We start from the raw sequence: 71888 nt of genomic DNA, 5'->3' as shown, positions 1-71888 counted from the left end.
ATTACAGCACCACAGATGCTAATTATTAGCAATGAATGGGAATTTCTATAGACATTAGCATAAAGCTAGTGGTCTTAACCTTTTGTTGCTTTACTTTGTTTTGTGGTTGTGCTGACTTGAATGTTATTTAGCTTTAATGTCATGTAGAAGCAAGAAAAATATTTAAATTTTTAGATTGAATTATTTCTTGTTACAAATATTATTAGTAACTGAAAATCGTTTGATCTATCTCTGATAAGACACGAAGGAAGTTTCAAAGTGTGAAATCACACTGAGATAAATGCAGCAAGACAAAGTTTTTCAAATGCTTTAACATAACGCATCAACCAGAGAACCTCCAGCTGCTCCATTTTTATTTTTAAGAGTGAAGCGACAGCCGTTTCCTCAGGGAATCTGGTGATGTGAAGCACGCCACCACACCTGTTTTTCAGGTCAGTCAAACTAACGCACATCTCTGTCGTTTTACTCATCACAAGGAAAGAAAACAGATCCACTTTGCTTTTTCAGTTTGCTCTGAATGGATTTAAAGATTTCAGGATCAATAAATCCAAATGGATTGAATATTTGTCTGTCTATCTCTGTGCAGCTTCTTTCTTTGTGTCCAAAACGGTTTTAACCAGCTTCACTTCATCAGTTATTCATGGGAACACTGAGGCCTGAAGTGGACCTTCGAAGCAGTCACCTCTCTGTAATTCCTCATCCTTCGTTTGCTCTAGAGAGGCGCTGCTCTCCCCTTCCTCCTCATCAGCTGCAAAAGTGCTTACACAGCTCAGAAAACGGCATTGATTTTTTCATTAACAGTAAACGACAGCCAAGGCGACTCACGATGACGAGCTGTGGCGGCATGATCGCATTCAGAGCATTCTTATGTTTACCATTAAATAAAGACGAGGAGAAACTTTAGAGGAATAAGAGGAACTTTTTGGAGAAATGTTTAATTAATATTCTGTTACTACTTTAGGAGAAGCCCAAGCATGTTAGCTCGGTCATTGTGTTCGGTCTAATCCCCTTTGTTTGGCTCTTACCGTCTGTTTGCAGGATCCTGAACAAATGTCGCTCGTCCTTACAAATAACTGAACACACTTAGGTTGTTTTCACGCCCGACAGTAAAGTGGATTCGGTTCGATTGGGAACCAAAGTTGCAACATCTGATACATTTTCAGCTGTTGTAGTTTTCTTTCACATGGCACTGTGTCTAAAGAACCAAACTATTTGAGAAACCTGATCCCCTCCTCACCTATAGGGGCGCTGAATCAAGAACCACTGAAGGAAACAACACAAATCTCTGAAGAAGACATGAGCGCCACATCCTGTTTCACAAAATGCAAGCAAAAATGGAGTAGCGTCAGATTTTAGCAGTTCCAGGATTTCTCTTTTGTCTTTGTTAAAATCCTATGAACCATTTCTTCCACTAGCGATAGACTCGCACGTTTCTTTTGGTTGTTTTTACCCAGAATGCCCTGCACTGTAGTCCACTTCCTGCTTTTGGAGCAGTCACCGGTCCACTTGCATCCACATATGCATTCAAACTGCATCAAAGTTCACTTCGAACCAAAACCAAAGTTATTAGGTGGACCAAAGTTCACTTTATTGGTCTATTACAAACGAACTGGACTTTTGAGATAACAAACTAGAGTTTGATTAAAGTGGACTAAACTTGGCTGGTATGAATGCAACCATACAATCCCATCCTATTCTGAAACAACTAAGAACTAAAGAAACATTCATCAGTGCTGTGCATTAGAAAAATAATTTATTAAACGCAACTAAAGCTGTATGTTAGGATGCATTCACACCGGTCATGTTTAATCCACTTCAGTCTAACTCTAGTTAGTTTGTGTTGAAAGTCCGGTTCATTTATAACTTGGTCCTCCTAAAAACTTAAGTCTCGGTTCAGTTGAAGTGAACTGTAGTGCGGATTGCAAGAAGACTGAAGTCCACTCCAAAAGCAGGAAGTGGACTTTAACGCAGGGCGTTCTGGGTAATCACAACCAAAACAAACATACTTATCTAGCGCTAGCTGGAAAAATGGTTCGTAGTCTTTCACCAGACCAAAGAGAAAAACTAGCACTGCCAAAATCTGATGCCACTCCAACTTTGTTTCCATTTTATCAAACAGGAAGTTGCGCTCATGTCTTCTTCATAAGTTTTCATCTCGCTTCCTCCAGTGGTTCTTGGTGCAGCGAAGCGAGTCTATCAGACATTAGATATGAAAATAAACACATTTTCATGTGGGTTTCTACTCAGTTTATTACTGACTTACAAAAGATCCAATTAATAAAAAGAAAAACCTGATATTTGTTTTCTTGTTGCTAATTGACTCCCCAGGGCATGCCACCCTGGATGGAGAGCCATTAACTGTAGAGAAACCACGCAGAAAGTCATAATGTTACCAATATGAACCCAGTTTGGTGTAAACTCTTAGCAAATAAACAGAGCAGAGCTTAATAGAAATAAATCTTTAAACTGATGTGTCATCCTGTCCTCCTGACTCACCCCTCCTCTAACGCATCATTTCTCCTTCCCAGCAGCTCGGACAACACTCATGTTGCAGATGTTTTGTCCTGCTGAAATAAAGGGGAAGACCTCATCCAAACTCGTTTTCATCTGGACATGAAACTGAAACGCTGTTCCTCCGCCTGCCTGTCTTTGTTTATCGCCTCTCCTGGCTGCAGCTGACTCACTCTGACACAATGTTGACATTTTTCTGGCTTTAATTCCTCCTGCAGCATGACTTTCAGCTCCAAATCCCCTAAAGTGGTCTGCGCTGTGTAGAACTGGAGCTGCTGCTCAACTCTGATGCAGCTCAGCGTTAAACACCCCCGGTCAGCTGGTCGGGAACACGGCAAGCAAGCGGGATAAGTTAGTTTCATTTTACCGTTGCAGAACTGGAGCAGGGATGAGGTGTCATACAGGCTGCTGTAGCTGGAAAAGCCGTCCTCCATTCTCAGTTTAGTTTGCTGCTGCCTCCATTCACTCCGCTCGGATCAGGCTCCCTGGCAACCCATTCACTCCCATTCCGTCATGTTAACTTGTTTTTCCTCCCAGTTAAACTCCAGAGTTGCAGAGGGAGGAACAAACCTGAGGGATGGATGTCTGCAGCTTCCTCCGGTCCTTCCAATATAAAAAATGAAACAGCTTAACAAGACGAAGCTCTGTTGGTGTGTGTGTGTGTGTGTGTGTCAGTAGATAATGCTCGGGACAGCCCCCACTGTCACACGGAGAGGACGAGTCAGGCCAAAGGGGGCGTGGCCTGTGAGCAAGCCCCGCCCCCCGCTGAAAGCAGGAAAAAAAAAAAAGCAAGGATGAAATGGTTTTAAAATGCTGAAAGCGTTACCAAGGAAGACTATTTCCGCCATGAAAGAAAAAAATAAAAGCCCAAAAGGAAGCTATAATTAGACTTTTAAAGTAAAAGACATAATTTTGAGATAAAAAGCTAGAATTTTGACTTTGAGTTATAATTATGACATATAAATACATAATTTTGAGATACATTCACAATTCCGACTTTCTACATCATAATTTACACTTTGTCATAATTATGATTAAAAATCATAATCTAAACACATATAGAATCTGCAGAATCCATTTATAACAAATAGATATTTTGTGATTTTGCAGTGAACTGGTTTCACTTTTAATGTTTCTGTTGCTGAAATGTTCTTTACTAATAAACTTGATTGATTAACCTCCGGTAACGGCTGAAATCTAAAAGCTGAGCTTCATTCTGACTCGGCAGGAGAATCAAAGCCGCTCCTTTTTCTGCATGAAGTCACATGGGAAGAAACAGACCGACATCAAAATCTCCTAAAGCGACAGCCAAGTGTTTCTGCTGTGGCTCAACACGATTATCGCTCTGTCTGGGTTATCTGCCCCGTTGCAGACCCGGCCTAAAAACAAGGACAAGAGGGGGCAACTGGAGGAGCAAATGAGGAGGAGAAAACCCAAATTAAAAAGTGAGGTGGGAGTTTTAGGAGGGAAACCCTGCAGGACAAAAAGGGGTAATTTGCGCTCTTCTTCAGACCGGGGGTTGGAGTTTTTGTATGTGCTCAAGAGGAGGAAACGCTTTGCATTATTTATAGGCTTGAAGGGGAAAAGAATAAGAAGCCTGAGGAAAATAGAATCTGTGGCCTACATTCATGCTGAAACACTTCCCCCATTTTATCCTCACATCACAAGACGGAGCCACACAGAGGCGGCTAAAAACAGCAGCGCGTCGTTTCCTCCTGGGCAGGTAGCGGCTCGTCGGTTTGACCCTTAAAGAGATTAACGGGAGCTGCCTCTGAATCGCTGACCGCCTCCGTGTCCCGCAGGAGAACTCGCTCATTACGCAACAGCATCAAGCGTAAGGCGACGCGCTAAGCTCGGTCGCAGCCGGGATTACGCCAGGAAACAATTTGATCTTTGTAGAGCAAACGGTTCGTCTGATCACAAGAACCTTGATATATGTTGAATTTTTAGAGTCTGAGCGCATTACACTGCAAAAAACATCAAGAATTTTTAGTCTGGTTTCTAGTGCAAATATCTTAAAATTAGATAAAAACCAATTTCAAAGTAACTTCAGCTTCAGATAAAGAATTGATTTGTTCAACAGAGTCATGACATAAAAAACAAAGACATGACATACACAACAAATAGGAGATTATTTAGTCATTATGGATCAGAAAGTACCAGTTCCACTGCAGATTATTTCACTCATAACGTGGGGGAAATGTCCTGTTAAAGGGAACCTAAAGTGCAAAATTCATTTTTCACTGCAAAAACACAAAATCTCACCAAATATTTATGGTCTGGTGCAAATATCTTATTACACTTGAAATAAAACAAAACTAACCAATAAGTAACTTTTCAGAAAGATATGAGCTTGTTTAAAGTAATTATTTCCTTAATATTGATAAACAAGTGAAATAACTTGTTTACGTTTTTCCATAAAATGGAAAAAATGTTATAAGTGAAATAATCGTATTTTTCATCAATATTTAATAATTATTTACTTAAACATGATCATATTTCTTCCTGAAAAGTTTCTTGTCTCTTATTTCAAGCATAATAAGATATTTGTCCTACAAACTAGACCAAAAATACTTGGTGAGATTTTGTGTTTTTACAGTGCTGCTTGTTCAGTTTTTTATCTATAAATTATGTTTTTTTGCTCCTATCAGCTCTAAGATGTGCTAAAGCGTTGAAATCGGAGGTTTTCTGCAGATAAAGCAGGAGTTTCGTGCTCTGTGCATCCTTTGTCCTTCATCCTGGATTCATCGAGCCTTGTGCTGTTTTGTCTGAAGGGGGTTCAGATTTTTGTAAATCTCATTGTGGAGCTGATTTGGTATCCAGATTAGGGACAGGTCTGGCTTTTGTTTGTGTCTGCCTCTCTTTTTCCCCCAGTGCTCACATGAGAGGAGCACAATCCCTTAAACCAGACCCCCACATGGAGTCCAGAGCCCCACATGGGGCCCAGAGCCCCGCCTGAGTCTCAGCAGGAGGCAGACGGAGAACCGGCCCTCTGCGCCACGTTACCCACAGGTCATTAAAAACTCATCATGAGGCTCCCTGCATGCTGGTTTCTATCATTTTAAGTATTCCAGACAAAATATAAGAAATTGATAATGAGAAGAAAACATTTTAAAATGAATATCTTACAAATGTGGCATCTCTTTGTATTAAACCCCTCTAACTGTGATACTCCTAAATAAAATCATACTAGAGTTGATGGGAAGATGGATGGAGCGAAATACGGAACGATACCAGAAGAAAACCTGGATTTGAGATTGGACTAACAAGACGACATATGAATGGGACTGGCATCAATAACTGCGTTTCTATTAACCGTAAAATTGCACAAATTGAAATTATGAACATAAATTTCTTTGATAAAACTTGTTTTTTCAGCCATATTGAAACAGATTTATTTTGCAAAACTGCAATGGAAACACTTTTTTTTTGTCGTGTGATCAACAGCAGGATGTTACTACTTTTCATGCCACACTTTTCAGGTTTATACCATACAAAATGTTGCAAACTACTTTCTCCATTTCACAATTACGGACTGCTTTGTGTCGGTAGATCAGTTCTAATCCCAGTAAATGTAATAATTTCATGGTTTTATCGAACAGCCTGACCTTGTTTTGTTTCTAAAACTCCCTGCTGCTTTACAGCTGCAGCTCCCCGGTGGATCCTGAAGGTCACGTTCAGCCACACCAGACGTTTCTCTTTTTAAAAGAGAAGAAACTGCTGACGTTAGTTTCGTCAGCAGATGATCAGTTGGTCTGTTGGTGGGTTGGGATTATGAACAATCAAATCCAGAGCAGAGGGGGGAAAGGGTCAATCCTCGGTGTGATCCAGCCACCATCTGTGTTCCTGTCCTGCTTATTTATCTGCTTTGTTCTTTTACAACATGAATTCATGGGCTCCGAATCCGTCCTTTAAACTCTCAAACACTGAAATATTTTACATAAACAAGTTGGACAGATGAACATTTTAACTAAAGAGGAATTGAACAGCTGCCAGCTAAGATTGATAAGGTTTAATATTCATTTCAACCTGCTTGTGACAGAAAGCAAACAAGTATGAACAAAACCTGCCAAAAGTAAATAAAACTTCAGAGAGCAGAAAGAACTTTAATAAACCTGACATGTTTATTTTGAAGTAAGACATCATTTAAATGGAATAATACTCCTAAAACAGGAATTGTTGTTGCTGATCCTTCTGGGATAGAAAATAAGATTATTGCCAAACACTTAAGTCGAATTTAATTTCTCTGAGAAATTACGAAAAGACAATTAAAGGTGACAAGTCATTCTTCCTTGAACAGGTTTGGATATCTACAGGCTACATAAAGAATACAATTGTATTTGTTGTGACTTTTTTACACTTATGTTGTTCGGTATATTTGCATAAGTGACTGATTTACAATTATATGTTAAGCATAATTTACATGATGATTATTATTATTAATTGTATTGAACATGATTGTATATAATTACAAAGGTGAAGTGAAATATATTTAAGTGCAAGACATGATTTATTTGAATAGAGGAAGTCTTTTATTTTGAAGAATGCTTAAGGATCTGTTACTGTTTTGTCACTATCTTGCTTTGTTGACTTTTGATTGCTATTGGTTACGAACAGCTGTTGCCCGTTATCAGCTGACGCTGTTGTTTTCCTCTTCAATAAATACTGAACAGAAAGGTTCAGTAAAAGAAATACGAGCCTCCGTCTTGTTTGAGAAGAAGCTTTACTCCGTAACAGTATTCTGCTCAGTTCTGACTATATTGAGCTGTTTTAGGGTCTCTGTCACTTTAAATCCAAATAAGCTGCTGCTGCTGGCCACGCCCCTAATTCAATGTTTACACTTGCACGTGGAAATGGCTGCAAAAAGATGCGAAATTATACAACCATGCATTTTTCAAAAGCAGAAGTGGAGCCTCCTGCACAACCAACAAGAATGCAGCAAATGGTTTCTGGATGGCAAGTCAACAAAAAAACATTTTTTTCCTTTCCAAACATGACCAAACATGCTGGAGCTCTGCTGCCGTTGCTAGGTAACAAGGCAATCACTGCTGATTATTTTCCAGACACCGAAAACTAGTTGACATAAAACAGCTGGGTGGGTTTCTTTTTCAAGCTGTTATCAGCAGGAAAGTCTTAAAAATGGAAGCATAAAAAACTGCAAAATATGAATTTTGCACAAAAGTTTACAGTAAAAAAAACAAAACACTGAAAAAGCTTGATCTGTGTGGAAGATTTTGAAATTCATAGTTAGCAGCACACATTTATTATCTGAATGAAGCTTTTTGAGATGTTCAGTCGTGTTAACAGACCAACAAGGGCGGCCATCTTGCTTTGAATTCAGGTCAACTCTGCAACTAAATAAAAGATTTAGTAAAATAAAGTAGTAATTTTATGAGAACTCAATGCAAAAAATAAAACATTTAAATTAGGAATGTTGAGCAGCTGGTGAAGTTACGCTTTGACATCAGTCAAACAGATAAAAATTAACCAGATCAGATTATATTTTACGACAGAATAAAAACCCAAAACCTGTGATTTATGCACCATTACCAACAGAAACCATCAGCGATGGCTGGCATCCCGCTGCAGATCAGCAGGACCCGAAGTGTTTCACTGCAAACCGTTGGAGGATTTTATGGGGGAAACGTGACCCAGTTTCAGGCAGAGAGAGAATCTGAGACTGAATCAGAGAAAAGCTGAAACTCAACCATAAAGATCCTGAATTCAGGACGTTTTATTCTTTACTTACCTGCTTTAATCCCTTCATGAAGCTATAAATGCAGTGATTTTTTTGTGATGCTGCAGAGGAAAAGCTGCAGCAGCTGCAGACTGCGGGCCACACAAGCTGCAGCTCTGCCAAGCGATGATGTTATGAGTCAGAGGAAACTGGGTCACCACTTCTGCTCTTAAAATGATGCAGCTAATATCTGTGGATGCTCCTCATTTATCCCCGCCGAGCCGTGGCTCAGTAACGCTGCTCTACTCTTCAGGAACGCGGTTCTTCTGACGAGCATTAGAGAGCAACGCAAAAAGATTTGGATCCTGAAGTTCTGCTGAAAACGAGGCGGAAACATCTTAATGTCTGAGAATTAAACGCTTATATTTTCTCTAAAGTTATAATAAAGACGAGAACAAACAGCTGTTACCTTGACCCATTTTCTTAACATCTGTTTCTACTGTATTATTATTAAAATATTTATTTTTTTATTTTTTAGTGTAAATATCTCTGTACACTTGAAATAAGATAAAACTAACTTACAAGGAACATTCCAGCAATAAACTTGAGCATTTTTAAGTAAATCATTTCTTAATATTGAATAAAAAAGTACTAATTCCACTTTCATTTATAAAGTTTTCATCAATATTAAAGAAATTGTTGAGTTAAAAAACCTTCTATTTATTGATGAGAAGCTAATTTTATCTTATTGCATGTGGACAGAGACATTTGCACTATTAGACCAAAAATACTTGGTAAAATGTTGTGTTTTTGCAGGTTATGTACATATAAAACTGTGGGCATGGAAAAAGAGAAGCAGACGATATGAGAATCTGTTGCTTCATTCGGTTCATAGCACCGTTACTCCATATCAGATGATACTTTTTGGACTTTATTGCTTTGTCTTGACCTTTGGTAGTGCTTTCCTCCTCAGTTTCAAACTTCCTACTGATGAAACGAGACGAGTGGCTGTAAACCAGCGATTCCTCCTCTTCTAATCTATATGTTAATGATGGCAATAATTCAGCAGATCATGAAACTCAATAAAACTACGGCTGTGTTTCATAGAAAACACCAGAAAACAGCACAAGAGAGCAGGTTGAGGTCAACTGCTGTGAATTAATCTGTAACGTCGGAGCTGCTATGAAACGCTGAGGTGGGAACAGACTCTGTGTTGCTGCTGCTTCTCTCAGGTTTAATCACATCTGATGTGGCGCCATGTTTGGACGCCCTTCCCCGAGACTCCTGCAACGTCCAACACACGTTGCAAATATGGTAATCTATAAAAACCTGTGCATGAAATCAGGCACGTGCAGAGGGGGGCTGGGGGGGCTTGAGCACCTGCCCTTTTTGCTCCTTGCCCCAAAGTGCCCTTTTTAAGCTATTATTATTATTATTATTATTTCCCAAGCCCTCCTCTGATATGTACTAAAATTATTTGTTTTTTTGTTGTTTTTATTTAAAGAAAAACAACATAATAAGCCACCGGTCACTTTGTTACCTTTGACCTTTTGTCCGTGACGCATGACGCAGCTGCCTCCCGCTCAGTCAGTGAGAAAAGGTAGCTTACTGTGGAGCTCAACGTGGAGGAGGAAGGAAGGAAAAACTGTTCTTATCTATCGATTCAGTATTTTATCACACAGACATTAGGCTGTTGTTGTTGTCCTATTAGCTAGCTGCTAGCTAGCTTAGTTATCTAGCAAAGCAAGATAACTAAAACTTCCCTGTATCGCTAATGATAGCAGTCATTCTTCATTATTGCTGATAGGGCCACATCGACGATCCAAAACCGATCATCTCCATAATGGATATATGTCCGATTATCTAACTTCCTTTGCTGCATAATGTACATTGCATTTATTCTGGCATTAGGTAAATGTATCTTGAAGCGGAATAGCACTTTCAAAACTGTTTGAATTATAGTGATTTTTTTTTTAAAACAAAAAGTTTTATTTAAATTTTTTAAATAACTAATTTTTGTCTTGTTAACTTAAAAAGTTCTTTGCAAAACATAAACTTTTATTTGCACACATCAGAAATCTTTTGTTGCAATTTTCGGCCCTGCCCACGACGTCATGTGAGAAGCAAGCAAAACTTTGAATCACAAACAAAAACTTAGAATAGCAAGAAAAGATTTATGACAAGCACGGGCCTGCATGAAATATAAACTCATTCAATCCCACTGCAGGACAACGGGCCTGTTCTGATCCAGAAGAACATGGTTAGCATGTTTAGGGATGACATNTCCTTGCCCCAAAGTACCCTTTTGGTCCAATTTTATTTTTTTTAAGCTATTATTATTATTATTTCCCAAGCCCTCCTCTGATATGTACTAAAATGATTTGTTTTTTTGTTGTTTTTATTTAAAGAAAAACAACATAATAAGCCCTCTGGTCACCTTGTTACCTTTGACCTTTTGTCCGTGACGCATGACGCAGCTGCCTCCCGCTCAGTCAGTGAGACCAGGTAGCTTACTGCGGAGCTCAACGTGGAGGAGGAAGGAAGGAAAAGTAAGGAAAAACTGTTCTTATCTATTGAGTCAGTATGTTATCATGCAGACATTAGGCTGTTGTTGTCCTATTAGCTAGCTGCTAGCAAAGCAAGATAACTAAAACTTCCCTGTATCGCTAATGATATCAGTCATTCTTCATTATTGCTGATAGGGCCACATCGACGATCCAAAACCGATCATCTCCATAATGGATATATGTCCGATTATCTAATTTCCTTTGCTGCATAATGTACATTGCACTTATTCTGGCATTAGGTAAATGTATCTTGAAGGGGAATAGCACTTTCAAAACTGTTTGAATTATAGTGATTTATTTTTTTTAAACAAAAAGTTTTATTTAAATTTTTTAAATAACTAATTTTTGTCTTGTTAACTTAAGTTTTTTGCAAAACATAAACTTTTATTTGCACACATCAGAAATCTTTTGTTGCAATTTCCGGCCCTGCCCACGACGTCATGTGAGAAGCAAGCAAAACTTTGAATCACAAGCAAAAACTTAGAATAGCAAGAAAAGATTTATGACAAGCGCATCTAAGTTTGTTTGGCAAATAATTGTAAACTGTAAAGACAAAATATGTCTGGTGGTCTAGCTCTGATTTACATATTTTGCTAAATTGCGGGTTTGAATATTGTAATACTTTCCTATAACAAAATAGACCTGCAGAAAGAAATTACTAATAAAATATCTAACATATGCATAGTGTTATGCTCCATATAGAGTTTTTCCTTAGCTTACATTGTATGTCTCACAATTTTGTAATTTATCATTATTTATTAAGCTCTGAAAGCTGTGTGGCTTTGTTTATAGTCTTTCCTAGAATGCGGTTAGATGTGCCCTTTATTTTTTGAGCACCTGCCCCTTGAGTGGTCTCTGCACAGGCCTGCATGAAATATAAACTCATTCAATCCCACTGCAGGACAACGGGCCTGTTCTGATCCAGAAGAACATGGTTAGCATGTTTAGGTATGACATCATCACCTCCGTTTCTGAACAAACGTTTGTTTTCACACAGAACAGATTTCAAACATGTGTAGTCTGAAAAACTCCTACTTCCATTGATTTATCCTTAAAGGTGACCTATTAAGCTTCTTTGAACATGTTAGGAAAGGTCTATACAAAACATGTTAATATATTTTTGCATAAAATTATTCTTAAATAATGAGATTTTAGTCTGATCACTTCTGACTATTCTGTGCTATTTCAGGGCATCTTGTCACTTTAAATCCAAATAAGCTGCTGCTGGCCACGCCCCCCAAACTCAACGTTTATGTTCGCACATAAAAATGACTTCAAACAGATGTGCAACTATACAAAGTGGAGCCTCCTGCACAACCAACAAGAATGCAGCAAGTGGTTTCTGGATGATAAGTCAACAACAAAACATTTTTTTTCCTTTTCCAGCGGCCATTGTACAGCGCAAGCAATGGTAAAAACCAGCTGACCAAATGTGCTGGAGCTCCATTTGGGTTGCTAGGTAACGGGGAAGTGCCTGCTGATTTTAATGTTACATTCAGAAGGTTTTTGAAACAGCTCATTTTCCACAAACCAAAAAACATTAACTTATAGCGATAAAACAGCTAGGTGGGGTTTTTTAAACGCAGATTTTAGAAGCAATTAAGAACCAAATGGAAGTTCAAAAACATGCAGTATGTGAATTTAGCATAATATCAAGATGAGGCAGGGCTGCTGTCTTTTCTCACTTCCTCACCCTCCTTCGTTTCTCGCTGCTTTCACTCGTTTACCCTTAAGTTTTGTCCCTCTAGTCTGTTTTCATTCCTTGCCCTTACATTACATCTTTCTGTTTCTGTGTGCTTCAATCATTTTGGCCTGGAGACGGAAAACATGACAATACTGCCCCCTATGGGAAATTAGCTGTGCTGCAGCTAATTTCCCTGCTGCAGCACAGCAGGTTGGTGTTTTCTCTAAAACCAGCTTCTGGAGTTTAAACCTTTTGAAGTAGGGGCCAACATCGACACGTTGAAAGTACAAGTTTGTCTTGTAAAAATGAAAAACTATTTTAATGTGAATTTTTCTGCAATATTTTGATGAAACATAGATCAAAATAACAAATCATAGTGGATGCAGAAACTGGTCTCCTTTAATAAAAGAAAGGTGTAGTTTTCTAATTACATATTTAAGTAAATATGTAATTTTTAACAGAAGTTACATCCTGCAGCTTTAGTGCATATTTGGTGTTTGAACTATTAAAGTAGGCCATTATAACCAGATTTAAGTTATTTGTAGGGGTTTTTAGTTGCTAAACCCAACAAATACTAGAATCCACAGTGATTTATTTTTGGGTGGTCATTGTGTTAGACAATAATGCCCAAGTTTGTGTGTAACATTCATCACTCCTTGGCAGCTTTCCTCCGTTCTTAAACATATTTCTCCATGTCATCCATCAAAGCTACGAAGTCAAACACGACTGAGAATAAAAACTGTAAACATGGTATATATATGCAGTTTGAACTGTTGACAAGACAGATGCCATCTAACCTCAAATTCCTCTAGTTGACAATGGAATAAAACACACCGACATGTAAAAACGGATTTGTAGTCAACACTGCAAAAACACAAAATCTAACTCAGTCATTTCTGTCTCGTTTCGACAGCAAATATCCAAAAGATTTGAAATAAGACAAAAACTAACACATAAATAACTTTTAAGCGAGAAATATGAACTGTGTTAAGTCAATAATTTCTTAATTTTGATGAAAAAAAAATACCAGCACATTATTTAATTTATAACAAGACATTTTCCCATGTTGTAAGATAAATAGTCTGGCAACAAGCTCTTATATCTTGTTGAAAAGTTGCTTATAATTTAGTTTTGTCTTATTTCTTTAGCGTCTTAAGATATTTGCATTAGAAACTAGACCAAAAATACTTGGCAAGATTTTGTGTTTTTGCAGTGAAGCTAATATCACAGTTATTTCATAAAGCTGAAGGGCTTCCAAGCGGATGAATGCAATAAGCAGGACAGACGTCTGGCCGTTTCAGCGGTTTAGATTTTATCAGCCTTGATGTAATTTCCTGGCCAATGCGTCAGGAAATCGTAGTATCCGATAAGGCGGGACGGTCAGACGATAACAAGTCATGCAGCAGACTCAATTACAGGAATCTGTGTGTGGCCAACTACATCAAAGGATCATATTTACTGGAGAGGGAATCATCCGTAGAAGATGAAGGGAAAAAGGCTCAGACATCAGTGGGAGAAGAAGCTTTCTGTTTGTAAGTGACTGTTACTGTTGGTGAGACTTCCAGACGTTAGAAAGGCTTATTTCTCTCTCAACCTCTCACTTAAAGCTGCAGTATGTGACTTTTTTTTTTTAATGTTTTTTACGTATTTGTTAAAACCGTCACCATGTTGTGAGACAGATAATCTGTGAAGACTGATCTCGTCCACCTCTTCCCTGAGCTACTATTGCCGTGTGAAGAAATGTACAAGACCAAAACCAACCTATCAGAGCCAGGAGGCGGGTATTGGCGCTGACAATCAACCTCATGTACTCGCTGTTAAAAGTGCTAATGGGGGAGAAACAACTTACCATTACAGAAAAACCGTTTAACATCTGTCATTGTTGGCTATGCTAACTAGCATTAGCATCTACGGCCAGCTATGTCAGAGCTCTTTTACTGTTGTTTTTGGGTTTCAACAGATATTTAATGCGGACAACAAATAATCCCCCTAAAAATACATCAAGAACAAAAATAATAAAGTCATACCTCTTTAGCTGCATTATCTCCAGCTTCTTCTAACCAGTGTCTTCAGTGTGACTCTCCAAGTGTGCCAACTAATGTTTCCCCATGGCAACAACGTGACATGTGGAACAAAATATAAGTTCCTCCTCACATTTTAATGTGTTTTTAACCAAATAAATAAACACATGAATCTACTGAAAGTACATAAACACAAAATCTTACAGAGTATTTCCTTGGTCTAGTTTCTGGTGTAAATATCAGACTTGAAATAAGACAAAACTTAGAAATTTACACTGGAAACTGGACCAAAAATCCTTGCTAATATTTTGTGTTTATTTTTTTGCAGTGTACTATTAAGTATTAATGAATTAAATATGTCAGGATCACAGAGGTGATTGACAGCGCTAAGACCCGCCTCTTGGCTCTGATTGGTTGTTTCTAGATATCACTGAGGGAAGGCAGAGGAGCTTGATTTTTTCAGGATGTAGAGACAGTTTCAGCAAATATGTAAAAGAAAAATTGTAATAAAAGTTACATACTGCAGCTTTAATGTTTTACCACACACAAACCGGTTAATGAGCTCAAAATCAGACAGACTGGACATTCACCCTTAGTTCCTCTGCATGAAAAAAAGCCCTAAAAGATTTTTAATAAGTTTTCATCAGCCGAGGTCATCGTGCATCTCTCCAAAGAAAGCTGCTTCAGGTTTCCATATAAGGCCTTTGACTGAACAGACTCCTTGTTGGGTGAGGCGTCCCCAGTGGAGACTAAAACAGGATGGGCCAACAAAGTCCCCTCCTCCACTAAAAATACACACACAATCCAGGAACACAAATCCAAACAATTTACACACATGCATGCCCAGTGTTTGCTTCAGACGTCTCTCTTAAACATGGGTTCACCACCGAAGAATAATCATTTCAGCTCCTCTTACCCGCGGGTGGTCCCTCACAGTCAGACATGCTTGCAGACGGAAGGATGAAGGGATTGTCTCTCGTCTTCTACTTCTTCTTTTTTCTTCCTTTAAGACTCAAAGAAACTTCTGTTTAGTCTTGGCTGACAGACTCTGTCTCTCTGCGCACTTTCTGCCAGATTATCCTCCTCCACTCTGACCCTCTACGAACAACCTGAGCAGTGGCCAGAGCAGACGTCACTCAGCCGCTGCACTCTGCTCCATTGGACACTAAATTTGTAACCAGCAGCCCTCCCTTGGGGTACTGTTTCGCTGAGATGTGACCGACCCCCGTGGATAAGATTTCACAGGCAAAATTCAACACAAAAACACAGGAACTGCAGTAAAGCACGAAGCGTTGTTGAAAATCCTGAATTGTTTGGTTACCTAACACTTTATTTAATCTATTATGATACGTTCACAGTGAAATTCTAATGTTTTATTGTAATCTGATTTTTTTCATATTACTAATTAAACCTGATCGCAATGAGACATCTTTATGAGCAGTTTACAGTTACACAGTAAAAAAATAAACAGCTCTGCTTAGGTTTATTGACCCTGTCATTGATAAAAATGCAGGAATTATTTTTTAAAGTCATATTTTCATCATATTGTTCATAAATTTATAAATATCTGCGTTCCGAACTAGATATCTAATTTACAAAACTAAATGTTTAACTTTCAAATTAAATACTTAGCAACTTAAATGTTAAATATCTAAATGTTTAGCTTACTTGCTAAATAATGCATTTGTAAAATAAATATTTAGTTTGAAAGTTAAATATTTAGTTTGGAGCTAAATATTCAGTTTGCTTGGTAAATAATTTGGAAAATATATATTTAGTCTGGGACTAAATATTTAGCATAATAAAATTTTAATTTGGAGCTAAATATTTATCTTCCTTGCAAACTCATTAATTTTGAAAGTAAATATTTAGTTAAAAAAATAAATGTTTAGTTTGGAAAATAAATATTTAATTTACAACTAAATAGTTTATTTTAACAAAATAAATATTTAATTCTGAGCTAAATATTTAATTTGCAAACTAAATATCTAGCTTAGACTCAACTATTTCGTTTACAAATTAAATATGTATCTTCCTAATAAAATATTTAAGTTGAAAGCTAAACATTTATTTTGTAAACTAAATATCTGGTTTAGAATTGACATGAATAAGATGGTTGAAAAACGAACACCCAGTTTTTAATGACTGGGTAAATGCATTGTTTTTTTTTACTTTTTGTTATTTTTTACTGTGTAGCTTTACAAACGGCACCCCATAAGTTTCTTCATATAAAATCAGATCCATTAGTTTAAACGGCGTTTCTCCAAACCGGTTTAGTTTTGGTTGTAGTACCTTGGCGTTCCGCTAGAGGGCAGCAGCGTCTCGTTGAGCTCTTGCTCCATCACTTCCCAGGAAATCTGTTGTTCCTCCTGGATAGCGATCAGATTCCAGGGTCAAGTGACTCTGTTGTCAAGAGAGATAATTTCAGACAAGTAAACAGACGGAAGCGCATGTCTATGAGCGACAGGAAGCAGACAAACGGAAAAAAAAAAACTCCAAAAACACACAAAACGTTCAGGTTGGTTAAAGTCTTCTTTCCCAAATTTGACACAAAGGAAAGTGGTCACAGATCACCAGCCCACTTGAGTGAACAAAGGGAAAAACTGAGCGCTTCAGTTGAACTTTCTGTCCTGAATTACTCGCCGGCTTTACTCAGCTGACCCCCCCTGTCAGTTGGCAGGGAGGATTATCACGAGGGAAAGGTTCAGCATGTGATTAAGTGGGGTCAGACGCTGGGCTTGTCCGGCAGAACCTGGAGTGATGGAGGCTGGGACTTGGCGGCCGGGGGGAAGACGGGTTATCAGGGGATTTTGGAGGAACACGGGGGGTTACGTGTCGGGTCTGTTATCTTTCCTGCGGACCTGCCAGGAGCCCCTCCACCCTCCGAGCTCACAGTCTTCACACCGACTTTGATGTTTGGCAAACAAGAGCCGGAGAGGCGCTTTCCCAAACACAGCCTAAACCTCCACCCAGTCCTGACCTCTTGACCCCATGAGCTCCTGCAAACAGAAAGAATTAGAAAGCGCTGCGTCTAATTCGCGGCCTTTGATCACGTGCGATAAGTTTGGATGACTTGGTCCAGATCATCGTTAATTATTCTTTCATTTAAGAGACTTCAATGTTTTTTCCATTTTCTGTTAATACACTGCAAAAACACGAAATCTTACAAAGTATTTTTGGTCTAGTTTCTATTGCAAAAACCTTAGAACATACAAAATAAGACAAAACTAACTTACAAGTAACTTTTCAGGAAGATATTGGAGATTTTATAAGTCAATAAATCCTTGATATTGATGGAAAATTATTAGTTACAAGTGAAATAGTCTGCCAGTGAAACTATACCTTTTTAAACCAATATTATGTAATTGTGTACTTAAAACATGCTCCTTTATCTTGTTGAAAAGTTATTTCTGATTTAGTTTTGTCTTATTTTATGTGTACTAAGACATTTGCAATAGAAACTAGACAAAAATACTTGGTAAGATTTTGTAGAACCACTTTTAGTTACTTAAAGTTACATTTTCTGCTATTGCTAATGGTTTAATGTCAGTCAGACTGAATGTTAACATATTTTTGACCATCTGAATACACTTCAAAATCACAAAATCTTTTATACGTTTCTATTTTTGTCTAGTTTCTAGGTCATACATTTGAAATAAGACAAAATTAACTAAGCAGTAACTTCTCAGCCACACATAGCAGCTTTTTTTAAGTCAATAATTCCTTAATATGGATGAAAAAGTTCTAACTATGAGGAAATAATCTGTCCCTGATGAAGAAAAACATCCCACAGCATGATGCTGTCACCTCCTTGTCCCAGGTTTTTCCTGTTAATGGGGATTGTTAGTTCCCACTTTTTGAAGAAAATAATTATTCAGTATATGTTGTGTCTACATAAAATTATATTTATGTCTTTTTGATAATTTAAAACACTTAGTTTTCTGCTTTTAATTTCTAAAACCTGTATTTCTGTGAATATTGTTGCCATTGTGTGTTTTCATAATACTGAAGACTGGTGGTCTTGGTCTGAAATTACATTCAGATTAGTTATTTTTGAATCCTTATAATCAAGAAAGAAAAAAACAGGCAGATTTCTATATTTTTTAAATCATTTTGAATGTAAATTAAATGTTGAAATGTGTCAATTGGATTAATTACTAAACACCTGTCTGCCTTAAAGCTAATTATGCTAATTAAGCTCTTGTTTGTTGAGCCTTATCTGCCAATTTGACACCTGCAGTGTATTCTAACCTTGGAGAGTCTGGGAGGCTGAAGGAAGACGCTTTCCTTTAAATTTTTATTGCGTTGTTTGTGGAGAAAACAAGTGGAGTGGATGAAAAGAGGCCTGTGGCTGGCGGCTTTAACGGCTAACGGTAATGATCCTCCAATTGCTGCAGTAGCTGCGTCTGCAGGTACTAATGAACTCTTAATCGTGTTGAATCTAACGGCCTCTGGATGATTTCACTAACGGTTTTATGGCTCTGTGGGAAAAGCCCTAATTGAGGACTTGTGGAGCTGCAGTTCACAGCTTTTTACGGGTTTAACAACCTGCAGAAGCTAAATCGCTGCAACGCAGAGCAGGAACCACATTACAGATATTTACACTTAACCAATAATGTTTTATTTTAGCCAGAACATATTTAATTGAGAATTTATGAGGATTTTTTAATGCTAAATAAAATAGACATTTTAATCAGGTTTGTTTGATGTTATCTGAAATTGTTTAAAAACAAAATAATCTGTTGACTTTGAAGATAAAAACTGCATTTAAAAATTATCTTTCTCGTTATTCTGGCATCTAGCAAATAGAAAAAAAATATACAAATATACACATTTTTAGCTAAAAAAATTCTATATTTTAATGCTAATTTATTTACATTTACCAGTTTTCTTTATCTTTTATATGTGTATAAATAAAGTGGCTTGCAAAAGTATTCACACTCCTTTAACTTTTCCATATTTTGTCACATTTCAACCACAAAGCAGCTATTTTGGCACTGAGAGACAATCACACACACGTAGGTAATCAGGAAACCTTTAAAGGGAACTGGTTGCAAAAAGGAGGCTGAAAACATTTGCACACCGCACTGTTCAGTTCTTTATTTGTAAAAAATGTTTTGATTGAATTGTGTACAACTTTGTGTTGGTCTTTCACATTAAATTAAAATGATAGGACATGAAAATGCAAACAGGTTAGCATTGAAAGCATAGATATGCAAAATTTCTCTCTTTTTTTTTTAGCAAAAAAGTATACATTTGTATTCATTTCCTCCAAAACGACTAAAGTATACCAGCTTTTGGTGCAAGACCTGTATAAAGAGAACTGATTACTCATGTGGCTTTACAAACTTTTAATCTGCCAGATTAAAACTCCTGAAATCCTTTAATTAATTGAATTCTTTCCCCCTGTGGGGAGGCCGTTCTGGAGGAGGATTAACGGTAGGAGGAGGAAGTTTTCCTCAGGCAGCAGCCGAGGTGTGACGGAGGGGATTCCAGAGCGCGGAGACAAAAGGCAGACACTTTGATTTGAACAGTGGTGTTAGTCAGAAACACACACTGAGAAACCCCGGTGCCTGATCCTCAGCAGCCCTGCCCTCAGGTCTCAACCAGCTGAAGGTTTGGGGGAAACTCCAGATGCAAAGACGAAGAAGAAGTAAAGCAATGAAGGAAGTTTGAATTAATACCCTGCTATGAAGCCAGTGTTGGTAAAAAAAAAAAAAAGCGTTTTTTTAAATGACGAGGGAGCGCTGCTGGGGCTGAGAGGAGGTTCTGTATGATGGATGGACTGCCGAGGAAGAAAAGAGGGGGGAAGAAGGAGCCTTCAAAAGAAAAATGACCCAGCCTGCTGCTGTGATGTAGTGAGTGTGGGGGCAAAGCAACATGTGGGGATCTCATAACCAAAAAGCCAAATACCTCAAAATGTCTCAGCCAACGGATTCCACAGCAGGAAATGGTGACTGACCCATTTCTAACATTAATAACTTGGAAACCTTGAGAGAAAAGTCATAAAATGTTGTAGAGATACCTAAAAAAAAGTAGTAGCACTACTTAACACATTTTTACTCAAGTAAAAGTAAAAAGTAGCCGAAGTTACTCAAGTAAGGGTAAACGAATAAAAACAGCTATCATTTGATATTTAAAAATTACATAATCAGACACACTAAAATATAAAGTTTGATGTGTTGGAAAAAATTATAAATCATATAAATAACTTTTTTTAATGTGAAACTTTAACAGAATCTGCAGATGACTTTAAGTTAAAACATGTTTGTTCAGTGAAATTTTACTCTATTAAGAGTTCAAATACTTCATAATAAAGTTACTCAAATAAAGGTACAAACACTTATAAAAATGCTATTTAAAAAAGAGGTTGCTCTACTACCCAACTCTGTTGTCCACATTTTAAACATAAAGTTTTCTTAAACACCGTTTGATTTTCTTCTTCTTTTTTTAGCTATTTTTCTGCATCCCACGTTTTGTCAATACTTACCCACATAATATCTTTTCTCAGATAAACCCGCAGATTCTCCGTTAGATTTGGTTCCAGACTCATGTTTTTTCACTTGACTAAATCAAAAAAAGAAGCGTATAAAGAGCATTATTCACCCCACACCGCACTCTGTTCGGACCGTTTCGGTTTACCGTTCTGTTACGGCCGCCATCTTTGTTTGTGTATCAACGCTTGAGGATGATCAGCGGCGCCCTCTTCTGGGTGGCGGCCAAACTACAAGACTAAAAGACAGTCTAAGCTGACGCTATTAGTAAATCAATTTGAACTAATTTTAATCTAATAAAACATTAATCAAGAATTAATCTAAAGTCAATTAAGTGTTTGCATCCCCAGTAGGAATGAGGGCAAAATTGGCTCTTTGAATTGAAAAGGCTCCTGACCTCTGACCTCTCTTGGAGAATACAGGGGACTGTTGTCAGATGTACAACAGAACCAGACCTTGTTGGAAATTCCTGAATCAGCTTCTTGTTTGCCCCCCTGATGAGTTTCCATCTTGTCGTTTCAATAATGTTGGAGAAATGTCCAATTACCTTGAAGGTATGTAAACAATGCTGTGAAAGTTTATGCTCTTCTCCTGACTGGTAGCTTTATACACCGACGATAAATCCTTGGGCTTTTGCAACATTTCAGCAAATGGCTTCATTTAAAGGACGCAAATTGTCAGAAAACTCAAACACTGTAAAAACACAAATTTCCAAGCATTTTGGTTTAGTGTGTAGTACAAATATCTCAGCACACTTGAAATAAGACAAAATTAACTTACAGAAACTTTTCAGCAAGATTTTAAAGCTTGTTTTAAGTAAATAAGTGCTTAATATTGATTTTTAGAAAGTTGTAGTTCCACATGGGGAAAATGTCTTGTTATAAAATAATCTGCCAGTGGAATTAATACCTTTTCATTAATATAAAGGAATAACTGACTTAAAACAAGCTTCTATACCTTGGTAAAAAGTTACCTGTATATTAGTTTTGTCTTTTTTCAAGTGTAGTAAGATGTTTTCAATAAAAACTAGACCAACATACTTTGTAAGAGTTTGTGTTTTTGCAGTAAAGAAGCAGAAGTTTATTTCAGGATGATTTAATTTAATTGGTGGATGGTAACTAAACAAGAGTAAATACTGAGAAAATGAATCAAATTTGCATGTTATCTGTTGCAATTTGATAAAGATGAAAAAATGTTTCAACCGATTTATCAAAGTCTCATTTTCCCTCTATCATAAAAACCTGACATCTTAACAAGGGCGTGTACACCTAGGAGAGACGCTGTACATGATTCCTCTGCGGCTTTCGTGGTATGCATAAACCTTTTGACAGGGGTTAACTTCAAGGCTTTTAAAACATGATCCAGCCACACCTCCAGATGCAGAAATGAAAGCTGTCCTCTCACACACCTCCTTCGCTCTTTCTCCTTCAGGGGCTGCTAAAGCCATTATGGCTCTGAAAGAGATCATATCGGCTCCAGGCAGACAGGCGTGCTCTCAGGCCGACAGCTGGACGGACGCCTCGGTGCCAGGGACAGGCCGGCCAAGGCTGCGTTCACACTGCAGCCTGAACTCACCCAGATCCCAAAGATTTTTTATGTTTTTATTTGTGAAATTTGATTTTTTTTTTTTTCATTTTATTTTATTTTTTTGGCGTGGCCGTTCACACTTCCAATTATATGCGACTTGTATGTGAACCACAAGCGACATGAAACTGTCCCGCATGCGCAGTAGAGGGCGCAATAACGTCACACCGAGAGAGTGGCCAGTGTTTTGCCAAGAAGAAGAAGAAGAAGAAGAAGAAGAAGAAGAACGTAACAAAAAAAATACATTAATATATTGGTACCATTAGAAAGGAGGAAACCAATATATCCAGATGACGTTTTGGTTATACAAGGTTAAGTAGTATTTTATTTAAAACGGAAACAAGAAAATGTGAATTTTGTTATGTAAGAAGAGACATGTTTTGTTCTTTTCCAAATATTCCAGTGAGAGAAGGGAATTAGTACATAGACTACAAAACAATAAATTGCAATTAAACATACAATATATTTTGAACCTTTTGGTTTTTTACTAAGATACCTTAAGAAGACATTTTTTGTTATCAATCTTTGTAATATATACTTAGCATCACAGTCCATCCCAGTAGATGGTGGTAGTGCACATACAGTATCTAAACGTTGTTTGCCAACCGTAGCTATGCTACCTAGCATAGCTTACGATTTTAAAGTTGTTGTCCAACCAGTAACAACTTAATCCTCATTACCACCATTGCTGTTGTTTTTCTTCCTGCTTGCGCATATAAGGACGCAGAATAGTGATGTTTGTCGAGCATCGATGACATTCGATAGGATTCAGGTCACATTAGAACATATCGGCTACGTATTGGAAATCCAAGTGGCCTGGGTCGCATTTGAAAAAAATCAGATTTGTGTTGTTCAGACTGTCATGAAAAAATCTGATGCAGGTCGCATTAAGACAAAAAAAAAAAAAAAATCAGATTCGGCTCACTTCGGGCTGCAGTGTGAACGTAGCCGAAATGTCTGGCTGCTCTTCAGAGGCTCTCAGGTGTGACCGGCATGTCTCCTGTGTGAGCCGGCCAAGACGGCAGGCAGGCAGGCAGACACAGACTCTGGAAACCAGAAAGGTTTTCCATAACAGAGGTGTTTCAGTGAGCCTGGAGCGGAGTGAATATCTGCTTTATCTCCCCCGTCACAAGCTGCGTACGCTCCTGTGAGCAGCGCTAACACAAGCCAGATCTTCTTTCCTGTGGAACTATGCAGGCTTTCACTGAGTTAATGCATATTTTCAGTCTGAGCCAAGGTCAAACATTTTGCCAAAGAAACTGCCTGACACGTAATTCCTCCCGGCAGCTCAATGTTCCAACATTTGATGACTAACTTTGCATTTGAATCAAAGAGTTTATAGAGCATAACTGCATTGCAGCAGGGCTCACTGCAGAAACACAGAATCTTACCAAGTATTTTTGGTTTAGTTTCTAGTGCAAATATCTCAGTACATTTGAAATAAGACAAAACTAATTTAAAAGTAACTTTTCAGCTAGGTAAAAGAGCTTGTTTTACGTAAATAATTCCATAATATTGATTAAAAGTATTAGTTATACTTGCAGGTTATTTCACTTGTAGCAAAACATTTTCCCTTATTAAAGTGAATACAGTAATTGACTTAAACTCCTTTATCTTTCTGAAAAGTTATTTGTAAGTTTAAGTATGCTAAAATATTTACAGTTGAAATGAGACCAAAATATTTGACAAGACTTTTCTGCACCGCAAAAACACAAATTATCAAATATTTGGTCTAGTTTCAAGTGCAAATATCTTAGTACACATAAATGAGACAAAACTAACTTTCAAGTGACTTTTTAGCAAAATATATTAGCCTTTTGTAAGGCAATAATTCCTTAATATTTGTGAAAAAGTTCTAGTTATAAGTGAATTAATCTTAAAGTGAAACTATACTTTAAAAAAAATCCATATTATGCAATAATTGACTTAAAACAAGCTACTATCTGAAAAGTTATTTGTTGTTTTAGTTTTGTTTTATTTCAACTGTAATAAGATATTTGCACTAGAAACTAGACTAAAAATACTTGGTAAGATTTTGCGTTTTTGCAGAAGAATCATGTCTAGCATTTCAAACTTATTCTCAGTCAGACTGTAGTCGTATATTTTTATAGGACTTGACAGAATTTCGGTTGGATTTAAGTCTGTGCTTTGACTAGGTCATTCTGCCACACGAATACACTACAAAAACATAAAATCTTACCAAATATTTTTGGTCTAGTGTGTAATGCAAATATAAGTAGACATGAAATAAGACAAAACTAACTTGCAAGCAAATTTTCAACAAGATATAGGAGATTGTTGTAAGTAAATAATTTCTTAATATTGACAGAAAAGTTCTAGTTGTAAGGAAATAATCTGTTTGTGCCAGTTTTTAGCTACTAGTACTTAGCAGATTATTTCTCTTACAATGTAGGAAAATGTCCTGTTATAAGCCAAATAATCTGCCAATAGATCTAGAACTTTTTCATCAATATTAAGGAATTATTTTCATAAAACAAGCTCCTATAATTTGCTGAAAAGCTGCTTATAAATTAGTTTTGATTAATTTCAAGTGTAGTAAGATGTTTGGACTGGAAACTTGACAAAAGTTTGTCAAACGACATTTGACTAAAGTCAAAAGGGTTGGAGACAGCTTTTTATTTCTCTTTCTCACTGTTTGCGTTTTAATGATGTTTTGTTTTTTTTTAAACTCTTTCTCACATGCTGTTTTTATTTTAATTATGTAAAGCACTTTGAAATGCCTTGCTGCTGAAATGTGCTATACAAATAAAATTTGATTTTGATTTGATTTTGAAAAATACTTGGTAAGATTTTGTGTTTTTGCCGTGAAGAAGCACTGTCAGGTTGATTTCATTTCTAAGAAACAAGTTTCTGTACCTTGCTGAAAAGTTACTTGTAAGTTTTTTTTTTTCTTTTAAGTGTACTAGGATATTTGCACTAGAAGCTACACCTATATTTTGTGTTTTTGCAGTGTTTTAGGAGAGGGACGCTGTTTGGTCTGCGAGGCCCAAACCCCACAGAGGAAGCCTTAATGTCCCCCTCAGTGCACGTGCACACACACAACTCTTCCCTAAAATTGCTGATGGCTTGTTTTCATGAAGTGATATTATTTCCAGATGGAGGTCATGAATAAAACCTGACGGAAACAAGTTGGGTGAAACTAGAAACTTAAAAAAACAGAAATGGAGGGGTATGGAGCTGAGTTAAAACAACAATCATTCTCCTCCCCCGCTCGTTCCCGAGCCTTTCCAGAGCAGAAAAAAAGGAAAGAAAAAAGGAGCAGCTTGTCAATTACACGCTCAAAAACACAGAGGAACAGTCAGTGTACCACACATGAACATAATCATATGGCTGCTGTGTTTTACATCTTTCAACGCAGGAAATGTGACAAAATATCTAAACAGAAAAGAGCTTTCATAACAAACTCTGCTGTTAGACCCTCACACGTAGCTTAGGTTTAAAAAGACGTCGGGCAAAGAAAGAGATACTTTTGGAGTACAAGGAAAACCTGCAGGGACCAACCGCAGTCAGGGTGCTGATTCACAAACCCCAGGCGACGCAACAAAGAAGAAAGAGACATCCATTGTCATACGATACATGCAAACCTCATCCAACTGAAAAATCATATTGCTTAGTGTACATATAAACAGACAGTAACTGTTTACAGCATAGATTTAAAGAACCTGAACTTTTAGTGATGTCATTTTATTAAAAACGATGGAAAATATTCAACAACAGATTAAAAAGGCAGCACTTGGCTATTCTTTGTTCCAGTGATCACCTTCCCAGCTTTAATAGCTTCCTTTATTCATCCAGTCTTTGTCAGATCCAACTGCTACCAACACTGTCTGTTGCTGATTTTATTTGTTTTATCTCACTCCTACTGTTGCTATGGATTTGAATTTAACTTAAAATGCTGGACAAACCCTGGAAAATGCAACACATTATAAAATGTTACATACAAACATCAACCACCTGGAAAACAAAGTTTTTTAGTGTACAAGTTAGCTGATATAATTTTTAAAAACTTAAACTTTTATTGTTTATTTATAGGCAGGATTATTTTACCTTTTAGTCTTCTCATTTTGATAAAAGTTCGATGTTGAAAATGTACTATTTGACTGTTATTTGCCCAGCAGTCACCTTCCCCAGACCTTCAAGCTTCCTGATTTATTCAGTTCTTTTCAGATCAAACTGTTATCTACACTTTTAATTTGTGATTTTATTTATTGTATCTTACTCCAACTCTTCCTATTGATTTGAAATTTGTTTAAAATGTTGAACCTGGACGATGCAACAACCCTGAAAATAAAGATCGTCTTATAATAACATAATTTTAAAAAGAAACAGTATCTTTTATTGTCTTATTAAGTTATTTTTGTCCTTTAGTCTCATAATTTTGGTAAAATAAACAGTTGGACAATAAAAAATGCTACTTTTCTGTCAGTTGTCCAGTAATCACCTTCCCCAGATCGTGTATCTTCCTGATTCATTCAGGTTTTGTCAGATCAGACTGTCTTTTTGAGCTCTATTTCATCAGGCATAATTTTCATGTTTATTTTTCTAATCCCATCGGTGGTTAACTTTATGAGTTATTCTAACAGACTATGTGCAGCATCAATTACATAACACTCATTTGTGCCAATTGTTCCCATCTCAGATGCTGAAACAAACATCTGGAGTTGGTTGAAACCATGAAATGTGTGTTATTAACTGGCTAAATGAAATCCAAAACAACAGCTCAGCTCCTCTTTGAAGCTGTTTTCAATGATGTCTTAGGCTCCAAAAAGTAAATACTGGTCGCCATGACTACGGCTATAAATAGCGACTAGCTTTAGCTATTAGCTTTAGCTGTTGGATGTTTTGATGTTGGCTCTTGTTTTTTGGTCATTGTGTACTGTAATTTTATTAGAAACAGAAAGTGGAAACTGCATCATGAGAAGAAAAAAATCCAGACAGAAACAACACCCAGAGAGGCATCTAAACAAAGAAACAGCTTTTTCTTTTTTTGTGTTTTTTGAGGAAAGTTTTTCATTGTTTTGGGGACAATTTCCATCCCACTCAAAGCTCTGTTGGTAAACCAAAACTTAATTAAGCCCAGAGCAAGCATGCTCATCTCCCCAACTTATTTAAAACATGCTTCAAAATTGAGTATGCAGACTATTTTTCAAAGAGCAATAAAACATCTCTGGTCCAGCTTTGATATTTTCTACTATTTTCAGAAAAACATGTGGTTCAAATGATTTGCAGAACGCTGAATTCTGTTGTTTTTACAGATTACACAGTGTCCCAACGTTTTCTGAAAGCTTGGTTACAGTCCTTCAGCTGCTCTGCATTTATAAATGATTTCAAAACATTTGAGGTTTAAAGAAAAAACACAAGTAAGATTTTTTCAAAGCCAAAACATTCATTAAGTCTGTCAAAATGGCTGCCAAGACAAACCAGTTTGAGGCCGACCAATTTCTCCTCCAAACATAGAGGAGGATGAAATAAATACTCTAAATTTTAATACATTTTCTCTTTATCAGTGGAGCTGCATGTAAAGATTTAACTCAGTATTTATTACTTTAGAAAAGCATCTGGGATTTATGTTTCTTTAAGTTGTCAGAGAAATGACAGGGTGTGTCTAGTTTTTAGTTTTTACACCATTATTATTCTCTTTTAGTGCAGCCAACATGTTATTCTGGCTCAGAAAAACATGAAATCTGTTACAAACATAGTAAAATACATGTATTTTAATCTGTCATTCAGCTCAGCAGATAGAAAATAAAAACTGGTGCAATTTTGGCTAAAACAGCTTAAGTTCAATATTTAATATTTAATTTAAAAAAAACACCTGTAGAAACTTTTCAGACTTTTTTGTCTTTTAGTTTTTTGAAGAATGCCCTGTGTCCATTTTCTACTTTAGATCTCTAACTGGTACCATTTATTATAGCCTAGCTTGTTTTTAATCCCAATACATGCTCACAGTATCATACAGCTAGCTAATATATTCTACAGAAAGTGTGTAAAGTGGAAGACACTTTACAGTTTTGGTGGTTTAACTGTCATAACAAGTTTATGGTTTTAACTGGTTAACTTTTCAATGTCAGTTGTTAGCATAGCCAGAGCTAATGGCTGTTAAGCTAGGCTACTGATAGCAACGTAGCTTACAAACAAGCTAATTTGATTTAGTTTCGCCAGACGTTATGTTATAAAATGGTTGTTGTGTATTTTGTTATAATACTGATTAAACTGACCAAATTAATTGTTTTTAAAGCTAAAACATGATTCATTAGTTATATTAAAACTTTTCTGAGGCAAGCCAATTTCTCCTCAAAAACCAACTAAACTGCTCCAAGTTTAATTATGTTACATCATTAACAGCATATGTAGTTCTTTAATGTGTTTACATTTTCAGTGAATTAAAAAATCAGTCTAGATTATAGTGTTTAAAAAATGAACATGTTAGCTTAGCTTAGCAATAACTAAAAAGCATCATAACCAACATGGAGTTTGTATCTCTTATAGTTTTAAATTGTGGTAACAGGTTTTATTTAGCTGGTTTTATTTTCAGTGGACAAATGAGCTAAGCTGACAGTGCTAAAGGTTGTTTCCTACTAGTGTAATCTCAATGTTTTTGAGCAACTTTTGGTTTCAAAATAAACTCATTCCCAACAACCTATTGAGTATTTTGTCAGTCAAGATACGATGATAATATCTAGCTTACTCATGTTATCCTTGGTTTCAATAGCCATTCTATTATGGTTTTTGTGCGTGTTATGTTTTTCTTTTTCGGTTTCGCAGCACGTTTGTTCGGTATAATGCTGGTAAGACACCAGCCTCTCCTGCCAGTCCGGCTGTGTTGGTCTGTTGAGTTTGTTTTATCTAATCGCTCACAGAGACGTCTTATCTGTGTGATCAAGACGGTAATCAGGTGGCTTTGTCCAGACAACAAGGGGCCAACATGAGGCGAACAGGGCCCCGAGGCCCTCTGCTACCTCTGCTATAAAACTTTAACTCATAGACACGGACATGTCCTTTCAAGTCAGATAGAGGTATGGCTGAACGGTAAAGGAATCACTGCTTAGATATATAATCTGGCATCCATTGTTTTTCTGCTGTGTGCAGAAAAAAATGGAGAATGTTTGGGGAAAAAGAGGGATTTCAGTTTTTACAACATTTTTGCATTGAAGGCAACAGCTGCGATTTGTCAATCCAGCAATAAAATGGTGGCTAAATATTTACGCTACACTGCAAAAGCAAAAAATCTTACAAAGTTTTAGAACAAATGCCTTACTACACTTGAAATAAGACAAAATTAGTAACTTTTTAGCAACAAATAGATTTTTTAGTTAAAAGTTAAAAGTACTAGTTCCACTGGCAGATTATTTCACTTATAACTAAATCAGTCTGTCAGTGGAGCAAGTTCTTAATATTTAAGATCAACTTAAGATTGTATATCTTGCTGAAGTTACTTTTAAGTTTTTATATTTAAAATAGGACAAAATTAATATATTTTCACTATTAGACCAAAGATACTAGATAAAGGACTTTTACTTCAAAAACTCAAAACCTAATAAGTATTTTGTCTAGTTTGTAGTGCAAATATCTCAGTACACTTAAAATAAGACAAAACTAACTTACAAGTAACATTTTAGCAACAAAATCGAGCTTTCTGTAGTTCTTAATAAAAAATAGCTTTTCTACTGGCAGATTATTTCACTTATTACTAAAACTAAATAAATCTGCCAGTGGAACAAGTTCTTTCCATCTTTAATCAAGAATTGTTGACTTAAAACAAGCTCCTATATTTTACTGAAAAGTTACTTGTAAGTTAGTTTTGTCTTATTTCAAGCGTATTAAGATATTTGCACTAGAAAGTAAAAATTCTTGGTAAGATTTTGTGTTTTTACAGTGTAGAAGATTTGACTTTACAAACTCTGCCGCTCTCCACCCTGCTAACCTGTCCTTACCTCACAGAGTTCCTCCTGGCAGACAAAGATGGCCGCCCATTCGTGTGCAAACTGAGCCGTTATTGTCCTGACCTCTGCATTTGTCTGTGAGCGACAGCCCTGAGCCTCGTCATGCGAAACGGCCCAAATCAGCGACTTTACGTGTATTAATTAAGCCTCATGATGAGCCCAGCATGATCAGGCATTTCACTGCATTCCTCTGTCATTGTGCAAACTCTGCGGCGGTTTCGCAACCCGAGTCATTTAGATGGGCTGCAGACTGTAGATGTGGGGGTGGGCAGGCAGATAAAGGGCTAAAGCACACAAACACCCATCGGACGGCCTGCAGGCCCCCGGCCCACCCGCTGAAACACACACTGAGGTGCTAATGACAAATAATCAGGCTGTTAGTGGCAGTTACATGCCGCACAATAAAAAATGCAAATAGGCACAACCGTGAAAAGGAGAAGGAATACGTTTATATAGGGACAAATCATACAGTTACAAATGCACTGCAAAAACACGAAACATTACCAAGTTTTCTGGTTAAGTTTCTAGTGCAAATATATTTATACACCTGAAATAAGACAAAACTAACTTACAAGTAGCTTTTAGAGAGATATAAGAGCTTGTTTTATGTTGATAATTCCTTAATAATAATGGAGAAGTTATAGATTTACTGGCAGATTATTTCATGTTAAAAGTGAAATCTTTATTACAAATGTGGTTTAAAGTCGATTAAACACAATTGTGGCGTTTGTTCAAGCAACAAATCATTAAAAACCATGCCGTGCCATCATCCTCCAACTACTTCCCGTCGTCGTCTTCTTCGTGGTTTCTGCCAGTGGTAACATCCGGTTGTTGATCATGTGACTCATGATGCAAAAAAATGTTTCCATTACAGTTTTCCTAGTGCAAAAATTAGTTTTATTTTCAAAACTGCAGTGTTTCCTTTGAGGTAATTTATTTTCAAAATGCAGCTGCTGAAACTGGCCGTTTCTCATCATTATTAAGGAATTATTTACTTAAAACAAGTAAGTTAGTTTTGTCTTATTTCTAGTGTCCTAAGATATTTGAACTAAAAGCTAGTCCAAAAGTAAGATTTTGTGTTTTTGTAGCATGGTAAAAAAAATAAAATAAAAATCATTTTTCATTGAAAATAAAAGTTTCACCCACAAGGTGCACTATATAAAGTTACATTTCACTTGATTGTATAAATATTTACCAACAATAAGACTAAGTTTTGTATAAAATGCATGTGAGAGCAGACTTCTGTGGAATGGTTTTAATTATCTGTGTCCCAGTGTTGATGTTCAAACGCTCACATGGCTGCAGCTTAATCCAGACAACCATGAAAACACAACCCCGACCTCAGCGCCCTTCATCAAAGTCCGCTTCTCTCTGAACTTGTTTTCGCTTCTCGTCAAACGCCGAACTCCAAGGTCCGCTTTTAAACTCTGGCGAAAGTCGAGACACATGGCAAATAAAGGAAAAAACAAAATAAGTGAGGGCACAAGGCTCTCCCTCCTTAATTGTACCTAAAGGGAAATCCCTTTAAATAGTAGCTGGCAGAGGCAGCGAGCTGGCAGGCAGATCAAACAGTCGCTGAGCAGAAGCCTTATAAATACAACACATTCACTTGCTGACTTCAAACAGCCTCTGCAGGCCGCTCCTCATGCAACCGGGCCGAGCTGCGGTCAGCATGTTCACAGAGAGACTTCAGTTCTCTGCATAAACGCTTCACTTCCCATCAACGAGCCGAGTTTCAGCTCTCACTTCACGTTAGCGCTGACCGCTGCGGCAGCAGGTCAAGACGATGGCGGCGGCGGCGGCAGCGGCGGCTGGGGAACTCTGCTTTTCTTCACGTAGACCTCCGAGGCGGAGTCGGGCACCAGGTGGCCGAAGCTGCTCCTGAACGAAGCGAGGTGGTGGCCTACAAAAGAAATACGTGTGAAACGCATCGCTGGAGTAACGTGTTCCTACATGACGTCCTCAACTAGCGTTTAAAAAGAAATGTTTACTTAGACGCCGCAGTCGAGCAGCAGCTGTGATTATTCAGGCTTATTGTTCAGGACTGCTGCTCAAATACCAATCTAATGAGATTTTCTTAGGAGCCTTGAGGGGTTGGCATGTTTAAAGAGACTTATTAAGCAAAATTTGCACATATTTTTACTTCCATTTAGTTTCTACTGCTTCTAAAAACAGCTCCAGCTCTTTAAAAGAAACATCCAGATGTTTTTTGGTAATAAGTTAATGTCTTTTGGTGTCTGAAAAACTTCTAAATGTAACGTTATAAATCAGCAGGTACCGAGCCGTTACCTAGCAACTCCAGTAAAGCCCAACCTGTTACCTAGCAACCCCAGCAAAGCCCAACCCGTTACCTAGCAACCCCAGCAAAGCCCAACCCTTTACCTAGCAACCACAACAGAACTCCAGCTTGTTTCATCCACAAGGAGTACTACATAAAATTAAATGTCACTTATTTGCACAAATATTTATGAACAATAAGACTAAGTTTTTTATAAAATGCTTTTCACAACCAGTGGGCCAGCTGGTTTTTTACTACCATATGTCCTGTACAATGGATGCTGGAAAAGACAAGTGTTTTTGTCAATTATTGCTCAGGACTGCTGCTCAAATACCAATCTAATGAGATTTTCTGTAAGGGCTGGACTTTTGAAAACAGTTCAAGCACTTACAAAAAACCACCCAGTTGTTTTTTGGCAACAAATCAATGTGTTTTAACTTCCAAATGCGACGTCACACATCAGCTGGCACTGCATTGTTACTTAGCAACCCCAGCAAAGCCCAACCCGTCACCTAGCAACTCCAGCAAAGCCCAGCCTGTTACCTAGCAACCCCAACGGAACTCCAGCACATTTGGTCAGCTGATTTTACCGCTGTACGTGCTGGAAAAGACGAGTGTTTTGCTGCTCAGACACCAATCTAATGAGATTGTCTCAAGAGCCTTGCAGGGTTGGACAGAGTGTTATGTTTGAAGGGGCCTATTAGGGTCTACTAATGCTTTTCAATGATGTACGGTTGTTTAGTTGTGCATCCGTTTGCAGCTAATTTCACATGTGAGTGTAAACGTTGAGTTGGGGGCCAGCAGCAGATTATTTGGATTTAAAGTGACAAGACGCTCTAAAACAGCTCATTCTAAGATCTAATTATTTTGTGCAGAAAATGTAATGAACATGTTTAGTGTCGCTCATAGATCTAACCTAACTTGTTCTAGGAGAATTATAATAGGTCACTTTCAGAAACCAAGCATCTTGTTGGACACTATGCTTCAGATCAGAGCAGTTTCTCACCCGTCCACGTCTTCTGCCCGGTCAGAGTGAAGCTGCTGCACTGAGAGTGGGAGTTGCAGATGTGCGCAGCCTCTCTGGCGCTGTGGACGGACAAAACGCAGCCCTGCTGGCTGTAGGACGGCCAGCAGCGGTACTCCCCGTTCCCAGAGGTGCTCATGTCTCGCATCACAGTGTAATCTAACCACAGAATGAGAGATGGTTCTTCAGTACAGCAGCTCTGTGAGGAAAACTAGACCACTAATGCAACTTGGAAAATAAAAAAAGTTAAATTAAGATCTGAGATTTAACAAAAGAACTAAATAAAATGCAAGCAGCTGAATAGTTTAAGAAAGTATTTGTTCAGTCAGTGTGACACAATGGCGCACCACTGGGTCGTGTGCTAAGCCCATTATTATTCAACATTTACATTCAAAATCTTGGACAAAGTATTCAGAGTGAAAATGTATTATTTATATGCAGATGACATTATTTTCTCCTGCTGCTGCCTTTCAGGCTTTCCCAAAAGCAGCATCAGTCTTGACTTTAAAATATCTCACCAAGAGATGGTCAACAAACTGAGTAGGAATTAAATTTTACACATTCAGAGTTTTTAGTTGAGCACATTTAGCATCATGAAACTTTTACTCTTATAGAAGCAAATGCTGCTTTTCTTTCATTTTACAGCAAATATTAACGGGAAAACCTTTTTGCTAGTAACTGAATATACAGTTTCCACAATAAGGACAGATTTTACCACAGAGCTCTGAGATTTACCGCTAATTTGACCCCTTTACTCACGATTATATACTTTATTGTAAATGTAACTGGAGTCTTTATGTGCCTTTATGACACCTCTGTTATTGAGCTGAACTGGGCCAGAATGCAAATCACATTGGAAAGAATCAGATGTCCAAGTGGCCTGGGTCGCATTAAAAAATAAAATAAATAAATAAATCAGACCTGTGTTGTTCAGACTCAGATCAAATACGGGTTGCATTAAGGCAAAAAAAAAAAATTGTAATTGTGTCACTTTGTGCTGCAGTTGAATGCAGCTCAAGTCTCTCCAACAAACTGCTGCTGTGCATTAAGAGCAGAACTCCCCCCTCCGGACCGACCCGCTCCGTTTCTTCTCCCTCCTCCTTCTCAACATTTGCGTTACATTCATCATCATAACTCTTTCAGTCAGACGTCTTGTGGATCTGGCCTTAAATCATCTGCTACACATTAGCCGGAGCCATGAGAGAAAAGCATGCACACATACGTCTGCACGCACACCCGGCCCAGAAGTGGACAAAAGCCTCGCCTGTGAGGCGGTGTGGAGGAGGCGCATGGCTACAAGCTGGTAACCTTTTGTAAGTGGCAGGAGGCAGCGTGTGTGTGTGTGTGTGTGTACGTGTATTAGGAGTAAAAAACTTCAAAAGAAGAAGGAAAATCAGGAACGTTCATATCTAGATTCAAAAATTAACTCCTTTATATTCCAAATTGTGGCTTTATTCCTGAATAAATGCATTTCTCCCTCTTCCACTTACAAATATTGCAACTCTACGTCTTTGCTCCTCCATCACAGCTCAGATGATCTCTGCAGAAATTACTGAAGACTCTCCATCTGTCAGCAATTTTAAATTAAGACTGGAGGTCTGATGAGTATCTTTTTTCTCTCTCACACATTGAAGCTTGTGGATTTTTTCCCTTCCAGGGACATTCCACTGACACAAAGCATAACCAAAACAAATTCAAGACTAAGCTGGAGCTTAACCTAACCATAACTCACACGTCGCCCGCTTATTCCAACCAGAAATGAGGCTGAGCTACTTTAGCTTTTCTCATGCGTTTGATTAATCGAATAAAAAAACCCAGAAAAACATGGCAGTGCTGCAAAGTTAGGCTTAGTTCTCACTGCAAAGACAAAATCTTACGAAGTGATTCTGGTCTAGTTTCCAGCAGAAATGTTTATTTCATTTGAAATAAGACAAAACTAACTCATATAATTCCTTAATAATGATGAAAGATTATTTCACTTAAAACATTTTCCCTTGTTTAAATAAAATAATTTACCAGTGGAAGTATAAGTACTAAGGAATTACTGACTTAAACTCATATCTGCTGAAAAGATACTTAAAAATTAGTTTTCTTTTTTAAATTGAACTAAGATGTTTGCAGTGGAAAATAGACTAAAATTACTTGGTAGGATTTTGTGTTTTTGCAGTGAAGTTCCTCACAGTCAGCAGAATATCCAAACATTTTACTCGAATTGAAGAAGCGATACTTCATAATAAAATTACTCAAGTAAACATGAGAATACAACTCTGAGTGAAATACAGTGAAACTCCCATAAAGTTTTAATTCCTCTGGCTGATTATTTCACTTATAAGATATTTTCCCCATGTTATAAATAAAATAAGTACTTTTTTATGAATATGAAGGAATTACTGAGTTAAAACAAGTTCTTAAACCTTGCTAAAAATTCACTTTTCAGTTAGTTTTGTCTTATTTTAGGTGAAGTAAGATATTTACAGCAAACATACTTGGTGAAATGTTGCCGCGTTCTTCTTAATGCTAATCCAGTCTGAGCTTTGAGTCCAAAACTGCGCCTGTGACCTCCGCTAACAGGTCATAATAAAACCCTAAAACCAGGGAAGGTTGCAGCAGAGTCTGCAGAATGCGTTTATAATAAACAGAGACATTTTTCGAGCCTTATCGCTCGCTTGGCGGCGGCGGCAGCAGCAGTCGACTCCTGGCACCTCCTCGCTAAGCCGAAACGTTCCCTCCCTTTGCTGGCAGCCTCCCTCCGTAACCAGGCCTCTCTTTACCCCGGACCTGTGATTAAATTCACAAAGCGCTGCTATATAAACAGCCCAGCATCTGGGGGACGGAAAAAATCTCCCCACAGGAACGCAGCCAGTCATTCTGTTATTAATATTTCATACGGCCGAGAGGAGAGGCGGGGAGGGGAGAGGGAAAGTGAAGGGCTTCTCTGAGCTTATATGGAAGAAGTTTACGTTGTGTAGGATTGTTTTTATGGAGGAAATGAAACGTTTCTGCAAAAGTTTTCACTCTCCTTTTTACTAGGATTTCATGTGACAGACTAACAAACGGCACGAATAAAATATGTTTTGTAACATGTCTTTGTATTCACTAGTTAGAGTTGAACTGAAGATGAATTTTGCTAAATTTAGGAGGAAAATATGTCAAAAGACAAGAATGGAGGTTCGTTTTCAGCAAGACAATGAACCAAAAAAGGTCTAAATGTTTGGACCAAAAGGTCAAAGTTCAGACCTACACTGCAAAAACAAGGCAAAACCAACTTAAAATGAACTATTCAGCAACATATAGCAGCTTTTTAAAGTAAATGATCCTTGAATATTGATTAAAAAAAGCCTACACTGCAAAAACACAAAAGTATTTTTTAGTCTGGTTTCTAGTGCAAATATCTTAGTACACTTGAAATAAAACAAAATAAGCTTTTCAGGAAGATGTAGGAGTTTGTTTAGAGCCAATAACATTAATGATAATAAAGTACTGGTTCCACTGGTTGATTAGTTGACTTATTAATAAGACATTTTTACCACAATATAAGTGAAATAATCTGTGGAATTAGTAATTTTTAATCAATATTAAGAAATTGTTTACCTCCTATATCTTGCTGAAAAGTTATTTATAAGTTAGTTTTGTCTTATTTCAAGTAGAATAAGATATTTGCACTAGAAAACAGACAAATACTTGGTTATATTTGGTGTTTTTGCAGTGTAAATTCAACTGAGATTAAAAAACAGATGAAACTTTGTAGATCTTCTGTTAATGTTGAAAAAACACAATTTCACAATTAAATAAACGCAAATTAAATCACATGTGAAAACGTTTGTTCACGCAATGTTCTTAAAGGGCCAGCTGTAGCAAAATGTATTGATAAAACCCATTAAACTGTTAAGATATCAATAAAAAAAGTGTTTCTTAAAGTTACATAATCTTTTCACACTAATCAGTCCCTCTATGGTTTCATGATTGTTTTTGTGGAATCAGAATCGCAGATTTTGTGATACTAATTTAGAAATGTTAGTAATGATTTTTTACAGTATTTGCATTAATATATGGTGTTTAAATGTGACCTTTTATTAATCGCCCTAACGGTCACGGACTGTAACTTGACATCAAGTAAGGCTGAGGCAGCTGTGGCTTAAATCCAATGTTTTTAGCCAATTTTGAGAAAAAATTGCAATAAAACTTAGGAAAAATGTGAGGATCTGTTGATTTTGTGTGAATTTTGTTGATTTGTGAAAACTGGAAGGATTTACTGATGTAATCTGGAGTCTAGCAGGCCACATAAAAATCTACAGCGAGCTAGATTTGGCCCCCGGGCCTCGAGTTTGACACGTGTCCTTCCACTTCCTGTCATCTTCTTTGTCGTTTCCGCCAGTAGTATCACCCGGTTGTTGATCATGTGACTCTTGTGATAAAAAACGTGCTTCCATTTAAATTTAAATGAAAAATCAGATTTAGTTTTTTCAGAAATGTGCATGTTTCTTAAGCGAATTTAATTTAGCTTTTCCCATTTGCTCTAGTTTGGAAATGCAGCTAAAAGACTCTCGATCCAAAATGTTGCAAAATTAGTGTCTTGTTGTGCAAAGCTGGCAAATACACAGCACAGATTTTATTTGTAAAGAAAGCTATAATTTCCCTCCCTCTTCGCCACTAGGCACTATATTGAGTTGATCTAGCATATAAAATCCTATCGATATAAAGTTTGTGGTTGTGGGGGAGAATACAGAGTTCAGGATCAATTCCACTTTGTTTTTCTCGTCCTCTCGCTCCAGCTGCCTAATAAAGCTGTCACAAAAAGCCAGAGCGGGAGAAACGAGCGGCTTTCACTTTTCTCCAGCTTATAAAATGAAAACAGAAGTGCAGATTGTGTGCGTGAAGAGCCAGCTTCATTCCCACAGCTCTCACCTCTCAGGGCCGAAGGGTGCAGGTTGTCCAGGTGGAGGCCCAATTTGTAGAGGAGGAGGATGTGTTCAAAGGCCTCCAGAGTCTGATTGATGTCGGCTTTCAGCTCCCCTGGTAAACAAAATGAACCCAGTCTCATCTGATCGTCACATTTCTCATCAGCACTGATGTGATTTAGCTTCACAGGTTCACGATTTTAACATAACATTTGTTTCAGAGGAGTATCATGCTCGTTGAGCTCATTAAGTTAAAAAAAAAAATAGGAAAACTTAAAGTAAGGGTGTTCAAAGTGTGGATCGAGGGCCATTTGTGGACCCTAGATGGAAAATATGCGGACATTGAATGATGCGAATTTGTCGCACCAGCGCAAGTGGTTGATGTAGATGGAGACTTTTTTCACACAAATGTCAGATATGTGCTAAAAATATTTAAAAATTAAATTACGAAAATAAAGTTATAATATTTACAACTGTATTCTGGTATTATTTACAACTTTATTCTGGTATTATTACAATTTTACTTTCAAAATGTTACAACTTTATAATAGTGTTATTACAACTTTATTGTGGTGTTATTATAATTTATTCTGGTATTATTACAACTTTACTTTCAAAATGTTACAACTTTATTTTAGTCCACTTGAAATAAGACAAAACTAACATAGGTTTTGTCCTATTTCAAGCGTAAGATAAGATATTTGCACTAGAAACTTGACAAAAAACCCTTTACAAGTTTATTGTTGAGCATGTAAGCTATATTTTAAATTAAACTTTGTGATTTTTTTAAATTCTCCTTTGTTTGAGGATGTTACAAAACATTTGGCCGCCCTGCCTGAAGGGCATGTCGTCACACGACGGCGGTGATGGAACGATTCGCTCTCTGATCTCTGATAGTTAATCATGTCGGTGTGTGTGCCGTCCTCACCTGTGGTGTTCATGATGTGGTCGACCAGGTGTGTGAGGCCGGGCGGGGCCTGGTGAGGCAGCAGGTAGGTGAAAAAAAACCTGCAGCGGAGCAAAGCGAGACAGAAAAACACCATGAACACGACTTTTCATAAAGCTGCACTGCAAAAACACAAAATCTGAACTTGTTTCTCAGTCCACTTGAAATAAGACAAAACTAACTTAAAAGTAACTTTTCAGCCTGAAGAAGCTAGTTTTTAGTCAATTATTCTTGATTTAGATTTTTTTAAAGTACTAGTTTCTGTGGGATTTGTTGTTGTTTTTTTTAACTTACAACAAAACATTTTTTTTATGTTATAAATGAAATAATGTACCAGTGAAACTTTACATAACAAACAAAAACAGTTTCCTATTTACTGCTGAAAAGTTACTTGTAAGTTAGTTTTGTCTTATTTCATGTGAACTAAAATATTTGGACAAGAAACCAGACAAAAAATGTGATAAAGTTTTGTGTTTTCACAGTGTAGCGTAAATATTTATCCACCAGTTTATTGCAATATTGACAAATCGCAGCTCTTGCCATTTATAAAACTTGTAAAAACTGAAATTTGTAAAAACTTAACATCTCTGTTTTTTCTGTACAGAACAGACAAACAGAAACAAAATTCTTGAATATAGATTAAAAAGAATGTTCTACACTGCAAAAATACAAAATCTTACCAAGTATTTTGGTCTAGTTTCTAGTGGAAATATCTCATTAAACTTGAAATAATACAAAATTAACTTTTCAGCAGGAAATAGGAGCTTATATTAAGCAAATAAATCCTTTTAAAAAGTACAAGCTTCATTGGCAGATTATTTAACTTGTAACAACACATTTTTCCCATGTTATAAATGAAATAATATGCAAATGTAATTAGTATTTTTTTCATTAATACGTTGAAAGTATTAACTTAAAACAATCGCCTATATCTTGCTGAAAAGTTACTTGTAAGTTACTTTTCTTATTTAAAGTGTACTAAGATATTTACACTAAAAACTAAGCTAAAAATATTTAGTAAAATTTTATGTTTATGCAGTGCATAACTTTTTTAAATCACTATTCAAGAACAATTTACTTAAAAAAGATTGCATAACTTTTTGAAAAGTTATTTTTAAGTTTAAGTGCATTAAGATATTTGCACTAAAAACTAGACTAAAAATAGTTGGTAAGATTTAGTGTTTTTGCAGTGCGTCAGAATCCAGTTTAAAGGGAAAACACGTGTTTTTTTTCCAGCCATATTTCCAGATGTATGTCTTTATCTTTTCTGTTATTATTTTAGTTGTCAGTGTAACCTGTGTTTTCGTCCCACCCGTCCAAAGCACATCCATCACCCTGTAAAGCTGTCACGTCTTCTTCTTCTTCTTGTTTTGTTTCGTACCTGTAGGCGTTGTAAATGTTCCTCTTCTCGTTCAGGCCGTCGCACACGCCCTGCGTCGAGCAGAGCACGGTGAAGTTCCTGTGCGGAAACTTGAGCGTGCAGTCGGCGTGCGTCCGGCAGGCGAGCTCCCCGGCGCTGACGTCGTCCAGGTCGGTGAGCTTGAGCTGGCCGGAGACGGTGACGAACTGCCGCGGCTGGAAGTCCAGCAGCCCCACGGAGCCCAGCGGAGAGCGGGACAGGAAGTGCAGCAGCCGGACCAGATCCAGACACACCTGAGATCCAGACATGCCAAAACCTGATCAGTTCAGGCGCTGAATAATTACCCTACAGCTACTGGATAACAAGATGAAAACCACATTACAGGAAAAATCACGTTTGGAGCTGCGAGAATCATTTTTCTCTCTGCAAATTTATGTTTTTTTTCTTTTTCCAAACTAACCTAACTCTGTGGAAAGCTGAGTTAGGTAGAGCTGTCACAATAAGCAGTAAATCTACTAACCACAAGATGAATTAAAGCAAACTGAATTTTAATTTTAATGATTTATTGTTTTTCTCTTTTTACAAACAAAAACTGGATGATAAAAATCTTTAGTTTGGTGTTTTGATCTCAAAAAGACAATTTTTTGAGACTTCATAATTAATTTTATTTGTTGTTTCTGTTGTATATTTATTTTGGATATTTAAAATGTCTTACAGTTCCAGTGTTAAATGTGTATTGATCTTGAATGTATTCTTACATTATTACCATTATATTATATGAAAATAGACTCAAATCAACAATTCTATCGTTTATCGCCACAATAAATTCTGGGACAATTTATGGTCCAGAAAAATTTGTTATCATAACAGAGTTTTGTAGTAACTAATTACATTTACTTTTAGTATACTTTTTACTATTACTTGAGTAATTTTATTATGAATTATTGCTACTCCTACACTGCAAAAATAAACTAAGCAAGTATTTTTGCTTAGTTTGTAGCTCAAATATTTTAATGCACTTGAAATAGGACTAAACTAACTTAAAAGTAACTTTTAGCTATATATGAGGATGTTTTAAGTAAATAATTTCTTAATATTGTTGAAAATGCAGAATGAAAAGACTGTTTGCTTAAAAAACACATAATCAGAGTCAAAACTGTACAATATGTAAATGTAGATTTTGTATTTAGAATAAAAATGGATGAAACTAATTATCTAAGTAAAAAAAACATCTAAATAAATAAAAATAGCCATTTTAATAATAAAAACATAACTTTTTTAATAATTATTATGATTGTTTTTTCCTATGAGAAAACAAGCAGAAGACTGTTTTCTTGCTGATTAATTATAATATCATCAGCCATTCTAAGAGCAGCTGATTTGTTTTCATTTTGTTTATTTTGTCCCAAAATATTCGTATTTAAACCGAAACCTGACAAATTCCAGAAATGAGAGATTCAATTACACAAGGATAAAATTTAATCAAATTCAACAACTGCTTAAATGTTTTTAAAATAAAAACATGGCTACAGGGTTGTGTAACGTCTGGAGTTTCTTGAACGCCACGCGGTGGAATCAGGGCAGAGCAGAGGAAGAGTGAAACCGAACACCCTGAGAGTGATGCACCCTGCAGGGGCCCGGCCGGCCTGCCAGGGGTATCATGACCCAAAATTCAGGCGATGCAGCAGAAAAAGAGCCACAGCTGAGATAATCGCTCGTATTTTCAGTCCACCACCCACCGATTCTGTCCGTCAAACAATCCCACACCTCAACTTACTCACGTTATATTCCCTGGAGAGGAAGAAGTCTGCAGCCGAAACGATTAATCGGTTTAATTGTGATTAATCGATAAGTTAAATAATCATTCATCGTTAAATAGAATTTACAGACACAAAAAAAAAACAGTCAGAGCAGTAATTTAGCCAAAACGGTACAAAAATAAATACATTTTGCATCTAAAGGTGAAGTATATAACTTTTATTAAAAAATATGTTGTTTTTTTTTACATATTTGTTAAAACTGTCATTATGTCATTAGTTCGTTCCACTTCCACCCAGAGTTACTATTTCTGTCTGAAAACAACCAATCAGAGCCTGGAGGAGGGACTTACCGCTGTCAATCATCCTCATGTACTCTGCTAAATGTGCTTATGGCGGAAAAACAACTTGCAGTTACAGGAAATCCGTTTATCCGCCGCTATGCTAACTAACATTAGCATTTACAGCATTGACAGCGCTAAGACCCGCCTTCTGGCTCTGATTGGTTGTTAGAAAAAGACAAAGGAGCTTGATTTTTTTCACAGATCATGACAATTTTTTTTTCAGCTTTAACTGGAGTATACAAACGCAGAAACATGACAATTTGTTGTCATGTTTTAACAACAAATTCTCAAAAACATGACAAAACTCCATAAAATTATATTCATTTTGCATTCAAGATAAAAAAAACAAAACATTTTTGTCTGTAAACATGTTCTACCCAAAACTTCTCAAACGGGATAGTTTAAGCTTCACTTGTAAAAATCTCCCACCTAGCATCTTCTGCTGTCCAATTATTAATCGACTAATCTAAATTTATAGTCAGATTTTGACACATGATGATGTTAGAAGTATATTTTTTAGTGCAGATGATGAAGAGTTCACTAAAAGAATGCTATTATTACTTCTTATGCATTAAAATGTTTAGTTTCTTATCAAAAATTTTTAATTATGTGGTTAATTGAAAAATCTGTAGAATGTGGCAATTTTTTAAATCGGATTAATTGTCAGAAAAACTGATTAATAAAACAATTGTTAATCACAGAAGTCAGACCTGAATGAAGAGGTAAAGAAAAGAGAAGAAGCTGCCGTTTACCCTGAATCTGTCCTCCCAGGGAGTCTGGAGCAGCTGGATCATCTGGAGAGGAGTCCCCTGCTCCAGAATGACAGCCACTCTTCCTGTCTCCACTCCTCCTCCTCCTGCTCCTCCTCCATGGACTCCTGAACAGTGGCCCTTCAGCTGCAGAGGAAAATAAATAAATAACAGCGCAGTAAATACACCGGTAATAGAAAACCCCAAAACTGCACTCAAGTAGAGCAGAACTGCTTGAAAATGTTGTTACTCAAGTAAAAGTAAAACATATTTGCTAAAAAGTCCATTCAAGTACTGAGTAAAACATAATTTAATATTTAAAAATTACATCATCAGATGAACCAAAGTATAACGTTCAGTGGAAATTTTGGCGTTTAAAGGACCAAAAATATTAAACTAATTCAGGTAAATAACATAATTACAAAATATTTCCAATTTTTTTCCAAACGAGTTTTTTGTTAGTATAAAACTCTGTGCCTGGTGAATTTTTATTTGTTTTTCATTCAGTGAAGTTACTCACAGTGTCAAACTCACTTTTATTTTATTTTGGGCCTCATCAAGATTATGAATTGTGTCCTCATAATCGGTTGTGGCAGAATGCATTAATAAAATCACAAATCGTTGAAATATAAATACATAACTGTCTCTGCAGTTGAGTGCTTCTTAGAGTTAAATAATGTTGAACTTCATTTCACATTGATGTAATTTGACAATATACATATGAAAGCTGCTTTGATTTCACTGTTAAAATATGATTTAAGCGCATGCAATGGTTATCTTCAGGGTTCTATTTACGTTTCCCTCTGAGCCACATACAATGTTATGATTTGGCCCCCGAGCCGTCAGTTTGACACAGAAATTTTACTCAAGTAAGAGTACCAATAGGTCACAGTTAAATTACTCAGGTAAAAGTAAAAAAAGTACAGCGTAGTAAAAATACTTCTAAAGGTAATTTCCCCCCCAAAAAAGTTACTCAAGTTAGACTATTTTCACACTGCAGCCTGAAGTGACCGAATACCGATTTTTTTTGTCAAATCGGATTCTTTTTTCGTGGTCGTTCACACTTCCAAACATATGCGACTTGTATGTGAACTGCAGACGGCCAGAAAGTGTCCCGCATGCGCAGTAGAGGGCGCCCAGCGTTAGAGCGTGCTCCCAAACGCAATAAAGAAGAAGAAGAAGCGTTTGCGGAAGTAAACATGGATGCTAACGGTGTAGCATAGCTTACGATTTTGAAGTTTTTATTATTATTTTATTATTTTATTATTTTTAAGTTGATGTCCGACCGGAGCCAGCACATTAACAACTTAATCCTCATTACTGTCCGCCATGCTGTTGTTTTTCTTCCCAGGATGCAGAAAAGTGACGTTTGTCGAGCATCAATGACGTTCAGGACCTGACCGTTAGCATTCAGGTCACATTAGAAACGATCGGAAATCCAAGTGGCCTGAGTCGCATTAGAAAAAATCCCATCTGATTTGTTCAGACTGTCATGAAAAGGTCAGATGCAGGTCGCATTAAGGCAAGAAAGTCGGAGTTGGGTCACTTCGGGCATGTAACTGAGTAAATGTAACTAGTTTTTACCAGCTCTGCATATGAAATGATGGTGTGGCGTTGAGAAGCTGTGGAAAGGGAATATCTCTGGATCTAATCCTGACTTTCCATGGTTCCTGTCCCACTGCTCAGATTTTCCTTTGTCTCAGTGCTGGATGGAAAGTCTGCCTGGCTCTGCAGGGCCTTCCCGTCTAATTAAATTAAATTTGCTGACCTTCCTCTGACCTCTGCGTCCAGTTTTGGCAGGAGCACACAATGCTCCTCTGTCCTGGCTCCATCTGACTCACTCAGACCATTATGGCTCAATTTAGAAGCAAACCCAAGCAATTGTCTCCGGCATGTGTGTGACGGCTGAATCAAATCATTTTAACCGAATGATCATTTTTCTGCATTTAATGTGATTTCACTGTCACATGTTAGATTAGAAGAGCATTTTTAGCTTTTAAATGCATTAACATGATGGGGGCTTTTTGTTGTATTTACTCAGAGATGGGGAGTTACATTTACCTGAGTAATTTTATTTTGAAATGTTGCTACTTTTAAGTAAAATTTCTGGATTCTCTAACATATTTTAACCAAAACCTCACCAGATACAGACACACACCTGCAGTTTTTGTTCAAGTTTCATAAATTAAATATTGAAAGAAACTGATTTGGGATTTTTTTTTTTACCTGATTTTGTTATTTATAGAAATGTTGTAATTTTGGTCCTTAAAATACCAAAATTTGCACATAACTTTATATTTTAGTCCATTAATGCCTTGATGTGTTGCTCCTAATACTTTTTTACTCGTACTTTACTAGTTTTTCTGTGAATGTGGAGTAAAACATGGCAACTAAAGAGGTGGGTAAAGTACCCAAGACTTGTTCTCAAGCAAGACCAGCACTACTTCAACAAATTTTTACTCAATTAAAATGTAAAAAGTATCCATCCAAGAAGTTACTCAAGAGTAAAAAAGTATTCGCTTAAAAGTCTACTCAAGTACTGAGTAAATTATCAATAATTTAATATTTAAACAGCACATAACCAGACAGATCAAAATATAAAGTTACGTGGAAATAATTAAATGTTCCCCCAAATAAGTTTCCTTCAACGAGCTTGTTTGAGTATCTATTTGAGTACATAAGTACACCGAGTAACTGGAGTAACTTTACTCAAAAACACACATTTATTTTTTAACTGCTTTCTATTGCAAATATCCTGTCACACTTGATATAACACAAAACTAACTTACGCATAACTTTTCAGTAAGATAATAGAGCTTGTTTGAAATCAATTATTTCTTGATATTAATGAAAAAGTTCTAGTTCCACTACAGATTATTTTTACTGAAAGCAAAGCAAAAATATCATAAGTTAAATAATCCGCCAGTGGAACTAGAACTTTTTCATCAATATTAAAGAATTATTGACTTAAAATATGCTCCTACTTTTTTTGCTGAAAAGGTACTTGAGAGTGTTTTTCTTATTACAAGTGTACCAAGATATCTGCACTAGAAACTAGACCAAAAATACTTGGTTTGCGTGTTTGCAGCTTAAGAGTAGCAATTCTTCATAAAGTAGCTCCAGTAAAAGTAACTAGCTACTCCCCAACTGTGGGTGATTAGGATCAAACTTTTTCACCTTGATGACGTTGGGATGGCGCAGTCTCTGCAGCAGCAGCATTTCTTTCTGCAGCTTGTAGGAAACCAGCTCCCGGCAGCCCTCCGCGTCCCTAAACTCCTTCAAGCACTTTCTCATGTCGACGCCTTGCTCGTTGACCATCTTCAGCGCCACGGCCTGACCTCCGGCCACATTCGCCTTCACCACCAGCTTGGTGTATCCCGACCCAAGCACCTCCACCGCGCGCACGTCCACTAAGGACTCGCAGCCCATCTGATCCCGGTGCGCCTTCCCGGTGCCAAGCGTGACCTCATTCCACAAACTGAGATCCAAAGCTGAGTCGGAGGAGTGCTGAACTTCTTCCAAAACTCCGTTTTTCTCATCATCATCATCAGCATGAGGTAGGAGCAGCGGGAGGATTTCTTTCCGTCTCTCCCGGAGTTGGACATCCAGCCCCCTGCGCAGCTCCTCCGGATTGGTGGCGTTGAAAAAGCGCGTTGATCCAGATCCAAACTGCTTCAGGCTCGTAATGAGCAGTGACACCAGGACAGACAGGACCACGAAGGCCAGGAGAGCAGCCGCGCGTAAAGAGTGGCCCATCCCGGGCGCTTTCCCGTCCGTAGCTGCAGGAACTGCGGACCTGCAGAGCGACCTCTCCGAGTCGGAGCTTTCTGCAGCAGCAGCAGCAGGAGGCTCCTGCTCGGCTCCCAGGAAACTCCCTCTGGAGGTGTGTCCTGCGCGGAGAGCGCTCGTAACTTTACACCCGCGGGTCAGACTGCTTTCAGGAGGCTCGACCTCATGTTGGCTCGAGTAAAAGTCCCGTTTTAGCTTTGATAAGGATCTACGGCGGCGTATTAGGGTCATTGTAGATAAAGAGAGAAAATTTCTGCCACAACCACTGAGATACTGAGATTAATCTAAAAAAAGTTTGTAGAAAAAACAAGGACACATCTCAGATTTTAAAATTTAAGAAATTTTCTAGAAAAAATGAGGCAATTTTTGACTTCCAAATCTCGAAAATTTGCGAGAAAAACAATTCAGAAATTTTGAGATCAGTTTCAGAAATTTTGTAGAAAAAAAATGAAGATTTCTGAATTACAAAAGTTTGAAATTTGTGAGACAAAAACTCCAATATTTTGAGATTATTCTCAGAAAATAAAAAAACAAAAAAAAACAAAAACAAAACAAAAAAGGACATTTCTAAGTTTCAAAAGTCAAAAATTTGCGAGTAAAAACTGAAATTTTGACATTAATCTTATTTTTTATTATTCCCACTTTTTTCTTGAACATTTCTGAGGTTAATCTCAAATTTTTGGAATTGTTTTTCTCTGAAATTTTTTAACCTTTAAAGCTCAAAAATGTCCTTGCTTTTAATTGAAAATTTCTGAGGTTAATCTCAGATTTTTGATTGAATTTTTGATCTTTGAAATATTTTTTTTTCCTGGAAAAAAAAACCTCAGACAACATTTCCTTTTTGTCTGGAAAATTTCTGGAAATCTCAAAATTTCAGAGTTTTTTGATGGAAATTTTACTAAATTTTTCCATATCTACCATGGCATTACGCTGTTGTTGGATTTCAGGGAAAACTGTTTTTCTACAGAACAAAATCCAATTCAAAAGAATATCTGGTAGCAGCACTTTAATTTTCAGCCTCATAAAATATACTGACGCTCTTTAAGTCAGAACTTCAAACAAGCTGAAAGTAAAATACAGCCCTGATAGTTAGTGTAGTGTTTTAAAAGGTCATAAAAGAATGCACTTCTACAATCTGTCCACAAGATGGCAGCAAAACATCTTCCAGGCAAAAACTGATTTGATGAGAAGAGTTTAAGACCATTTACTGAAAGAACTCGCATAGAGTAGTACCATATATATATTATTGGGACAATAAAATGTTTCAGTAAGATGCAACATTTTATTGTAAATGTTGATTTTACAATAAAAACAACTTTCTTTGTAAATATGCTTATGTAAATATATTTCTTTGTTACTACGCAGCTACTGTTAGCGCTTAAATCTCCACTATTCACAGCTAAATTAAGTTGTATGATTTTTTTCCGGGTAATACAACTTGATTCAGACAGAAAATCAATGTAAAATGCATTTGATTAGAAGATTTTTGGATAAGATGCAGACACAAAAAAACCCCATAAAATTATTACCAAAAAACTGCTGGATGTTATTTTTGGACTGCTTTCAGAAGCCGTTCAGAGCCAAATGGAGATACAGAAACGTGTAAAATGTAAATTTTGCCTAATAGGTAAAATTTACCTATTAATCATTTAAATTCCTCTCTCAGACCGCAACCCAACTTCCTCCATTATTATTATTGCTATTATTATTATAGTCACAGTTCCTATTACAGACATACACTCAGTAGGTTTTTTTTAGTGAAGCATTCAAGTTTCGCTGTTATTTCTCTGTATTTCCACACGGTCTTCCTCTTGCATCCAGCTCTGTGTTTGTGCCTCGCTTCCTGCAGCAGCTCTGCGGCTCTAATGAAGCGTTTTCTCCCACGTCGCCATTCTCAGGCTGAAATCTGCCACAGGAAATTACCATGGCTGTCACCTCAGCGCGCCCGCCACAAGCTGAGCCCTCCCCTCATCTTCCCAGCTATTTGTGTGTCTGGCTTCCAGTTTTGTATCCGTCAGCCTCACCAGATGTGTGTGTGCGTGTGTGTGTGTGTGCGTGCGTGCGCGTGTGTTAATCATTTTCATGTTAAGTAAACAGGGCTTCAGCTGCGTCAGCTGTCTCTCAAGCTGTGCAAAAAACTCCGACTAACCAACAACAGCCGCCTTCTCCTCTTAAAGATCGTATTTTAGCCAAGAATCCTCCTGTAATCTAATCAAATGCACTTTAGATTGATTTTCCGTCTGAATAGGTTTGGATTATCCGGATAAAAACACACAACTTAATTTAGCTGTGAATGGCGGAGGTTTAAGCGCCAACAGTGGCCGCGTTTCTACAAAGGTGCGCTAAACTTTGTTGATATTTGGCTAATGCGATTTTGCAATTGTAGTGTTTCAGAAATGTCTTATAATGAGGAGAGAATAAGTTTGTTAGCGCCATAAATAATTAAAAAACATAATTCGCCCACTACTTCCTGTCGTCTTAATACATATTCATTCAAATTCAAAAATACTTTATTAATTAAAAATATATATATTAACATTACATAAATGTTTCTGTAAAACGTTCCCTTACTTTACACAATGGAATAATTTGTTTTTTTTTATTAAGTCCTCATTGTGGATTAAAAAAAAATGCTATCAAGATTACCCTGTTTTTATTTTGTTGGGGAAAGTTTAGTTTTCTGCCATGATATTTTATGAAAGTTTTAGATTCATTTAGGTTATTTGTGTGGGGTGGTTTATACTCTTATGTTGATTTTAGTATGTTCGGTTTATTAAATAAATACATACACATTGATTAAAAAACAAACACCAACAAAAATGTATTGTCTTCTTCATCTTTTCCGCCAGTAGTAACATCCGGTTGTTGAAAAAACACCACATCCATCCCAGTGCAAAAACTTTTCATCGCGTCTTTTCGAAATTGGCGTGTTTCCAAGAAGCAAAATTATTTTCGTAATTCAAATTTGCGAAATTTTATGGTTATTGAAAACGCACCTAGAGAGAAAGAGATGAAAATAAAGTCGCTCTGCTTTGATTTAAAATGACAAAACACAACTTTGATCGCATTGTCAAAAGTTTCTCAGCCTCCTGCTGTGCCGATCCATTTCCCCCCATGGAGGCAGAAGGAAAAAGAGCCGGGGGCCATGATTCATATTCTTGGCAAAAGCCAGACCAGCAGTCGCCTCATTAGCTGACTGACTTCTATGAGTCACAAAGAAATGGCTTCAGGAAATGTTAAGCATATTTATTATTTGTTTTCTAAGTATTAGGGCCATTGTAGATAGAAAAACACCAAGAGGAATAAATTTCCATCAAAATTAAAACAATGTCTAGAAAAATAAAGGAAATTTCAGTCTGAAAAGTTGAACATTTGACTTAAAAACTTTGAAATTTTGAAATTGATCTCAGAAATTTTTGAAAAATTTCTGAGATTTTCAAAAGTTGTAAATTTTCTAACAAGATAATCTGAAATTTTAAGATTAATCTAAAAGTTGATAATTTCCTAGAAAAAAAATCAGAATTTTTTTAGACTGACCTCTGAAATTTTCTAGATAAAACAAGAAAATTTCTAAATTTGAAAAGTCAAGAAGTTGCTAGAAAAAAAAAACAGAAATCTTGAAATTAATCTAAAAAAAATTCCAGAAAAACTCAGAAATTTTCGAATCTGAAAAGTTGAAAATTTGCTTTAAAGAAAACACAGAATTTTTTTAGATTAATCTCAGAAGTTAAAAAAAATAACTTTTCTAACTCAGATACTTCTACATTTTTTTTGTAGAAAATGTATGCAATTTTTTAAAGCAAAAATTTACTTATTTTTTTGTATCTACAATGACCCCAATACGCTGATGAATTTAGTTTTTACATTCTCACTGTTCTGTGAAGGAATCATTCATAAACTGGATACACACAGGTCACATCGAACTAACTCTACCCAAAACAACAACTTCTCCAAAATATTCATTGTTTTTTTGCTTTCATCAAATCTTATTATAATATGGGAAAAATGTTTTGTTATGAGTTAAATAATTTGCCAGTAAATACAATATCCAAGAGTTACTGACTTAAAACAGGCTCTTATTTCCTCCTGAAAAGTCACTTGTAAGTTAGTTTTGTTTTATTTCAAGTGTAAAAGAAAAGCTGTGTTTCAATAAATGTAACAAAAACAACATTGGACCAAATATGGAACCTTGGGGCGCTCCAGAACCAAAGGGATCTTGTAAGTGAGGAGAAATTGCCAAACTGGATTGAAAAACTGACAGTTTAAGACTGAAACCATTAAATCCAGTTTTCTCTGTTATAAACACGAGAGCAGAATCCTGTGGTCAACAGGATTAAATACAAACTCTGTATTTAATCCACTGGTAGAACGAGTTCGATCAGATGCAACGTCTAAAAAAGAGGAAATTGCGGCTTGGATCCAAAATGGCCGACTTCCTGCTGGGAAGCATCCAGTTGTGACGCTTTGTGATAAAGCATCACATGTAACCCATACCTTAATAATAACCTGTAGACACTTACTAAACATCCGTTTCATTAATCCTGTAAATATTTTTGTTGATCTGATGTAATATTCTAGTCTTAAAGTCGTGTTTACATTAACTGTAAACAAAGAATCATCATAATTAATAGGAATTAAGGCTCGAAAACATCAGTTTCTGTATAGTTATTGTATATATCTTATCCAAAGTATTTGTATACTTTCAAATGAGAAAAAGGAAAATATGAAGGATCCATTGTGATACGGAACATAAACCTCAAATGCCTGAAAAATCTGATGTTGAAACTATTTACAACAGAGATTTAATATTTAAAAAAACCTTAAACTTTTATGGTTTTATTAAGACAGGATACTTTTATCTTCTAGTTTTGTCATTTTAATGTTGGGGGGGAAAAAATCAACAAAACAGAAATAAAAACACTATTTGCCTTTTTTGTTCCACCAATCACCTTCCTCAGATCTTAAAGCTCACGGATTCATTCAGTCTTTGTCAGATCCAACTGTTACTTGTTGTGTCTTCTTCTCTTTCTCCTTTTCTTCCTTCCTTCCTTGTTTTCTATCTTTTGCTTGTTTTTTTCTCCCTTTCTTTCTTGTTTTTGTTTTGTTTTCTTTCTCCTTTTCTTCTCTTTCTTCCTTGTTTTCTATATTTTGTTCTCTCTATTTTGTTTTCTTTCTCTCTTTAGTGTTTTCTTTCTTTTCTTTCATAATCTAAATGTTTTTTTGAGTGAAAATTCTGATGATATAATGTATAATCATTGGAAAAAAGTTTTAAAATAAAAAGTCTATCTGTAACTTCATTTTTGTAAATGAGGCTTGAATTGGACCAAACTTGATCCTTAAATATGAAACTTCTGGACCTGTTTGTTATTAAAGTTTCTTTGTTCTGATTCCTGCATTACATCATTACATTTATTTGACTGAAAACAAACTGAAGGTTTCACCTCATTAGTTTCCCTCTGGTCTGATGAGAGTTTATTTTTATTTTTTTAAATCTTTTTAGCAGGAAGTCCCGGTCCAGTTGTTCAGACTGAGCATCAGAGCCGGTGCTGCCTGTTAATAACTAAGCGGCACCTGCAGGATGCAGCCCGTCTCCGGGCTCTCCAGCTCCGCACCCGATTGGACAGCGACCGCGCCGCGTCAGCAGCATCAGCGCGGCTCAGCCAATCAGAGCGCAGCAGGTTAACGCAAACATCCCTGATGCTGCCGCTGTGTAGTAGCAACCCCAGAAACAAGCACTGCTGGTCTGATCCGCGTGGATTCACTCCACGAAGATTAAAGCAGATTAATTGAGCTGATTTAAAATGTTCCCGCAGTGATTGTGACCTTTTAAGAGGCGCTGATTGAATCGGGAGGAAGATGGAGGCTCGATCGATTATTGGAGAAAGTACTGATGCGATAGTGGTGGATGATTCTCCGACTGAAGAGAAGGAAATTCAGCAGACTGCCCAGAGGTGGGTTTCTTTTTTCTGGATGGGAAACTGATTTAAATCCGCATTTGGGTTTAATTAAATAAAAAGTCTCAATGAGTGATGATTTCACCTGCTGGAAGATCGCATAAAGCAGCTCTGTTGGCACGAACACTATAACTACGTGCATTTTAAAAAACATCTTCATGTTTTTTTATTGTGGCAGGTCAAATGATCTGCATTAATTTGGTAGGACAAACCTACGGGCTGCCATTTGTAACGCTTACAGCAATGTTTTAGTTTATTTAGCCTGTCAGAGAAAACAAATGTTGGTGTTATTTTTTTAAACTAATATTTCACTGTGTTCTTCCTAATTTTATAAATGTCAACGTTACAAACTAAATATTTAAGTCAAAAACTACATTTAACTTACAAACTAATTTTTTTTGCTTTTGAATTAAATATTAAGTTAGGAACTAAATGTTTAGTTTGTGAGATAAATATTTAGTTCCCAACTAAATGATTAAGTCCAAGCTAAATAGTTAGTTTTAAATATTTAGTTGGAAAATAAATATCTAGTTTGCAAGCTAAATATTTAGTACCAAGTGTTTTTAAGTCCAAGCAAAACATCGTTTCCTAAGTATTTAGTTTGATATTTCTTCAACGTAAATATTATTCAAACTGAATATTTAGTTTGAAAAATCAATATTTAGCTTTTAAGCTAAACATTTAGTTGGAAAGTAAATATTTAGTCTGTAAGCTAACCATTTACTTCCCAACTAAATACTTAAGTCCATTTTCCTAACTAATTATTTAGCTTCCTTCCTAAATGTTTAATTCACAAGCTATCTATTTAGTTTTTAAACTAAATATTTGGAAATGCTTAGTTTGAAAACTAATTATTCAGTTCTCTAAATATTTAGCCTTTAAATACTTAATTAGAAAGCTAAATATTTAGCTTTCTAATTGAGCATTTAGTCAGGCACTGTTACATTTATAAATATATGAAGAACATTTTGAAAAATGAATATTTTTTTCTCTTTGATAGTGTAATAATTAAAATTATTTCTGTAAATGTTTTATTGTGTAACTTTACAAATGCCCACCCAGACAGATCCGGATCACTTTGATAGATCCTGACAGATCCTGATCACTTTGATAGATCCTGACAGGTCCTGATCACATTGATAGATCCTGACAGGTCCTGATCACTTTGATAGATCCAGACAGATCCTGACACTTTGCCCTGCCCTGTTTTTGCGTTTAACAGACTGAGAGCAGCAGCAGGCTAACATGTTGACTTGTCAGAAATCAGTTCTGTTTCTTTCTCCTGCTGTTCGGCTTACAGATGTCAACCAGTCACTCATTTTGATCCCCAGCAGCTTTTCTACTTTGCTGGAAAACATCAGACAGTGAGGCTGGAGAAAACATGGAGCTAAACTCAGCAGCATCTGTCGCTACGAGGAGAATGCCGCCTGTTCTTCTCTGACATGCAAAACGCTGAGTCTCCAAGTCACTTCAGGTCGAGTCCCAACAGATCTGATTTCTATAGGAATCAGCAGTCAGTATTTGGATTGACAGATTGAGAGTTTACTGCATGAGGAAATATGTCGTTCCAGGAGAATGCGAACATTAGGCAGGGCTGGTCAAAGCTTTTTGGGACCCAGGGCAGATTTCATTTGGGGGCCATCGTACTGACATTTCAACACCAGATGCTTCATCGATCCAAAGCTACTCTATGTGTGCAACACACTTACTATTATTAGCTATGTTTGTAATTAGCTTCAACATACTGGTGTCATGGATTTCTTGAGATAATTAAAAGTTTTTGTTCTAACTGTATGAACGGGACTCTTATTTTGAAATACACAGGTACTTAAACTGGACAAATACTGCAAAAATACAAAATCTTACCAAGCATTTTGGTCTAGTTTGTAGAGTTTCTAGATATTTATTGTAGTATATATAAAGTAAGACAAAACTAAGTTAGAAGTAACAAGTAGCAAGATATAGGAGCTTGTTTGAAGCCAATAATTTCATAATATTGATGAAAGCTTACCGGTTCCACTGGCAGATTATTTTACTTACAACATGGGAAAATGTCTGCTTATAAGTGAAATAATCTGCCGGTGGAACTTGAATGTTTTAAATTTTTCCTCAGAATTTCTTCTGATTTTTCTCAAAATTCAGATTTTTTCATCAGAATTCTAACTCTTGTCACAATTCTGACATTCTCTTGGAATTCTGACATTTTTTGGAATTCCGAGTCTTTTTCCCAAAATTGAGACGAAAAAGTCAGAATTAACTTAAATCTTGAATTTTCGGTCAGAATTCTGACTTTTTCTTAGAATTCAGAATTTTTTGAATTTTGATTTTTTTTTTTCTCTCAGAATTCTGACAAATTTATAACATTCTTGATGAATGATGCCTGCACTTTCTCCCACTCTCCTCGTAGCGGAAAACGATGAACGGATGAGACTGCAAGTTGTTACACAGACATGCTAACTGAAACTGGATAATTTTTCTAATCACAGCTCTATAAACTAAACCATTGCTGCTGATTTTGGTTTCCTCTTGGGACTTTGGAGAAACAACTAGAATCAAAGCCAGCAATGTGATCTACAGGAAACGCGTGTTTAGCTTGTGGTCATTCTGTTAAGCTCAGATTTTCAGCTCCACAAAGTTTTTCCACTGTGTCTGTTTTTAATGTATTCGGTGCACAAAGTGTGGAGCAGCAGTAGGAAGTCATTTCAGATGCAGATTCCCACGAGCAGCTTCATACAAGCCACACTGACGTCAAAGTCTTAGACAGTCCTGTGTGGATCAGTTTTTGTAATTCCTCAGAAATATTAATGAATTATGTAAATTACGGGTCTGTTAGTTAGACGCCTTATTCACTATTTGTGTCTAAATAGTAATAAAATGCTTTATGACAAAGAGGTACTACTGTATATTTTGGTTTACATTCCTATCACGGTTTTATTTTAGCACACAAAAACACAGAAATCTTCAGGTTTACTGTATTTTTTACCTCATCTGAGCCCCTTACTGCTCGATGCAGCTGTATCTGTGAGGTCAGCCGGGTTTCGCTGGCTCCCTCTAATGCCATGGTTACGAGACGACAAGACTGGCTGCGTCCAGACTGCTGGAAAAACAAACAACGGAGAACGGCCATTACGCAGCAGCTTGGGCTGTTTATGAGTAAATTATGCAACGTTTCAGTTTGGAGCCGAGCTGTGCAGGGGCTGATGCAAAAGCAGGTCGGATATGTTGTTCTGTTGCACATGTATGTTTGAACAGTTGTGGATTGAGTAGAAACTGTGTTTTCTATGGAGTTAAGCTTGATAAGTGTTGGAAAAGTACAGGGTTACAAACACTTTCAGGGTATTTTCACACCTGATTGTCCAGTAGACTTTTGCTACATTTGTTACATTATTCAGCTTCTGCAGTTTTCTTTACACTGCAACATGTCAAACGAACCAAATCCTTTGAAAAACCTGTTCCCATCCTCTCCTCTGGGGGCGCTGCACCAAGAACTGCTGAAGGAAACAACAAGAAAACCTCTGAAAAAGACATGAGCGCAACTTCCTTCCTCATAAAATGTAAACAAAAATGAGTGGCCTCAGATTTTAGCTGTTTTAGGATTTCTCTTTGGAAAAAGACATTTGTCCCACTAACGCTAAACTTGTGCGTTTGTTTTGGTTGTATTTACCCAGAATGCCCTGCGCTGTAACCCACTTCCTGCTTTTGTAGTGGTCTCCAGTTGATGATCACATAAGCATTTAAGAGTTCACTTCAAACGAACCGAGACCGAGGGTTTTAGGCTTTTAGCTGTCAACATAACACGCTAAATATTAAACGCAGGCACGATGCATGAAAGAAGGATTGCTTTGCTACCAATTGTCAACACTGTGACAACTAGATAAGAAGGTCAGGAAAAAGTTTTAATTAAAAGAAAAGATAGGTCGGTAGAGGGAAGTAGGTCAGTTATGCTAGCTTGACTATGACAACTTTAACATGTAGATGAGCTGCAGAATTCGGCATGTTTCCAATTTAAGGCGACCCAAAAACCAACTGTCTGAAGGATCAGTAGCAGGTATTTAAATTAGCTAATCAATCACCACTGGTGTTCAGACAATCACTTATTAATAATCACAAAATAAACATCAGACTTTTTGCAGTATTTGAAAATATTTCCGTGAAACTCCAGGGCTCTCCTGACAGCAATTAGCCATGATTAAGTGTGTTTCGTCAAACCCCTCACCCTGAAGATAAGACATCATGATGTGATCCAGCTTTACCATCAACCATCTTCTTCTCCTCTTTGTTTGGCCTACATACAACCTGAAGCTACAAAGTGTTTCTGAATCCATTTCTTACCTCATTCTTGCTGCTGAGCTGTGCATTTCTACTCTGAATCTAAGAGGAAAAGGTTATTGCTTCTGCTACTCCTTCATTTCCAGGTATATTGTGTTGTTGGGGTTACAAGCCTTTATTTGTCTCTTTGCTCAGTTGCATCCCGGTGGTTTCTCTGTGCCCCCCCGACGGCTCCGTTGAGGCCCAGCTGACTGTCATCCCCTCTGCAGAGGAGCTGTGTGACAGCTGCAGCAGCCTGGGAAAACCCTCCTCCTCCTTCCAGCTCTACCATCAGGTACGTCTGCGTGTCTCTGCCTGCAGCACCGTGTTCAGCAACACCTGCTATATTTAGAAAATACTCATTGTTTTATTCAAATTTATGCAATAACATCTTCTTAAATGTCTTTGTTCAAATACACGCAGATGATGTTATTTATACGCATGGAAAAACACAATTCAAGTAGCAATGACATTACAGTCTACACTGAAAAAACACAACATATTACCAAGTAATGTTGGTCTATTTTCTAGTTCAAATATCTTATCTCACTTGAAATAAGACTAAATTAACTTACAAATATCTTTTAGCAAGTTATAGGAGATTGTTTTAAGTAAATAATGCCTCGATATTGAGAAAAACTACAGGTGAAATAATCTGCTAGTGGATTTTATAAATTAAAATGTCTTGTTCCACTTGCAGGAATTATTGACTTAAATCAAGCTCAAACTAATCAAAACTAGTTGCATTAGCAAATTATTTCACTTATGACACTGAAAAATGTCTCGTTATGGTCCTAGTACTTTTTCAGTAATTATTTACTTAAATAAGCTCATATTTTTTTGCCCACATGTTACTTATAAGTTAGTTTTGTCTTATTTCAAGTGAACTAAGACATTTGCACTAGAAACTAGACCAAAAATACTTGGTAAGATTTTGTATTTTTGCAGTTTTCTTGGACTTTTTATAATAATTGTGTAGTACTTGGCTTTGTTTTGTATTTACTGTTTTATAATGTGTGTAGTTAAGTCACTTTAACTATGCTTTGTTTAACCTTTATTATATTCATTGTCCAAAAACAGATGAAAAACAGCATTTTGGCTAATTCTGATGCATTAAAAAAATGTTAAAGTGCATATCAGTCCCTACTAAATACGTAGTGCACTTTATCTAACCATCCCTATTTTATTTTATTTTTTACTTTGACTAGACCAACCATAAACTGTGTTACTCTTCCTTAAGGTCCCGCAGCGTCTTCAGACTGGAGCCTGCCATTCGCCGTGCCACCTTAAATGCCCCCACTGCAGCCATCACGGACCAGTCAAAGCCCGCTGCTGCCATTTGAACGCAGCGTGTCCTCATGCGGACGGAGGGCTGGCGGTGAAACCCGGACACAGCTGTGGTTCTGACCAGCAGGGGTCCTGCCACGGGTCGGCCAGGTGCCACTGGCTGCACGGGCCGAAAGAGACCAGAACCAAACCGAAGCAGCGGCAGGTGGTGTCAGTAAGGTGGGACAAAATAAAACACCAAGGCATGTTTCCCAGTAATGAAATATGAGAATGTTTGCCTCATGTTTTAATGCTGGCGGACAGATTTTGTTAGATTATTTAAGGCTGAAATGATTAATTGGATTAAGAATCGATTATTGTAATAATCCTTAACTAAATTAGTAATTTAATAATGAACTAGAATATAAGGACTCATAAAAAGATCAACTGCTGAAAGAACAACAAATTCAGAGCAGTAATTAAGGCAATTTGTACAAAAAATATAAGATTTGTAAAAAACAATTTCTACCCAGAACACCTCTAGTGCCCAAGTTTTAGCTTCACACAATTCAAATAATTCAAATGTTAGACAAGTAGATAATTTCTGTCATAATTATGTTCTGTTATTAATATTACAGGACTGGGGGATTTTACTTCATAATTAGAAAGTGAGTATTAAATCCCAGTGTAGGATTCATCGTTTCTTATTTTTCTTCTCTTATTTTTAAATATTTATTTTGATTGCTGTGTAGTTTCTTATTTCATTTCTGTTTTTGCAGGTATTCCCAGCTGTTGGTGGACCGACCGTTACTGGTGCTGCTGGTTTGTGCCGTCCTGCTGCTGGGATTGTCACTGGCTGGACTCTTCATTGGGTCTCTGCCAGACTTCTCTGATCCGCTTCTGGTGAGTAAATGAGACGCGCCGAGTCAGCAGGATTTGTCTTTAAAATCTCACCTCAACGCATCTGGTGAGAAGCAGACTCAAGGTGCTTTCACACCTCAAATCAAACCTACAACAGAAACGTCTGGGGATGTATAATGATGTTTCCAGGCAGTTCAGTCTCACATTTAATTTAAATTATCCTTCTCAGATAGTGAACACTAATTGATAATGAAAGTAAAATGTGAGCAAATCAACAAAAATATTAAGTACGCAGCACTCTGAGCGCAAAAATGTACTTTTAGGAGTTTTTTTTACTGCGCTGTACTTCTTACTTTTACTTGAGTAAAATTTCTGGATTTTCTACCCACTGAATGAAAAACAAACATGTTATAACCAAAAAATTCACCAGACACAGACACAAACCTGCAGTTTTTAATAAAGTTTCCTAAGTTTTTTATTGAAAGAAACTGATTTGCAAAATTTTCTTTTGTCTGATTTTGTTGTATTTGTTAGTTATATGAATTGTTGTCCTTAAAATACTAAAATTTCCACCTAACTTTACATTTTGGTCGATCTGATGTAATTTTTAAAATATTAAATGATTGATAATTTGATCAGTTACTCTGTTCTTGTGTAAACTTTTTACCAAATACTTTTTACTCCTGAGTAATTTCTTTCACAGCCACTTTTTACTTTAGTAGAAATATGTTGTTGAAGTGGTGCTACTCTAACTTGAGTAAACGTTTTGTGTACTCTGCCCTCTGCAGCGTCTTTTCCTCATAATTATCTTTGTTTCTGAATCATTTGCTCCGAACGTCTCAGGGCTTCCAGCCGCGGGGAACGTACATCGGCGTTCGGCTGTCCAGCTTGTCCAGGCTGCAGCAGGAAACCGGCCCGGGGAAAACTCTTTCTGCTGAGCCACCGCAGCTCAGCAAGAGGTCAGCAAAGAGTCAGAGCATAATGAGAAGTTTCTGCAAACCATTCTGCTGAATATTTTAATGGTTTTCAAGGTCAAACCAGCAGAGTTTCTTTTAACTGGTTGAGGTCAAGGTCATTGCAGATGCTAAATGTTAGCCTGATTCATCTAGTTCAAAACAAGCAAACTTTTCTCAGGTGGAAGAAAAATGGTTTGGGTTAGGTAAGAATCTTGGCCTTTCACAATAACAAATGTTTCTAGATGATAAATTCCCCCAGAATTTGTTGCGATAAACAATAATATTGTTGTTTTGAGACCATTTCCAAATAATCTAATGGAAATAGCATAATTATACAAGAACACATTCTCAAAGATAAATAAACTTCAGATTCTAATGAACACTTATCACTGGAACTGGAAGACATTTTAAATATCCAAAATAAATAAACAAAACAACAGAAACAACAAATAAAATTATGAAGTCTCAAAGAAAACGGTTAGTTCAGACCAAAGTGCCAAACTGAAGACTTTTATCATCCAGATTTTGTTAGAAAGACAGAAAATAAAAGAAATTATAAATTATGTAAATGGGAATTATTGAGCTCCCTTTAATTTATCACACAATTAATTGATTTATTGTGACAGGCCTAGATGCAAGCTATTGTTTAATAAGTTAATCTAAAGTTGATTTAACTATGGACAACACCATTGTCTTCTGTCAGAGGGATCTTCAAATTTGCTGTAATACAGACTGCTACAGGAAATATTTTCTAACAGCTATCACCACACACAATAACTATGAAGAATTTTAATTAATATGAGTAACAACAATATTTAATTTCCCAATAAAGTATTTTTGAATTTATTAATGATTAATCGATAAGCATCCATTTTCTTAAAAACCTGAGTTTTCTCTTATTTTAAGAGGGTCAACCATCTTTGCATAACATATTTGCCTGAATTTGTTCATATTATGCTGACTAAAAAAATAATTTTAACATTATTTTGCATCGGCTATTTTAATTGCTGAATAAACAGAAAATTCTGGTTTTCTCTCATTTACAAACATATTTATATATTTAACAAAAAACAGGAACCTCTTCAGTTTCTGAACAGAAAAGTAAGAGATGAAAACAATAACATGTGAAACACGTAATTCCCCGTGAAGAGAGAGATGTCTAAACAGAAATATAATCTGTGGTTGCTCTTGAAGAAAGCTAAAACTTTTCTCCATGAAGTGTATTAACTCACCACAGCCATCAAAATCAACCGTGCTTATTGGCGCCATGATTTTCCGTCATGTCTAACTTTAGGAACTTGTCGAGTGTTTATATTTCTAAACATAACCGTATAAAGTGCATTTTTGATCCCACTATGGACTCCGTTTGGACAGTTTCTTTTGGTATGGCCCGCCGCCATCTTTGTTTCTATTTCGCTTGAAGATGACCAGCGGGGCCCTCTGCTGGATGGCGGCTAAACTACAACACTAAATAAAAGAAGGCTGCGTAAGCTGACGTTATTAGTCATTCAATTGGAACTAATTTGAATCTATTAAACCATTATGCGTAAAGTGGATTAATTGTTTGTATCTCTAGTTCAAGAACAACCAGGAATGGTCAAAGCTTAACTGAAAACATCTGGAATACCAGTGCTACTGTCCAGTGAAGCAGGTTAATCACCACTTTGGTTAAACCACATGGTCAGAGGAGAAAAAGATTACTATGGCTGGCAAGAAATGACAAAAAATATGTTTGGAGAAGTCAAAGTGAGGCTTTCAGTCCTTAATATACTGCCAAGCTCAGCGGTGGCAGCTTAATGCTCTGGGCTGTTTTACTGCCAGATAAGCTGATGAATTGCAAAAAGTGGACGGAAAAATGAAAATAGAGAATTAACTGGTGGTTCTGGTGTGTCAACAGGACAATGACCCCCAAACAAACTAAGTTTAGGATCATTAAATTAGGTGTGATGGAAATTTATGGACTAATGTCGGTGCCAAGGCTTTAAAAATATAAGAAACACGCATCCAAACTTTCCTTTGGACTGATATTAAGCTCCAAACAATAAGCCAACCAATTTAAAAGAACTTTGGCAGTCCTGCCAATGAAAGTGGTAACAATATGCAGCAGGAGTGAAGCCAGAAGCTTTAAATGTCGAGCATGTGTATAAACCCTGTGAGGATTTCATAAAAATCCACAATAAATTACAATTTGTGTGATCAATTCTTGTTTATAAAGTTAATTGCAGTTGCTTGTTATGTGATTATTCCACCATGAAACAATTAAACCCTCCAGGCCAAAACTAATGAGTTGCTTTTCCCTATAATGGCTGTACATTAATTAAGAATTGATTATTCATAAAATTAAAGTATAAAGTATTTACATTTGTAATAGCAGACGTGTTTCCTGACATCCCAGCTTTGCCAAGGCCGGCGCTGTCAGCAGAGACAGTAATGGCAGTCAGCTCGCCTCCAGAGGTCGTCGTATTAAGAGGATGCTGGCCGCTGACTTTTCTCTGGACACTTTCCTCTGTGATGCTCCAGGTGAGAAAGTCCTGAACCACCCGGTTCTTTAATTAAAGGGCACACATTATTCAAAATTTACATTTTGCATGTTTTTATACTTTCATTTGTGTTTCTGCTGCTTCTAAAAACAGCCGAAGCGCTTAAAAGAAAACGCCAAGATGTTCTTTGGCAATAAGTTAATGTTTTACATGTCTAGAACATGGGTCGCTTCAAAAACCTCCTGATTGCACAATTAGACTACGCTGTTACCTAGCAACTGCAGTGGAGTTCCACCTGTCACCTAGCAACCCAATAAGAACTCCAGCATATTTGCTCAGCTCGTTTTACCATTGTACAATGGCTGCTGGATTTTGTTGTTGGCTTACTATTCAGAAATCACTTGCTGCATTCTTGTTGGTTTTGCAGGAGGCCCCATTTCTGCTTTTCAAAGATATAAATTTTTATAATTGTGCATCTGTTTGGAGCCATTTTCACATGTGAGAGTAAACATTAAGTTGGCCGTTCTGCCAGAAGAACTTATTTAGATTTAAAGTGACAAGACGCCTTAAAGCAGCTCATTCTGAGAGGAACTCATAAAAGTTAGAAATTACCAGGCTAAAATTTCATTAAGAATGATTTAGTGATAAAGATATTTTATACAAATGAGGAGTGTCCAAACTTTTTGCCAAAATTGTTGGCTCAAAAGTAGTAGAGGGCCAATAAAAAGAAAAAAACTAACTAAAACTAAGCAACAAAAGCAGCCCGATTCTTATTGAAGATCCAGCTCTTGGAAGGGATTTTTATGACAGCCATAACTTCAAGGCAAATGTAGGGAAATAAAAGAATGAGTACATTTCCAATAAAAACTCAGAAATGTTGTGATCAACACATTTTATAGAAAATTTTTGACATTTGAAATGTATAAATTTCCAATTTTTTGGGAGAAAATTCTGATATTAATCTAAATTTCTTTTTTCTTTCTATCAAATGTCCTTTTTTCAGTAATAAGAACAGGATCTGGGTCACTTTCTTTCAAAACGTTTGCTATATTTAGTTAAGTTTAATAAAGAATAACAGCTGAATTGGGTGCAACAAAGTTGGCTTTCAGTAAAAGTCTCTTAGTTTTACCTTTTGTTAAAACTTGCTTTTAAAAACATGAATACTTTTTGTTGTACTTTACATTTTCTTGTGTAAGAAAAAAAATGTTGGCAACAATTTTGACCTTGATTACAAATTTAAACCCTCCATCTTTAAGAGTTGCAGTTGGGCGCCGCTCAAAATCAGGGCCCACAAATGGCCCCGCACTTTGGACCCGCTGGTGTAGACCATAAACCTGTCCTAATCTGTTCAAGGAAACATCATAGGTCATCTTTAAACCTGCTCTATCTTGGACTAGAAATACGTAAAAGATCCCTGACTACATCATGCATCATGAAAATACCAAGTTTTGTGATGTGGTTTGGTAGTTCAGAAGAAGCAGTTTTATATGTGGCTTTATGTGGAAAGCCAATTTCTGTTAAAGGTTTAACTTTTATGTTTTTAATGAAACACAGAAATCTCTCTCAGTAGATTTATTAGCCTGATTTTTATTTGGCACAAAATGTGTTGATTGCCGTCTTTCATCTCCATCGTATCATACCTCAGTGTAATTCACAAGCTTTTCTTTTTTTTAACCCACTTTGATGTTTGCTAACCATCCCTGGAATCACATGATTCACCGCCGGTCATCTCGCCTGACGCCATCTGCTTCTCTCTGTGCAGGCCAGCGCTACGCCCAGCTGGTGTTTCGATCCGAAAACTCAGCCAGTCTCTGGAGCCTGACGGCCATCCACGCCATGTGTGAGATGGAGCAATCCAGGGTTAGCTCTCTCTTCGCTTTTAGACACCACCCTCTATCAAAGCCACTTTTTATCTGTTTGACAGTCTTGACTGTAATCTGTTGACCAAGTGATGTAACGCTCTTCAGAACCCCGTCATGATGGACGCTAAAACAACCAATGCGCTCCAATAAACGGACATCTGTGGTCTAATATTGCTTTTATTTAGCTGTTTTCACTGTAAAAATGGTCATAGGATGCTGTGCGGCCGAGGGTGAATACCTAACTTATCATTCTATAGTAACTTTTAATGAGTAGAGATATGGCGATGGACAGCAGTCATAACTGAGATCGTAACGACTGACTGCTCCGATTTGCAGCCAACACTTTTTACAGAGTAAGAAGATTAACGTTCACATGCTTTGTAAGTAAGTATGATTAGAACGATGATATCCATTATCCATTATGGAGAAGATGTCTAACCATTGGTAACCATGGAAACAGTGCCATTCCGTTATGTAACCTAGCATGTAGGGGGGAGAAAACTGGTTAGCATCTCGTCTTTTGTACGTTTATTATCGCTCGTCATGACTAATCACACTCATCAAGGGGGCCGTTTTTAAATCGCAGTTCCAAATCCCAGACATTGCAACCAGACCAAACCAGCCCAGACTTCAAGTTCGCGACGAGGGGTCACGTGATGAAGTCATGTGACGTCTTTTTCGCGCAGGCCTAGCTTTTATCCGGAAGAGGGTGTGGGAACCTCATTAAGGTTTACTCGGTGTAAAGGGAAACGCCGTTTTTGACATAGTGATATAAATCATATGGTGGGAATTCACGGAGAGTCTGTAATTTGATCAAGACGTCAAAGGAAGTTGGTATGAGTCGGTGTCTAAGCTAGCTACCGCCGTCTGAGCCCAGATCAGGTGTGTTATGTTCACAGACAAATTAGCTTGATTTGAACGAGTAAAGGTCACAAAAAGATAGGCAAAAACAACTTTGGAAAACAATTTGAGTCGCTCTGTTCAATACTTCCGACGTCCATCATGATTAAGTGACGTAGTTGCAAACGGTCGACATTTTAAGCCCAGTCTTCAGTAGATCTGCTCTACCGAATCTCATGGGAGATTAATTTCTTGACTGTGAATTAGTTTCAGAAGCGGGCATGAGTTCAGAAACCTTGTTTTGCTCTCCCTGTGAATCAGATTCGGTCCCAGGCTCAGTTCCAGGACCTGTGCCAGCAGCCTGAGAGCGTGGAAGCGGAGGGAGCGCCGAGAGGCGGCTGCTGTCCAAGCTGGTCCTTGGGGAACTACTTGGCGGTTCTCTCCAATGCCTCCTGCTGCCTCAGCCTTACCTCACAACAGGCACTGTAGCTTTATGTTATCAGCTCCCAGCTAATTAGATCTCACCATAATGTTGCATGCTGCAGTTGTTTGGATTGGCAGATTGAGAAGGTCAGTCATGGATTTTCCATGAAAGTCTGACTGGGGTTTGGAGTCTAGCTCCTGCTAAATTGTGCCAGATTCCACAGTTTTATCAGGAATCGTTTATGTCAGGCTCTAGTTAACAAATTTAATCATTGCCAAGGGAGTTTTTTTTTCAGTGCTGGACTTTTATTTTTATAACTCTAACCAAGGAGTTGGAGCTGAACTATTTTATATTGTTGCCCAAATGGAACTGAAACTGAAATTTTACTTTTTCCAGATGTAAACTGACACTAAATGTCTCAGATTGTCAGACAAATTGCAATCTCTGATGAAAAAACAACTTGACTTAATGCAAAATGTAGTTTGGAAATTATGATTTTTTAAAATGAAGTATAAGAAGCTAGTATTTTTGCCTCGTTTTTAATGCAAATATCTTATTACCCTTGAAATAAGACAGAACTAACTTGCAAGCAACTTTTCAGCATAATAAATGAGCATGTTTTAAATAAATAATTTCTTAATTTTGATCTAAAAGTACCAGTTCCATTGGCCGTGTGGTTCAGTAATTACAAGATAAATTTCCCATCTTTCGAGTTAAATAATCTTCCAATTGGACAAGTACTTTTAGATCAATGTTAACAAATTACTGACTTAAAACAACCGAAAAGTTACTTATAAGTTACCTTTGTCTTATTTGAGATATTAAATAATCATTTTCTGTTATCCTTCTGCCACACCAGGTCTCAGAGTCTTTGAAACTTCTCCGGAAATGTGCTCCATCCTACCACCGAGGAGATCTGACCTCGGCCTGCGCAGAGAGACCCATGCATGGCGGCTGCTCCTCCGTTCCCTCGCGCTGTAAACAATCCCGCGTTGTGTTCCAGATCCTGCACTTCCTCGTTGACAAAGACTTTCTCGGCCCCCAGACTGTTGAATACCAAATACCGACGCTGAAGTACAGCCTTCTGTTCTTACCCGTCCAGAAAGGAGAGCACATGATGGAGATCTACATGAACAGCCTTGAAGGAAGAGATCTGACGTACAATAACACGACCATAACCGGGATAGACTTTGGTATCAAGAAGACGCTGTTCAGATATTACTTGGCGAGAGATTCGGTGTTCCCGGTCCTCGCTGTTTTATCCCTCTTGCTCACCATGGTTTTATATCTCCAGTCCTTCTTCATTGTAGCATTATCTGTTCTAGCAATCACAGCCTCACTCCTGACCTCGTATTTCTTCTATAAAGTAGCTTTTCACCTGACTTTCTTCCCCATGGTGAACCTGGCAGCAGCTCTGATTCTCTTAGGAAGTTGCTCCAATCAGATTTTTATCTTTACAGATTTCTGGAATCTGCAGCTAACGCAAAACCCTTCAGCCTCCCTGGAGAAGAGAGTAAACAGAGCCTTACAGGAAATAGGCTATATTATCTTAGCTTCAGGCTGGACCTCCAGTGCAGCTTTTTTCTCCGGTTATCTCAGCAGCATCCCAGCAATTAGATGTTTCTCTATTTATCTGGGGACTGCTTCCTTAATCAGCTGTGTGCTGGCGTTAGTGTGGCTGCCGTGCTCTTTCATCTTGCTTGAGCGCTCCAGGAAGGCGCCCGCTGCGTCTGTAGTGGTGCAAACATGGAAGCCCCACTGCTCCAAAAACCTGGGTGACTTCTGGGTAACGAGTTCTCGTAAGAGGTGCATCTTCAGCATGATTCAGAAGCTGAGAGAGCTGAAAAGAGGCCTGTCAGACACCTCAAACCTGCTGTTTCTGAAGATCCTACCCTGTGGGGTCGTGAAGTTTCGCTACATCTGGGTGTGCTGGTTTGCAGTTCTTGCGGCCGGGGGCACGTACATGTCCTGCGTTGACCCGGGCATGAGGTTACCCACTCTGGACAGCTGGGTCGCCCAGCTGTTCCGCTCCAGCCACCCTTTTGAGAGATACGACGCAGAGTACCGCCACATGTTTATGTTTGAGAGGCAGAGGAATGGGGAGGACAAACCCGTCACTGTTCTGCTCGTTTGGGGCATCAAACCGACTGATAATGGAGATCACTTTAACCCACAGAGTAACGGCTCCCTGGTTTTTGACCCGGACTTTAACATGAGCAGGCCGGACGCTCAGGTCTGGCTGAGAGATCTGTGTGCAAGGGTCCAGAACCAAAGCTTTTATTCTGCTCCAACACCAGAAAATAAAGATGTCATGGCGGATAACGTCTGCCTTGTGGAGCAGCTGGTGCGCTGGGTATCTGTCAGGCGGTGCTCAGGAACCAGTGATGCCCTTCATCTCTGCTGTAGCAACATCTTCTTCCCTTTCCCTCCCAGCGTCTTTGAAAGCTGCCTGAATATGATGCTAGCAGAGAAACACGCCGAGAGCCATGCGCCTCGTAGTGGAGGCCTGTACTTCCTGCCAAACGGCACGGCAGCTGCCCTCGTTCTGGAGTTCCAGACCACCTATCTCTACAGCTTCAACTTTAGCAGAACCAGTGGTTTTTACAGGGAAATCCTGACATGGTTCAACAAAGAGATGTCAGGAGCCCCACAAGGGCTGGAGAACGGCTGGTTCATCAGCCAGCTGTCTCTGTTCGATCTACAACAGTCTCTAAGTTCTGAGACTCTGGTGGTCGCTGGGGTCTCTGTCGCTCTCACGTTTCTTCTCCTGCTGCTAACCACCTGGAATATCCCACTTAGCTTATATGCAACTGTTGCTGTAGGAGGAAGTGTGTTCGTCACTGTTGGACTCCTCGTCCTGCTTGAGTGGCAGCTCAGTGGCGTCGAGGCCCTGCTTATATCCTCTGCCGCAGGGCTTTCTGTTGACTTTGTAGCCAACTTTTCCATTTCCTACAGCTTAGCTCCTCATTCGGACAAGATAGGAAAAGTGGCTCACTCCACTAAAAGAATGGGATGCCCTGTAGCAATAGTTTCCGGTGCATTTTTCTTCATGGGCATTGTCATGCTACCAGCCACTGCCTTACACTTTAGAAAAATAGGGATTTTCCTGTTTCTGGTGAAATGTGTGGCGTGTGGATTTGCTACCTTCTTTTTTCAGTCCCTGTGCTGCTTTTGCGGGCCACAGAGAAACTGCGGAAGAATCACGCTGCCGTGTTGCTCGGAGGACACAGACGGTGTGCTGACCTCCTGCTCCGAGCCTGGCCCTTCGCCTGCTGCCAATGGGGCTTTTGGCAGGTCTAGAGGGAGGCGGAGTTATGACAAAGAGGCAGGTGGTTACCTCTACCCCGACCACCAGCGTCAGCACAGACACAAACAGACCGGAGGAGGAGGTGGTTTGCACAGGGGCGCAGAGCAATACGAGCTGCAGCCTCTGGCGTATCGCCTCAGCGACAGCTTCGAAAACAGCACCTGTACCAGCAAGCTGTCCAACCAGCCCTCTGTGCTCTCAGATGAAATTGAGTTTTGTGGGGTAGAGGTGAGCAAGAAGGATTTGGATCCAGCCCAGCCAGCCCTTCAAACCTCGTCCCCTTACAGAAAAAATACCCTCCGCCAAGCAGGCCAGGTGCAAGAAGATGTAGCTACTGGAAATCTGCTGTGCAAAACCTGCAGGGGTCAATCAGTTGTGGGGAAGCAATGGAGCAATACGTCTTACTCCTCATCATCGAGCATAGAGGAAACCATCATCAGCCACACAATGGAGACCACAGACCAGCAGTCGTTCTGCAAGGATGAAAATACCACAAAGGAGGGTCACTGTCAGCACTTCCCATCTCAGAGCTCCTGCGAAGGCCTGGAGGACTCCTGTGAAACATGTCTGAGTGACATTGAGGCGGGGTCTTCAAACCCACAGCAGGACGATGGAGAGACGGCGGCTCAGCTGCAACCAGGACACCTCAACGGCAAGAGAGACACGCTGAGGCTCTCGCTGAAGGAAACGGTTTACGAGACGAAGGACCGCAGCAGCCGGAGTGAAGAAGTGGTCATCTTACCCAACAGCAGGCCGGACCTACCAGACGTCTGGATAAAGCGGGACGGACAGCGGGAGGATGCATGTTGAGCAACACGTTGCTGTGGATTTGCAGTCGTCCAGGACATCTCAATGCTAAGTGCTTGAATTGAAGGCATCAAGACTTATTCTCTTGTTTCCTGAAGACATTTCACCGCTCATCTTCTGTTCAGATCGAGGGTTAGGACTTCAAAACTTAGAAAATGCTATCTGCGTTTCCATTGACTATATAATTTCGCATACTTAGAATATTTTGAAAAATTTTGGCGCTAGGATAAGACGTTTTCTCGGCTGTATCTAAATTAGTTACAATAGAAACACGAGTCACATGACCAACGACCGGATGTTGCCACTGGCGTAAACCACAAAGACGACGACAGGAAGTAGTTGAAGGATCATGACTTATCACATGAACAGACTTATTAATTCAATTTCTTATTAAATGGCGAAATTCTGCTGTTTTGACATTAGCAGATTATTGAGAAAGTTATGGAAACGCAACAGGACCATGAAGGTCTCGAATCCCTGATTCACCTGTATGTCCTACACTGTAAAACATTTAAAGATGGTTTAACTTCAAAAAGAAAGTCCACCTGCTGCCTTGAAAATTGTTTTGGTTTTAACTCAGAAATTAATATTCATTAAGTTAATTTAACAAGAGAAAAGTTGTATAAACATTTTTAAAGTTTATTCATCTTGAATTGTGAGTTTTAACTTAATGCTGCAATTTATACTAAATCATTATCATATACCAAATATTTGACTAAAGAATAGAAAACAGTAGATGCAACTAAATGCAGGTCATATGTTTTACAGTGTGTGAGTTGTTTGGGTCGGGTTATGACTCAACGGTTCTTCTACATCTCAAACACTTTTTGGGCAGAAAAGATTTGTGCTTGGAGAAAGAAAAGGAGGCGGAAATCAACAATAAACAGAGACTTCAAGTTTAACCTCTCTGATAATCTACCCGTAATCTGAACATTCCTGCAGTAAACAGGAGGAAAAAGTCAATCTGCCTTCTGCTGAAGCACTTATGATCACATAAACAACCTTTTCCGAACACTGTGCATTTATTGCTCTAATTTATAAAACCTATTGTATTTATAGAGTCACAAAATCATGCAAAAAGTCACCAAACATAAGGAAATATGGGTCGACACTGCGTTTGTTTAATGTCGCTTTAAGGTTGTCTGTCTGTTCCAATGAAATGGGTCAAATCAAAGC

General features: G+C 37.6%; 3 protein-coding genes and 1 long non-coding RNA gene across 5 annotated transcripts in view; 1 reads left to right on the top strand and 3 right to left on the bottom strand.

Annotated features, from left to right (window-relative positions):
• eml1 (EMAP like 1) overlaps window positions 1-3191 on the bottom strand; it is a 53824-nt gene extending 50633 nt beyond the window's left edge. The window contains exon 1 of one of the 2 annotated variants that reach the window (XM_016675940.1): window positions 2879-3191. In XM_016675940.1, coding sequence (XP_016531426.1) covers window positions 2879-2945 — 67 coding nt within the window. In that variant the 5' untranslated portion in view covers window positions 2946-3191. The remainder of the gene's footprint in view (window positions 1-2878) is intronic. The other variant, XM_007561154.2, reaches the window with a different exon arrangement.
• A 13560-nt stretch (window positions 3192-16751) lies between these two features.
• LOC107837217 (uncharacterized) lies at window positions 16752-21770 on the bottom strand. Its single transcript, XR_001663225.1, has 2 exons — window positions 20951-21770; window positions 16752-16863 (listed from the first exon to the last, which is right to left on the bottom strand). It is a non-coding gene; the product is annotated as an uncharacterized LOC107837217 (long non-coding RNA).
• Window positions 21771-31588: 9818 nt separating this feature from the next.
• Window positions 31589-47915, bottom strand: pkdccb (protein kinase domain containing, cytoplasmic b). Its single transcript, XM_007561153.2, has 7 exons — window positions 47036-47915; window positions 43862-44005; window positions 41030-41301; window positions 39631-39710; window positions 38710-38817; window positions 33787-33963; window positions 31589-32405 (listed from the first exon to the last, which is right to left on the bottom strand). The coding sequence occupies exons 1-7, from the start codon at window positions 47876-47878 to the stop codon at window positions 32281-32283; spliced, it is 1749 nt and encodes a 582-aa protein (XP_007561215.1). The 5' UTR covers window positions 47879-47915; the 3' UTR covers window positions 31589-32280.
• A 5402-nt stretch (window positions 47916-53317) lies between these two features.
• disp2 (dispatched RND transporter family member 2) lies at window positions 53318-71663 on the top strand. Its single transcript, XM_016675955.1, has 10 exons — window positions 53318-53598; window positions 58066-58204; window positions 59150-59415; window positions 59814-59843; window positions 59955-60078; window positions 60880-60995; window positions 63388-63512; window positions 65235-65332; window positions 66496-66654; window positions 67458-71663. Exons 1-10 carry the CDS (start codon window positions 53504-53506, stop codon window positions 70713-70715), a joined length of 4410 nt encoding a protein of 1469 aa, XP_016531441.1. The 5' UTR covers window positions 53318-53503; the 3' UTR covers window positions 70716-71663.
• The last annotated feature ends 225 nt before the right edge of the window (window positions 71664-71888 follow it).

Source organism: Poecilia formosa, unplaced genomic scaffold, assembly GCF_000485575.1.
Source record: "Poecilia formosa unplaced genomic scaffold, Poecilia_formosa-5.1.2 Scaffold123, whole genome shotgun sequence".
In the NCBI taxonomy this organism is placed as follows: Eukaryota; Metazoa; Chordata; class Actinopteri; order Cyprinodontiformes; family Poeciliidae; genus Poecilia; species Poecilia formosa.
Note: the sequence above shows the minus strand (reverse complement) of the source record. Positions and strands in the feature narration are given on the sequence as shown.

What these genes read in the sequence shown, in the direction of transcription:
- pkdccb (XM_007561153.2), bottom strand. Translation starts at nt 47,878, where the DNA reads ATGACCCTAATACGCCGCCGTAGATCCTTATCAAAGCTAAAACGGGAC. An exon ending in CCTGGGAGGACAGATTCAGG is followed by an intron (nt 41,302 to 43,861) that starts GTAAACGGCAGC and finishes TCTGGATCTCAG; the next exon opens with GTGTGTCTGGATCTGGTCCG. An exon ending in CGGGCAGAAGACGTGGACGG is followed by an intron (nt 32,406 to 33,786) that starts GTGAGAAACTGC and finishes TTTCTTTTGTAG; the next exon opens with GCCACCACCTCGCTTCGTTC.
- disp2 (XM_016675955.1), top strand. Translation starts at nt 53,504, where the DNA reads ATGGAGGCTCGATCGATTATTGGAGAAAGTACTGATGCGATAGTGGTG. An exon ending in ATTCAGCAGACTGCCCAGAG is followed by an intron (nt 53,599 to 58,065) that starts GTGGGTTTCTTT and finishes CTCTTTGCTCAG; the next exon opens with TTGCATCCCGGTGGTTTCTC. An exon ending in GTGAGATGGAGCAATCCAGG is followed by an intron (nt 65,333 to 66,495) that starts GTTAGCTCTCTC and finishes CCTGTGAATCAG; the next exon opens with ATTCGGTCCCAGGCTCAGTT.